Source organism: Equus caballus, chromosome 1 (genome assembly GCF_041296265.1).
Source record: "Equus caballus isolate H_3958 breed thoroughbred chromosome 1, TB-T2T, whole genome shotgun sequence".
Lineage (NCBI taxonomy): Eukaryota > Metazoa > Chordata > Mammalia > Perissodactyla > Equidae > Equus > Equus caballus.
In genome coordinates, this window is record NC_091684.1 from 177,397,852 (window position 1) to 177,469,940 (window position 72,089).

The following is a 72,089-nucleotide window of genomic DNA, read 5'->3' on the forward strand; positions in this document are numbered from 1 at the left end:
AAGGATAAACATTTTAGAGATTACTGGTCTCAAGTATTATCAACTTTTTTTTAAAGAAATGAACCTATCAGATGATATTCTTATGCTTGTATATGTGCCACACATCTATGAATGTGTGCTGTTTTCTTGGGCATATTACCTACAACTCAATCTCTTCTTCTCTTACTCAAGGAAGCACATTAGCTGCAAGTCAGTAAGAATATGGTTTTCATGGTGATACTCTTAAATTTACTCCAATTTGTAGGTAGAGCTAATCAAGTGTAGGCTTTAGTACTTTATCACTAATATCAAATTTCTTTTAACGCCTCAATAACTGATTGCATTGCACAGATGTGCTATGATCTTGGGTTGAAATCTCTGTCTAAAGAGACTTGAAAAGGCTATAAAGCAAACAGACCCCGGTTTAGAACCTGGGACTTCACGCTGGCAATCGTTTTTCATGTTTAAACAACTTCTTAAGTCATTTATTTGTAAGCTGTTACATCTTTGTGCTCCAGGATAAGATAAGAACTTTTTACTATTTCCTTTCTTTCTCAAAAACACTTCAGAGATGTTATGAAAAGGACACCTCACTTCTGTGGTATTTTCCCACAAAACTCGTAACCTTGGTCTAATCGCGAGAAAACATCAGACAACCAAAATTGAGAAACATTCTCAAAATACCCGTCCAGTCCTCTTCAAAAGTGTCAAGCCCCCAAAAGACAATGAAAGACTGAGCACTCGTCATAGTCCAGAGGAAACTGAAGGGACTTGATAACTAAATGCACTGTGGCTTCCTGAATGGGATTCTAGAACAGAAAAAGAACACTAGTGGGAACATTGGTGAAATAGCAATAAAGTCTGTAGTTAACAATCTTGTGCCAAAATTAATTTCCTAATTTTTACAAATGTATCCTGGTTTTGTAAGATGTTAACATTAGGGGAATCTGGGTAAAGGGAATATGGGAATACTCCATGCTATCTTTGTAATTCTTCTATAAATCTAAAATCATTTAACAGAAAGTTTATTTAAAACAAGGAAAGAAACAAATAAAACAACCCAAATAGACTGAACTGTGGATCTTGCGGGCAGAATCTTGCCTGCAGGTCACAGTGAGGAAGTTCTTAAGGAAACAGGGTCTGTAAAAGTACAGGCATATGTATGGAGAAGTGACGTCTACACAGGCTAATGAACGCACTCAACTGAGATTTTGTCAACACTGTAAAGAGCTGTTTGGACCATGAAGACCCAAAGCCTCTTTCTTTCCCTCATTCAGAGACTTTTTGGTATAGAATTATCTAATTACTTCAAGACACCACTTGGCATTGCCAATAAAAGTAGCTCTGTTTCTTCAGGGGACTCAATGGTGGGAGCTTGGTCCTTTGTAATTATTTTTCCAGTGGCAACTCTCAGTAACTACATTTGTTGTTGCCCAGGGGATGCCAAGCACCTAAGAGATGAAGTCCCAGCTCTAAAGATGGAATTCTATTTTTGAACTAAGCATTTAATGAGTAAGAATTCTGTAAAGCTGCAAGATCTGCCCTTGAGAACCTCTGACAACTAAATACTGGATTCTGCGGCTTCAACTGATAATCGCGCTGTCAGTTAAGCATTTTGCATTTTAAAAACAGCTGAATGTATTTTTTCTCTATGAATTTCTGTGAAGAGAGTTAGATGAGGAAACTGTTTCAAAGATGGCTTGCTACCTACCAGGAGGCATCAACCATCACCAAACTATCGGATGGTAACTACCTGTTTTGCCTGAATTGAAGGGTGCATCTCATGTGAGCCATTGGGTCTATGGTGAGCTCTGCCGGCTGTATTTTTGGACTCATTTCCATATTAAACTCAAATATGTGCTTAAAAACCTTTTTGGGTCCTAGCTAATAATCACAAAGAGCAATATTTCTGAATCATAAAATTAGGTATAATTGGAGATTAAGCTTGGTTCAAATGAAATGTATTTTCCATTTTAATCCTTCTTTTAGAAACCTGGCTGTGACAAATGCTAAGGGAGTCTACACCAGTGCAGAGAAGGCAGAGCACAGAGGTGCCAGGTTAGCATAAAGCGATCATTATATGACTAGATAGGTGTAAACAGATCCATCAAAGTCTGTTGGTCCCTAGGTAGGTGACAAAATTAGATCAAGAGACCTGGCACATATCTCAGATGATTTTCTTTTCCTTTCTCCACCACAAACTTGACATTGAAGTTTGAACGGAGCTTGATTGTGGACAATCTTTGAAAAAATGGACTTATGGGGAGAAGGAAGATCTTTTAAGTATGAATTCAGATATTTTTCAGACGGAAACAAAACTGAAGTAGGAAAAAACCATACAATTTTGCCTTTTATAACTTGTATTTTTAATAGACAGTGGACCCTTGCAATTCACAAGTTAAATTTGTGATTTTGACTAATGGAAAGTGAAACAGAGCTGCTGTGTTGCATATACAGTAAGAATGGCAACCCAGAATTGCACGACACAGCCCCCGACTCTAAACCTGTGTCTCACATTTTCTCATGGTGCTGAGGGACAGACTGGAGCTGTGGGTGTGGGGTGTGCAAGGGACAATCCTTGAGCTGGTGAATATGCCTCGCTCATTGCCCAGCAACCGTATCCCAGAAGATGTGTTATATATGTAGACACACTCAAGAAGTGACTGTAAAAGCAGATCTAAAAAAAATACAACTGCTGGCACTAGTGATAGAAAAGAAGAGAAAGTTAATAAGTTGGAGGAAAAAAATTGTAAAAATGAATTTGGCAGGTTGTGAAGATCTCACTCAGGTTTTATCTCTGACAAATGTCAAGAATTTGCTCTTAAGAACATAAAATGGTAGCATATAATTTCTTTTCTTACTAAGAGGACTATCAGTCAATCAGTAAGCATATATTGAACTACTAATTTTGGTTTTAGCACAATTCTAGATGCCAAGGATCACGGGAAAGAATGACCAGAGATGGCATCAATCCTCAAAGGTCTTCAAACCTTTTTGGGACAACACGCATAATCTAGAGAAAATTCAGGAACAATGACTGTGTTGTTGTAAGAGGCTAGTCAGAAAAAAAAGAGCACTGAATTAGGAGGCAGGAGAGTTGAGCTTCAGTCTCAGCTCTTACAATAATCCCCCTTCAACGTCTTCCAGAGGCTAAAGGACCCAGCAACCTGGGCTCCATTTTAAACCCAGGACCTTCACACATCAGGTGACTATAATTTATTGCCCAGACTGGGACACTTCTGAGAGTGAACGGGGGTTCATGAATAATTATTCTGGGACGACTGGAATACACTGGGACTGTCCTGTGCAAACCAGGAGGCAAAGTCATCCTAACTCCTACACTTCTAGGCTCTGGCTGATCCTCTCCTCAGATCGCTTCCCAGCGAAAATTCTTCCTCCTTGAAGCATGTGTGTGTTTCTATCGAGTTCTAAATGCTAATATGCGTTCCTTGCTTATAGGCAAGAAAATAAAGTATCCCATGTTATTTGAGAATTTTGGAAATTATGTTCTCATTTTGGTGTTTTAACCCATTAATAAGAAAATTCAGACTGGAAAGAAGAAAACCCAGCAACCCAAGGGAGATACTTTGATCCAGGAGAGGTCTTCTGATCACTTTGAAATCCCCCTGCCTAGGCAACGTCTGAGCAGCACATTTAAACTAATCACCGATATAGATACTAAGAAAATGAAGTCAAGAAATTTGCTTTTTAGATTTTCAGTTGCTAACAGTATAACCCCATCATCAAATACCTATGTGCTCACTCTGCATGGGAAGCTGTGCCATGCTCACAACATGCACACGGTTTATGTGTGAGACATGAAGACGTGAAACTTGTTTTCTAAATAACTAAATGACAGGAAGTAGCATGAGCTAAATGTTTTTTAGAGACAACAAGAACCACAGGACCTAGAAGGAGAGAGATAACTTGAATTTTACATGGATCAGGAAGGTGGATAGGCGAACCCGGGGTGAGTGGTGTGCATGTGTGTGTGTTGGGGGTGGGGGGTGAGAAGGGAAACCGGACAGTCTATTTTTTAATTAATACAAGAGGACATGAAAAATTCCGTTCTTTAAATTTGGCTTGCCAAATTCTATAAAATTTGAATCACATTTCCCCTCAGAAATTAATTTCTATCACCTCACAATGTGAAAGTTCAACTTGCAAGACAGATTTGATTAACACTCCACACGGTCCACACATGTGTCCCCCATCACTAGAATAAGTGTGCCCTGAGACAGTTTGATAGAAAGGACTTTGTCTAAATGGTGTTTAGGCATAAGACAGTGGCCTTGATGATGCACTTTATATTAAGGTACATTTTCAGAGAAGCTTCGCATGTGAATGTGTTGTATAGTAAATCCACAGCCAACTGCAGATTTATGGGACTCGTTATCCTCCTGTACAGACAGCACCTCCATTGAATTTAATGAGCTGAAATAGGTGAACAGTTCATTCTAATCTGCTGGTGTCTGAGACTCCTGCAGTCCTTGGAATCGTAGAACATATGTCCTTCTCTTGTTTTAAAAACCAAAGGCGCCTTTCTGATAAACAAGTCTCTCTTGAGGGTAATGACACAGGAAGTGATCTGGAAGACGTTTCCTTTGGTGCATCCATCAAATGCTAACCTGAAGCAGCTACCTGTTGCAAAGCTGAGAGGTGATTTGTCAAATCCAAGATCCCTGGCGGATTTGTTTTAATTCATTCTTATTCCTTTGCATGAGCTTATTACCTTGAGAAAGCCTTAGAGTCTTTCACCCATATGTTTCCTTTGCTATTAAAAACAAACATCAGCAAGAAAACTCTCTTCTGTTGTCCCGTACATGATAATTTTCAAGTGATTCTACTATGTTTATCATAATTAGATGGAATGTTCATGAAAGACATGTCTATGAAACCTAATCTGAAGTTCCTGCTATATTTTTAAACCACTAACAAATGAATTCAGGTAAAGAAATGTAGAGAATAGAATTTTAAGGTCTCTAATGGAAGCTTTGAAATCCCACAGGGCTGCATTACACCTGGGAATTGTATTGGTGAAGTGAAACAATTAGTATATTACAATGGCAGTGCTCCTGGAATTTCGAGTGTGTGTGTGCGTGTTTGTGTGTGTGTGTGGGTGCAAGTCTGTCTAGCTTATTGCAAGACTTTTAGAATACTAGACTCTACACCCTCAATGCCAGGAGCACACCCCAGTTATTGCGACCACCAAAACCATCCCAACGTGGTTATCCAAATAACTCTTAAGGTATAATTCATCGTATAAATGGTAAAAGAGTAAACACTACCTAGACATACGTAATTTCCAACTTGAAAAGTTTATGTTTTCAAATGAGACTTTGATGGGTTAAAACGTAGAGCACACTTTTCTATATAATGAAGGATATACATGATGACTATGTCCCTGGGCTGCTGACACCCTGCCTGGCTGCCCTGACCCCTGTCTACAACTCCTACCCCAAGTTCTTAGTCTAAAGCCATTTAATTCCAACGTTTAAATCTCTTTCCCTCTTCCTCAATTGGACTCTCAAGTTAGATTCTTCTTAAAGTCTCTTTGATCAAGATGACTTGAAGGAGTTATATTTCAGGAGTCTATGGACTTAGGACCAGATTTTTGACCTCAGCAGAACTTGTGCCAGCTCTTCCTATTGCCAGTGACGTGGCTCTTATCTTGCACCCCAGTTACTGAGAGGATCTCTATCTGGCCCTCAGATGCTTCCCATCCTGCTTCACTTCTCTATTTGCTGCCACTGCCAGACTCCTGGATGCTTGTTCCCATTGGCGCATGGGGCCATTTGTTTGCTGCTCATTGTGGAGCCTTTTTGTTACCAACCACCACCTGCATATCTGGCTATCTCTAACTTCCAGGCCATGCCCACATGCTTATTATTATTTCTTCCTAAAGATTATTTTTGGGTGCTTTCTCAGTTACCTCCACTGCCCCCGCAGGTCTCCAGCTCCTGCCTGTTCTAGGCTGGGCTTGCCTAAGCACCAAGCTCAAAGCTATCTCACTCCACTGCAGACAAGATGAAGCCAGAATCAGGGGCCTGGATGTAAGAAACAGGGAAGCCAGGCTATTGCACTACAGTAATTAAACAAACTGAAAACAAATTGAATAAGAAACAGTTGCTTAATCTTTAAAGCTGGTGCTTAAAGTAAAGTGGCCTTAATTAGAGAAAAAGAGGAGATACATGAAAATTATTTAAAAAATCTGAATTATCTGAGCCTTTGAGGCAAGGTCTTCAGAAACTGACGGCAATGACTATTACCGTTAATTTCCCTTCAGAACTCACAGATTTACTCCTCCTTGATATGGAAATATCATTAGCACTACTCTTAGGCTGATCAACCATAATTAGGATAATTCTTTGCCTCACAAATGAAATGAAAAGAGAGTTTTATTTCCCCCTAGAATAACTGGGCAAAAAAAATGAATAGCAAGTGGAATGAAGGAAAGTGTTAAAAATAAACGTGTACGTGTGAGCAAGCAAAACTGTAAGAGCTTGCTGGGGAGATGGAAATAACAGGCAATACACCTATATGCTATTGTATTATTTTTTGGGGAAAAACTTGTTCTTTTTTACTTAATGTATGCTTGTGTTACATAAGTCAAAAGAGACAAAAAATAAACAGTAATGAAAAATGAGTCTCTCTTACAGCTTTTTATCCCCACTGACCCAGTTGCCTTCCTCAGAAACAAATATTATAGGTTTCTAGTCTATCTTCCCAAAGAAATTCTATGCATATACCAGCATCTGTATGCATGCATGCATTAATACACACATATACATATATAACATACAAAATAATTATTTGGATAGATTTGTGCTTAATTGGCATTGAATTCTCCAAGGACCAGGAGGCTCTCGTCAAGATGTTTAGTAAAAAAGTGATGCCAGCCTTTATTGTACACCCTGTCAGAAACATATTTCTTTACAGTCTCATCTTTCAGTTATGGCCGTATGCCATCCTTATTGTGGATAACATCAACAACGACCTTACCTATGTCAACCTATTCCCTCTGGGGGGATAGATGCCTACTGACATGGGGCCTGGTGCTGTCCTTGGCCTCACATTTTCTACCATGCTCTGATTGAAACCAGCTTCCCTCTATACTCACAGCCCAGCAGTTATCCTGGGATCCCTCCTTCTCCGTCGCCCTGGAGAGTCTCTTCACTGTTCTTTCGGCTTGTATACATTATTTCTTATGTTTTATATATTCCTCTTTCTTAATTTACTTCCTCATTTTGGTGGAACGCAATATCAGTCATTTGCTGAGAAGGGTGAATGGCAGACAAATTTGATAAATTTGAGATCTTCTATCTCTGCGTATGTCTTTAGTTTACTTTTCCATCTGACTTGTTAGAATTCTACGTTGGAAATCATTTCCCACCAGAATTTTAAAGGTATTGTTCCTTTATCGTCCATCTTCCAGTGTTTCTGATAAGTCAGAAGCCATTCTGACACCTCATATATTTTGTATGTGACCTTTTTTTAAAAAAAAATTCCAGAAAGTTTTTAGGATCCTCTCTGTGTTCCCAATGTTTTGAAATTTTATAATAATGTGCCTTGGTGTGGGTCTATTTCCTTCTGTTGTGTTGAGCGTTGGATGACTCCTTTCAATCTAGAAACTCAGGTCTATTAGTCCTGGGGAATTTTCTTGAATGATTTCATTGGTGATATCCTCCCCTCTGCCTTTTTCTCTCTGGAACTCTTAGAGCATCCTAATGCATCTCTGGATATTAGACCATCTGTATTCATTTCTCAATTTTCTTATCTCTTCTTTTCTGTTTTTCATCTCTTTATCTTTCTACTCTGCTTTCTTTGTGATTTTCTCAGACATGTCTTCCAATCATTGTACTGATTTTTAAAAATTTTCTGTTACCATGTATTTAATTTCCAAGAGCATTTTTTTTTATAGCACCACACTACACGGATGTAATATCTTGTCCTATGGCTCTGAGGATACTAACCATAGATTAGGTTTTTAAGCTTTTTTCTTAATCTCTATTTCCTCTAAGTTACTTTTTCCCAGTTTGTTTTTGTCTTTATCTTCCTCATTAACTGATTTCTTCAAATGTTCATTGATCCTTGGTTATCTGCTCGGAATTAAATGTGAGCCTAAAGCTCTTATCGAACGTGTGGGACTTTGAGTTTCACTGTAGGAAGATTTGACACTTACGTCCTTGTTGCCTTGTTCTCTGAGGTACCCAGGGAAGTTTTCCCTGCTTGGCTCCTGCCTGGGGAGCGGAGGTCTGGCTCCCAGAGTTGTGGGAAAATAGGGCCAGGGGACTAAGATATCAGCACTTAGAACAAAGCATTCAATACGCACTTAGTACCTTAATTACCCTTTATATGTGGTACCCAATTCCTCAAAGGTGCCTGGTCAGCTCCTGGTTCGGAAACCCTGTTTTACTCTTTTGAAGATGAGACTATAGGATTCTGCTGGTATTGGAAAGAGACAGCCATCTGTCAACATGCTGTGAGGAAAAGAGTCTAATTGCTCTTCGAAAAATGCTAATAAAATTTTCCTTATTTTAGCCTCTCTGCCTCCATTGCTCACTCACAGTTCCAGAAGCAGCTGGAATTTACAGTGTAAATCATGTTGTTTATCAGCTTTCCCCACTATTGACTTCAGATTCCCTTGCCTTGGGTCTGTAAGTCAGTTTCCTCTCATGATCTGTTTTCCATTTCCAAAATTGTGTTACTATTTTCTTCAGTACTTCCCACACTTGTGGATTTATATCTTAAAAAAAAAATCCCTTTATTGTAGTTTAATGGGATTTGATGAAGAAGTAAAATTATACGCAGGTATTAAATCTTCCATCTTAATGAGAAAGCCCATTAGCGGTTATTTTGGATGGTGAGTTTGTGTTTGATTTCATTTTAATTTGCATAGCTATATATTCCAAATCTTCAAAACTTAGCGTTTTACTTTGGTGTAAAGCAAAATGCAATCCAATAAGAATTATTTTGAAAATTATAAATTTTTTCCTACTTCAAAAGTTAGAAATTACTTGAGGTAAAATAAACAGAATTGCATGTAATGAAAGAGTGGCATCTCTATATGATCGCTATGTAATCTTCTGAGGAAGGAGAAATGAGACGATTTGAGGAAGCCTTTTGTGGTAACCACTAGATGGCGCCATTGACCACGGTCAGCTTGGTTGTGGTTTGGGTTTCAGGGAGAGGGGTAGAGTGGTGAGCTGAGGTCTGGAAGGGCAGCGGTCCGTCACATACCAACTTCTCCATGTATGGTCTTTATGTGAGTTTGGCATGCTTTCACTTGGTACATTTGGTCTGTCCATTCTCAGATACAGAATGAGTCTCGGTGGAAGTTTTTCAGTTGTTGTTTGTATCAGCTGCTCTGGGATTTTGCCTTGAAGGTAAAGGTGTTTAGTTTACTGAAATGATATATTGTATTCAGCAGGGACTCTACTAAATGTGTTGAGAGAGCTTACTTTTGATTAATCATGGTAATAAAGAATTCAGGATAAAAAACCTGATGTAAATCCACTCACAATTCTAAAATCTCATTGGTTAAAGCCTGGTGTTTTCTTCCTTGACATTTTATCCATTTCTGCTAGGAATACCAGGTGGTTCTCGAATTGCACAATAATTGAAAAGTACAGCAGATGAAGGAAAAAAAAGCAATGCTGCTGGCTGGTCCTAAATACGACCTGAGGCTCCTATTCTTAAAATAAGATACCCACCTCAGAGCTTGGAACCCAACTGCTCACTATCTTTATGAATATCTTGTTCTTTTTCTTTAAAAACAAACAAACATTTTAAGGCAGCTCTTGATGTTCATTTTTTCCCCCCAATTTTCATCTGGTTAAATGCTGATTTAATTAAGTGTAACTAATATTAAGAGTTATTACAAATCAATACAGGGTCATTGAAAGGGCTCAATGGGAGCATAAAAAAATCCATGACTGAGGCTGACCATTTCAGGCTCAGTTTTATAGAAGTTGATAACAATATGCTCCATGTAGAATGATGGAATTCTCTGAATCTCAACAATTTTTTTTTTTTTTGAGGAAGATTAGCCCTGAGCTAACATCTGTTGCCAATCCTCCTCTTTTTTTCTGAGGCAGACTGGCCCTGAGCTAACATCCATGCCCATCTTCTTCTACTTTATATGTGGGATGCCTACCACAGCATGGTGTGCCAAGCGGTGCCATGTCCGCACCTGGGATCCGAACTGGCGAACCCCAGGCCGCTGAAGCAGAATGTGTGCACTTAACCACTGTGCCAATGGGCCGGCCCGTGAATCTCAACAGTTTTTAAATTTTCCTTTCCTTTTCCTTTTTTCTTTTATGCTACTCTTTGTAGGACAATGAGCTACTGTAGCCAGAGAGAAACACATTAGCTAAAAGGAGTGGAAAACAGGTCATGAGAGTTCAGGTAATAGTCAGGTGCAGAGAGGACAAAAGGAGCCTAGGAACACACAGACCACAGAACACATAAATGAAGGATTAAGAATTGAAAAATTGGAACACAAATTATGCAGTTTATTGAAACTATGATTTTATTACTTTACGGTTTTCCTTGCTCACTTCTCTTTCACGTTTACAATGAAAATTAAACAGAAATGAAATGTAGTTTTGAGGCTAACTGCCCAAAATGAATTAGGTTGAAAGGAAAGATAAAGAAAAAGCTCCTAAATATTTCTGGATAAACCTTAAAAGAAATTAGATGTGGTGAGGGAAATGAGAACATATTTATTTGGTCGCTGATGTTACATGCAGTCTATTTGCAAATTATGCAGTCGTGGTTCAAGGTACAGAATTTTACTCCCCAAAATACCACTAACCCTTGGCGGACAGGCTTTATGGTTGGCAAATAGCCGTGGAAAATGAATATGTAGGTCACACCCTGGATCATACCTACATAAATATCTATGAATCTGAGGGTGGAGCGATGGTGGGGCCCACCTGATTGATCTTTGACTTCTCTTACATTTTTTCTTAAATTGTCCACCTTTTAATCTTATTCTAGTTTCTGGGAGACTATTTAAACTTTATCTTTCAATCATTCTATGAAAACTTTCATTTCTGGCATCATATTTTTAATTTTCAAGAGCCCTTCTCTATTTTTTTTTCTGTTGCCTACTCTTCTTATTGGATCTAAAGATATTAATTAAAGGATATTTGTATTTTAGAAATTTTCTTTGGATCACTACATTAGCTCCTTCCACCTGAACTCCTTTTGGGTGTGTATTTGTTTTTCACTCTATCTTTTCTTACTCTTCTCATGATTTCTGAATGCTTTATGTCTAAGATCTCTTTTAATCTTTTCAACAAACTTATGACATAGAAATCTTATCATTCTATTTTACAGATATGAACACTGGGCTGAAAAAAGGTTAATTAGTCTAACCACAGTCACATTTTTGGTACAGCTGGAGTCAGGACATGAACCCAGGCTGTCTGTCCCAAACATCTTGTGTCTTGTCTGCCCATGCATATCTCAGAGTGAAGTGGTAAAACCCCACGTGGAAACTCTGTGTGTGTGGCTGGGGCCTCTCCACGGCTGGGCTTCTCTGTAGGGACATGGGGAAGGAACCAGGTGATGTGCTGCAGGGTCCTACTGGCATCTGTAGATATTTCCTCAGAGAGAAACACTCTGGTCTCCTGTGCTCTGGGGTTGTGAGTCTGGGGAAGGGGTTGGCATCTCCACCATCCAGTAGGCAGATGATTTTCAGCCTAGTGCCATACCTCTTCCCTCTACTGTGCCTGCTTTTCCCAAATTTGGAGCCTTTCTGGTACTATTTTTCTAGAACATAAAATATCCTACTCCTGTGGTGTTGGAGGAGGAGTTGTCACTTGGCCACATAGGGTGAGAGAGGAGAACTGGGTGTCTAGGTCTCCCAAATATAGACTTTCAATTGACCCTATTTTCTGCCCATCCCCTATCTTACCTTCAGAGATGTCTACTGCTTCTACTTCCTGAGTCTACCTTAAGTTTTGTGGTGTGAATTGGTGTATTAGTTTCCTCTTGCTGCTGGAACAAATGTACTACAAATTTAGTGAATTAAAATGACACAAATTTTTATCTTACAGTTCTGGAGTTCAGAAGTCCAAAATGAGGCTAAATGAGGCTAAAATCAAGGTGTTGGCAAGGCTGTGTTCCTTTTGATGACATCAGCAGAGAACATTTCCTGCTTCTTCCTGCTTCTTCCTGCTTCTAGAGTCTGCTTGCATTCCTTGGCTTATGGCCCCACGTCACTGCAACCTCTGCTTCTATCCTTGTATCTCATTCTCTGACTCTGCCCCTCCTTCCTCCCTCTTTCTAAGGACCCTTGTGATTACATTGGTCCCAACTGGATAATCCCGGATACTGTCTCCATCTCAAGACCCTTAACTTAATCGCACCTGCAAAGTCCCCTTTGGCATGTAAAGTAACAGATTATTATAATTCTGGGGATTAGCGTGTGGAGGCTTTCGGAGGCCACTATTCAACTGACCTCAATCAGCTTGATTCTTACTGACTTTCTCCTCTGCAGCCAATTTAGTCGCAGTTCTGCTTCTCTGCAGTCAGCTCCCACTCATCCTTCTGCTTTTCATCCTCTGCGTTACTGTTGACACATCTTATCTGCTGCCATCTCCTCTCCCATTCTCTGTTTTTATGGGTTTATGCCTTTTACAATTTTCTACTATCATTTTTGAGGTATGTCAAACTTTCATTTTTAACTGTAAATCCTCATTCACTTTACAGATAAGAAATCTCAGAAGCAGAGAAATTACACGACTTGCCCAAATAATTAGTGGCAGAAATGACCTCTGTTTAAGAACAGAAACAATTCCAGTAATATAAAGAAAATGGAATTTCATATTTGAAACAGCACCCTGGGAAGAAACCACATTAGCTCCTATAGATAGATTTAGGGGGTTGTTTTCCTAATCGGGAGATTTTCAGAGCTGACTTTTTTGTTATCATTTCAAAGACATCAGTGTCACCCATGTCCCACAGAACTATTGCGAGACGTAATGATAGAAGTTTCTTTGAAAGATTTAGAGCACTTCAACATAAATACAAGCAAGCACATTGTGATTTAGTGAGAGCTAGCAATATTCTCTCCATATTAACTTGTAAAAAATATCAGAAATACGTGAGTTATGTATGAGCAAGAAGTAACTCGGGGGGCTGGCCCCGTGGCCGAGTGGTTAAGTTCACGCGCTTCGCTGCAGGCGGCCCAGTGTTTCGTCGGTTCAACTCCTGGGCGCGGACATGGCACTGCTCGTCAGACCACGCTGAGGCAGCGTCCCACATGCCACAACTAGAGGAACCCACAACGAAGAATACACAACTATGTACCGGGGGGCTTTGGGGAGAAAAAGGAAAAAATAAAATCTTTTTAAAAAAAAAAAAAAAAAGAAGTAACTCGGAATTCAATTTAATGAATTACTAGGATGTTATTCAGAGGAGTGTGGTCGACATTTTCAAGCTCACAATTGACCAAATTCTCTGTTCTACAATTCAATAAACAAACTAAGCTTTCACCTGAGAGAAAGGAAGCTGTAAAGGAGGAAAAACAACAATACGGTATTTCTAGGCTTCTGTTTACGTTGGTGTGTTCTGACATAGAATTTCCAGGCAGACGATACAATTAGAATTGGTAAAGGTACATAGAATCCTATTCTGAAGAATACTAACTAGGCTTCCCCCATTCCCGTGTGCCTCTCGGTCTTCTCAGACAGTGAGAAAAATGAAGGACTTGTGTCCTTATCGCTCTCGGAATTTATAAAGAAATGAGAAACGGAGGCAAACATAAAACATAAAAGTAGTTCTCGTATCTCAGGACAGAGAGAGAGAGAGAGGAGAGGAGAGGAGAGGTGGAGAGGCAGCTATTGAAAATATCGCTGTGCGTGAAAAAGAGCTCATTAATTTGCTCTGAAAATAAACCTTTACTTTTCTAAGTCTACGTCACTGTCTTAATTAGTGATAGCGATTCCTTCTCAAAGAAAAGTTCACTCACTCTTCCTTTCCTTTCTCTGATGGGCGTTTTCACATTCTATAAGCCCTTTTTCCGTAGTAGGAGCCACAGCTGATAGCACAGTGGGTCGTTCACTGTGGGGAAGGAGAAAGGCACAGAAAACTTGGGGTGGGGGAGGTGTCTTCGGAGCCAAAGGTCATTTTAGTGTCTTGCTAAGTACATATTCCACGGCTCTTAGGATATGGCCATAGATATTACTAGTTGCCTAACTCCTGTCATATTCCATAAAGAATTGATACTAAAAACGCCATAAGATTCCAATTTATTTATTTTCAAATTGAGACTCCACTCCATTTTTTCATTTAACTGCAGTCTACAGTTCTTTTACTTAGGTAATAGATGAGAAAAAGAGAATACCAATATGCTGAGAGACGAAGGAAAATAAATTTACTCCAATCTCCTTGTTGTTTTCACTCTGAGATTACGCATCGATGGAGGTAGAAACCAGGGCTGGTTCGGATGTCTTGGTGGAAATAGGGTCACACGGTAGAACTGTGCCAAGCTCAGAAGTGGGGTGTGATGGGATGCAGGCTGTGCTACCCTGAAAGATGGCACCTTGGCACACTGAATATTATAAGCTGAAGGAGTTGAGAAAATGGCAGAATCAAGAAAGTCACTTTGACCTCTCCCACCATTCTCCTCTGAAACTGGTCATAAAACCCTAATGTGAGAGGTGCCTCCCTATACTGGAAGGAAGGAGCATCCGCATCTGAAGACAGGGACACTGAGAAGAATCGGAACCAACAGGCCTTGCTAAGTGGCCCCCAATTTACTACACTCACCTCATACTCGCAGACCTGTCAGATTTCTACACAACTCTCCACTGTTCATCAAACTCAGCATAAAAATACTCAGGTTTAACTGTTTCTTCAAGTCTTCATTTCCTTCTGAAGGCTCCCATGTCTTGTGAAACCTGTTCAATAAATGTGAATTCTTTTCTCCTGTTAATCTGTCTTTGTCAGTTCAATTTTCAGACCCCGCCAGGGATCCTAAGAGGGTTGAGGAAGACTTTTCCCTCCCCTCTATAGGTGAATCTTTGAGTTGGGGCACATTTGGGACTTTCAAAGATGCAAAAGCAAATAGATACACACAGAAAAAGAATGCCCAACTTGAAACACCTTTCTGTGGAACTAGCCATTCTTTGACTTGCCTTGTCTCACTGACAGACCGAGCAAATACAATGAGCTTAGATGCTTATAGTTGAGCAGAATTATCAGAAGAGCTGTTTTACCTTACATACATTTTAAGAGCAGGGATGTGAAAGTATCAGGTTATTTAATGGTTAATCTTTCTTTAACTGCTGCTCCCCGACTCCCAATGGCTTTCTGTCTATAAGTTAAAGAAACTAGTTTGATGCGCTAGGAGAAAAGATTAAACATTTTCTCTTTTTGCCTTCCAGGTTGGAAGACTCTCCAGATAAGAGTGATAATAACTAATATTCACTGGGTGCTCCTCATGTGCTGCAGACACTTCTAAGGTCTGTTTCCCACGACAACTCTATAAATATGTGTCCATATAATCCCCATTTTACAGAGAGGAAATAGAGGCAAAGAAAGTTCATTCACTTGCCCCAGGCCACACAGCAAGGATGTGTCTGAGAACAGATTGGAATCCAAACAGTCTGGCTCTAGAAGCTTTGCTTTTGACCATTATCCACACAGCCTTGTTCAAAGAGGAAGAAGTCAGCAATCTTCCTTCATCTCCCCTGTGCTTCTGTCACACTGGATTACATGTTCTTTCTCTACGCATCCTACAATTTCTCAATCTGTATCTTTACTCATGTTTTCCTTTGCTCAAAATGCCTTTCCTTTCAAACACTTTATTTCCTTCTGTTCTGTTAAAACCACTCCTCGCAACTCAAACAATATCTAGTTCAAGAAGCTTTTCTAACACTCTAGTAGGAATTAATCTCTCCTTTTCCTGAACTTCTAGGGCATTTCAGGTTTTCCTTTTTCATAGTACTTATTATTCTCTACTTTTTATTTATTTCATCTTCCCCACTACATTGTAAATTACTTGAAAACAGAGCCATTTATTTTTGCATCCTCTATGTTCCTGGTATAGGCTGTGCCCATGGTAGATGCTTACAGGTTTGTTTAATGAACATTGCCAATAGACATTTCCAAATTGCGCATACTTTGCTTTAGGGAAAATCGAAGCCACCGGCAATGATTCACATACACTCCCTCTTTTCTGTGTGTCTAGACGTGATTGCCTCCTGTGTAGTTGTCTCACTGAGTCAGTGATGTGATTTTCAGAAAGATGCCTACAGATATAGCTACAGGCCTAAAGTTTATTTAACGGCAAAAAAAAAAAAAAAAAAGATTTTCAGAGATGGTTTCTTAAGGCAAGAGGTAATCTAGGGACTAGACAAAGATATGGCTTCCCCAGTCTTCCAAAATTGCCCACAGAGAATGGCTACTTTATAGAGCACGAAAGAGGTGGAAGAGAGAGCTGCTCAATGCTCTCTTGTTCTCTTCTGGGGTGGGTTTGCTCTCCTGTCCTGGGGAATGCTGCCAATTAAAGCAAGGAAACAAATTTTACCAAGTGATGCACACAGGTAAGGGGGAGCCCTGGCCCTCCTCGGTTGTTTGCTTCATTTCATCCAATCCATGTTTTCACTTGAACATCCTTCGTTTTTATTTGCATGCCCTTTTCAATTCTACTCCTCTCCCTCCCGTTTTCTTATAACAGTTTTCATTTTCATTCTAATTAACTTTCCTTCAGATCCCCAGTGTTTATTCAAAGGTCTGCTGCTCTTATGACTATTTCATCTTTCCAACATCCTGGGGACGTTTTCACTCTGGTTTCCCTCCTGCTTCAGTTAGTCTTTTGTTCCTCCCATTTCACTTTTTTTCAGATTGTAGCCTGAGTCAATAATGGAAACATTTTCTTCTTTGCAGCTTCCCTGTGTCCCTCAGAAAAACATCTCCTTGTTTGAATATGAATAGGGTCTGCAAAGAAAAACCCATAACTTCAAAACATTCAGGAAATTAATAAAGGAGAGCTATAAGTTGGTGATCAGGAAGGTGAGTAAAGAACATATCATCCTGAAAAACCTTCAATAATCTTGAAGCCAGTATCTACTTTGCGACAAATGACACTGAAGGAGGTAGGAGAGAGGGTACTTAACTCTCAAGATATTGCTGAATTTCCTTCCAAACCTTCAAAAATAATGATAGACAATATAGTCTTGTCTATGGAAAAGAGATTATTTTGTTGCACAATGCTATATATTTTTGTCAAGTGCTCTAAGCTTTCTATGGTTTTAAAACATATTGGTGCTTTGGGGAAATTTGTTTTGAATGGTTGTGCTAAAAAAATGAAGTCACATAACCAGTTTCTTCTTTAATCAGGTCACTTTGCTACCATGGCTACACTGCCTAAGTTCCACCTTACAGTGAGCACATTTCGTTTTCCACTGTGACAGCACGCCTTTATGTCTTGGCTGATTGCATGAAATTGGCTACAATACAGTTCAAAACACCTGCCTAAAATGAATCAATCACAAATAATAAAAGGCTGACATCACATGACTAGCTTTTAATTGTATTTCATGTTAGGAGTCATTATACAAAGGTATTCAGGAAGAGTCATGGATCCCACTGTTTTAGAGTCAGGCTTTCACCGGCCATTTTTCAGTGTCTTTACTACCAGCTGTGCTGATACTCAGGGCCACGTGGAAGTCTTACCAAATGTGATCAGTGAGACTGGGGAAGGAAGGGAAACTTCCCTCACTATTTCCATAGAATTCTTTGGAGAAGTGGGCGAGTGTAACATCCCTACGTATGCCATCTGGCATTGTCAGTTGTTTCTATGGTTTTTTTAATGAGGAATATTGGCCCTGAGCTAACATCTGTGCCAATCTTCCTCTACTTTGTATGTGGGTCACTGCCACAGCATGGCTATATTTTTAAGTTTTTATTTTTCCTATTTCTCCCTAAAGCCCCCTGGTACACAGTTGTACATTTTTAGTTGTGGGTCCTTCTGGTTGTGCTATGTGGGATGCCACCTCAGCATGGCTTGATGAGCGGTGTGTAGGTCGGCACCCAGGATCTGAACCCATGAAGCCTGCGCCGCTGAAGTGAAGAATGCAAACCTAACCATTATGCCACTGGGTCAGCTGCTACCAATTGTATTTTTCAAAGATATACACAAATTATTAAACTGTTACTAAGAAATGGATTTCCCATGTTCCAGAGTGTATGCTTAAGTATACTAGAAATGAGAAATCTCTATTCATGCTATGGGCTCTCTATCAGAAGGAGTGTAATTCTAACCAATAGGAACAAAATAGAGTAGCAGGACAATAGGATAAGACCATTTAGCATGGCAAGATGTATGTTTCCAGTAGGGTGTAAGATTCAGAGGGCTGAAAGTAATATTTTCAGGGCAGCCAATGAAGCCAATGACTGGTGAGGCCTGCAACGAAATAGGGAAAAAGCCCAAATGAGGCTGACGAAGAGAAGTGGCTGTGCAGGACTTTCAACTTTTTGGTGTCTGGCTCAGTTTATCAGAGAGATGGAGAGGCAGGTACTTATAACAAATTCTGGCTTCAGAATCAAATTTCCATCTGGCTGGCTAGACCCTTTATCAGGGTCCAGGAATCAATGGAACTGCTTTGTAATGAGAGACTGTGACACATTTGATCCCACTGTAACTGAAGTCAGAGGTCATCTTAGTGGGATAAAGCGCTGATAAATAAAAACACACTCACAAGGTGCTTTTAGTGAGTATCTTTTATTTGCTTAAAAAAAATCATCCATTTTCAGGATTTTACTTCATCACATACATTATATAATTTGGAGAATCTCATCATCCAGATTTTAAAAAATCTTCTTTCTAGTATTTAAAATTTGTCTTATGTGTATAATGTAGGTAGGCATTTTATATATTTTATTTACCATTGTTTAAATTCTACCATACATACAAATTTAAGTTGGTTTTGACTTTTAAGCATTAAAAATATGCTGGCGTGAACAACGTTTTGCACAAAGCTTTGTCTGTGTTTAAAATTATTTCTTCAGGCAAGATAACTATAAATAGACTCACTGGCTAAAAGTCTATAAGCAATTTCAGGCTCTTGATACATATTGCTATTTTTTTCCCAGAAAGGGAAAATTAATTTACACTTCTATCAGCAGAAGAGAATTGCCCACTTCACTGTACCCCTATCAGCATTGGACATTATCTTCTTTTTTAATCTGTGCTAATTTGGTTATTATTCTTTTAATTTGCATTTTGGGTTATTACTTAGATGGAACATTTTTACATATGTTTATTATCCACTTACACTTCTTTTTTGAAAAAGTATACTCTGTTGAAATGTGGTAAAATGTCCTGGTACATTTCATCTGATTATGAACAGTTCTTGGATTTTTTTTTTTTTTAAAGAATATGAAGATTAGTTCTTACAATGATTCTGCAGATCTTCGTATGAGGATTTTAGCTTTCTTATTTCTGGCTGATGTTACTTTAACTTTCACAACAAGTAAAAGCCATCTCTGGGATGATCAAAAGAATGTATTCAATGCCTGCCTGCATATGGCATTGTGTTAGGGGCAAAATAAAAGCAGTTTATCCAGCCACATGCCCTGCCAATTCTCAAGCTTGGCCCTTGTTGTAAATAATAGCCGGTGAATTACTGTATTTATTTTGAAAACTAGTTATTCAGTGCCCAGTATCTGGAGATATTAATGAGTACTTTGGTCACCTTGGGATTCAAGTGGCTTAAAATACTTCCCTTATTTTTTTCCCCTTTATTCTTTTCAGCATTGCCACCCAACACTGTTTGTACACTGATAGGCAGGTGCAAGCGGAAACCATCACCAGGCATCCACAATTGCGTGTCAATCACCCTCCCACCTAAAGGTACATTACTCACCACCCAGAATGAATCAGGAACGGGAACTTGAAATAAAAGAGAATTCTTTGTTTTAACTTTGACAACACTTCCCACTTAAACATTCCTCCATACCCGCAGGGATGAACACCTCTCTGGATAATTGGAACATTTCTGAGGCTCCAGCCCCTTGACTTTGGGCTGCAAGCTTCTTCAACCTTGAACTGAAAACTTCCTCTGGGTTGTTGGCTCAGTGACTGTCTTTCCAAGGCCAAGCAGTGCTGCCACATGGGAGCTATTTTAAGGTCTCTCATGGAGCCCAAGATGTATTTCTGTGCTCCAGCAGACATCTCGCAAAGCCTCAGTGTTTGCAGCCAGACAGGTCACCCTGAGGCTGGGATCCCATATTGATAATGGAGCAAACAGAGATGCTGACCACCCTGAGGTGGGCACACCAGGCTGCTGCCCTGTGCAGAGACACTCCATGCCAGATCACACCATGCTCTGACCCTTGGGGACTGCATGACTTCAGCCACATCCCTTGCCTCACTCTCCTTATCTGCAAAATAAGGGAGCAGGAGCAGATGGTCACAAAGCTTTCTCCCATCTGTGGGGATGAATGAATCTGAATCGGCTAGCCTCCTTAGACTTTAATTTTTTTTTTAACTTTTAATCCTCTTACCCTAGAACATTAATAAATTATTTTAATAAACATTTCCAACTTTCTACCATGTGCCAACCATGACTACCAATCAGAAATTTACTTTTTCTTCTCCCCAAAGTATAGGAGCAAATAAAAGTTCCTTAAAATACGCAAAGAATCCAAGGGGACCAGCAATCCCATGGTGAAATCATAGTTGTCATCTTTGGGCTGTGAGGCTAGATGGCGATATAGCCACCACCGTTGACACAGCCAGAGAGAGATGAAGGGACCGCAGCTTAACAGAGAAGATCTGTAGAAATTCTTTATCTAATTCAGACAAGACAGATTTTGCATTATAAAACAGGATATTTTGTTGAAGAACAGGACTGACAGTTCTCTTCCACAAGGTTGTGAAGACCGTAGATCTAGACATACAGATGACACACTACAACAGTACTGGGAAGCTGAGCCAGTGTCATGATGAGAGAACTCTAGAGCTTATTCTGTATGAAGTATGAAATTATTTGAAATGTTTAGGTGTTTAACAAATTTGTAAGTAGTTTATGTAAGGTGTGGTTTGGTTTCTCTCTTTATATCTCCAGCGAAAGAGTTCTATTTAAATATAGCTGGAGTTGAGAAATGTGAACCTAGGCAGAACCAACCATCCATCTGGTTAGTATGCTAAGTTCCAACAGTGACCAGCAGACAGTAGGCATCTGAAGCACTAATGTTATCCAAACCGGGGACCCTGCTTAAATTGGCACCCACAAAGATAAACCTCTGAATCTATCTGTACACACACTTACTAGGTTTATCTTGTCAAGGCAATATTTGGAAAATTGATCAACTATGAATAGGCATCTAAAGTGTAAAATTTCTGGTGGATAAGTAAATGTTTCTCTTATCTGTACTTTTTACATATCTGTTACCAAGATATGAACTAGCATAGGCTGCTACCTCTTTGCGTTAGAATCAACCCTGAGGACTCTATAGAAGCAAGAGAGAAATGGAGAGTTCAGGAATTACGAAAACAAAATAAACAGGAGAAACCCTTAGGGAGGCTAAAGTTTGTACTGAGCTGGTACAAGCAGAGGGAGCTTCTGAAGACGGAGGGCTTCAGAGTGCAGGGAAAGCAGGGGCGAGAGGCAGGCTCTCCAGTGCTGCTTTCCCTCTCCCCTGCATTTCCCGGAGCCCAATGCTACCCCTTCACAGAAGTCCATGGCTGCAGCCAGACACTGATGCCTTCTGCCCACTGTGAAGTATAACGTCAGTATCAGCTCTGCCAGTCAAAGACTTAATGAAAGCAGATGCCGGGGGCTAGAATCATCTAAAAACTCATTCATTCACATGTATGATGGCTGATGCTGGCTGTCAGCTGGTCCCTTAGCTGAGACTGTTGGCTGGAACACCAACATGGAGCCTGAGCTTCCTCATAACATGGTGGCTGGATTCCAAGCGAGAGAGACCCAGGCAGAAAGTATATTACCTCTTATGGAGGTCAGACATTCTGCTCCACGCTATTTGTGGAGGCAGGCACAAAGTTCTGCCCAGGTTCAAGAGACTGGGAAAGCAATTCTACCTTTTGATGGGAGGGCGAGAAGATTCTAGAAGAGTATGTAGAACTAGAAATATTGTTGCAGACATTTTGGGAAAATAAACTTGCCACATAAAATTACTTTTAAATAAGAACCAGAAACTAGATAACAAATGTTATCTGGATCAGGGGGTTAGACATGATGAAAGAAGAATTTAAATTTAAATGCAAGGGCAGCAGCTTGCCAGAAGTCTATTTAGACAAGGAATTCAGGCACTCCTGGGAGAGAACTCATTCCAAGGGAGAATGTCAGATAGACAAACTCTGCTCAGGAATAAACCACACCCCCCAGTGCTTAAAAACTGATTTTGACTGCAGCTGTACAGATTGCTCTTGTCAAGGATGACTCAGGGACAAAGCATTTAGAAAAGGAAAAAAGTTTACTTGCTAAGATTGCAAGAAGACCAGGATTTAGAAGGACCAGCTCACAAGCTTAAAAATACAGCAAATATTTAAAGAAAAAAATTGCTTACAAGATTACCAAAGTGACCATGTTTATCAGTCAGCTCTTGTCCATATGCTGTGTAACAAACTACTCCAAAACCTATGGCTTAACAAGCATATGAATTGGTCATCTGGGTCTGGTCAGTTCTAGTTTGGATTTGGCTGGTGGCTCCAAGCTTCGGTACGGACTTAAGTCTGTTCCAAGTGTCTCCCATCCTACCCTCCTTGCTCTAGTGGGCTAGCTGGGGTATGTTGTTCTCAAGTGATGACAGAAGCTCATGGGTAAGTGAATAAAGGTGACGTCTCTCAAGGACTGTCTAAACTAGCAAACTGTCACTTTCAACCCATTGCTCAAAACAAACTATGTGGCCATTCCCAACATCAATAGTGTGGGGAAGTCTACTCACCCTCAGTGGATGGAACTGCAAAGCCACATGTCAAAAAGCAAGGATAGAGGGAGAGTTGAAGAACTAAAAACACTAGTGTATTCTACCACACTGTTCATGGTGGAAAACAGCAATTTTTCTCACATGACTTCCATATCCACAAACATTGTGGTGTGCACACAAACACACACACACAATTTTCAGACTTCAGTATTGCAAAAGTAAGAAAGAATATTGTTTTCATTAGTGAGTCAGCATCTTATGGGAAAGGCTCAAGGTTTCACTTATTTTGGAATCTAGAACTAGACAAAGGAACCCTTTGTAAATGTTTTTCCTGTTGTTGTTTATTTTACGGGGTTACTATTTGCTTGTTTTTCCTGACTGTGAGGTGTGATGGTGATGCTTCTCCATAAAGGTAGCAGGTACCCTCTGTTCCACGTAAAGAACTGCTGTCTAGATCCGACATGAGAGTTAGGGGTAGTATAACATAATATGAAGCCAGAAAAAAATTGGCTGGGATCAGGTTGTGAACTTTATGTGTATCAGGCTAAGGAGATTGACTTTACTCTCTGAGAAGTCATCAGAAAGCTTTGACTATATCAGATTTGAATATATCAGGTTTAAGTTTTAGAAACCCTACTCTAATGACAACTGAAGAAAGACCAAATGTAGCTTGATGTAAGGTAGACACTGATTATTATTCTAAAAGAGAAATAGAGCAATAACAGAGCAGAGAATGGAGAGATTAATCCCAACTTGGAGATTTGGGGAAGACCACTAAATACGATGGGAATCAAAAGAGTTTGATAAATTGAAAACAAGTGATAGGAGAGGAAAGGTAAGGAAGGAAGAAGGTAGAACATTCATTTATTTAGCAAATAGTCATTGAGTGCTTCTAGGTTCTGGGCACTGTGTTAATAATGGGGATACAATTTTGGACAAAACCAAAAATATTTCCTACCATTGAGGAGTTTATATAGCTAGTGGAGGGTTAGACATTAATCAGATATTAACCCAAATAAACTTGAAACTGCAACTGTAACAAGCCCTGTGAAGGAGAGAGTGCTAGGGAACTCTACATGGAGTTTGCCCTGGTTAGGTCAGAAAGGTCAGGGCATTCTTCCATTAGGAAGCCACAGTGAAGCTGAGATCTGATCTGAAGGATTAGTAGGCGTTAATTAGGCGAAGAGAGGAGGGATGACATCTGACAATACTGAGGGCTAGGTGCCACATGTTTCCTAAATGCTTTACATGTATCAAATCTCTTCAATTCCAGAATAACTATATCATATAGACTCTTTTATTTATCTCCATACTACAGATACCAAAACTATGGCTCCCCGAGGGTTTAAGGTCATACAGCTAGTAAATGGTACATCTGGCACACGAACCCAGACGACTGTTCCCATGCTCTAGTTCTCTCTGTTCTCATTATACTCTCTCCCCAGATAAGGAAGAGAATCCACGCAGAAGAAACGACGTGTCAAGGCCCTGGAGGAGGCATGTCTGGAGTGAGGAACTGAAAGGAGACACTGTGACGCAATCAAAGGCAGCAAGGACTGAATGGAGTGAGGCAGGAAAGGGAGATCAAGGCCACTGATACAGGACTTATTAGTGCATGTGAAAGACTTTTTTTTTTGGGCAATTGTAAGATATTGAAGCATTTTAAGCAGTGGGATCATATTATTAGACATTCATTTTGAAAATCTTGTGGTGAGGGGATGGGGGAGCAGAGCAGATACAAATGGACCAATTTGGTGGCTATCGTAATATGTCAAGCAAGAAGTGATGGTAGTTTAGAAAAAGCTGCATTTGCAAAAGGTGGGTAGCTCGGGATGATCTTAGTTTTTGAGCAGGTAAAATTTCCTGGACTCTGTGAACTGAATATCAAAAGCATAGGGTAAGGGGAACAGAGGTGTTAAGAATGATTTCTTGTTTCTGAACTTCTTGTACAACAGGACACCTGGCACCAGTGGGGACAGGCTTTCTTGATGGATTGTTTTGAGGATTGGGGCAAGGTCTGCCCTGGCACGTTTCGGGATTAGGATACGGGAAATGGGAAGAGTCGAGGGTGACTGGAGCAGGGAGTGCTCTGCTGTCTATGGTGTTTCCTCTTACGCTGCAGGTTGGAAGTTGACAGTTGCCAGGAAGATATAACAGACTGATAGTTGTCAGTTGCCGCAAAAAATACAGAAGCAACTAAAAATAGGAAAAGAAATTGGCTTCTTATGGCAGATGAAATTAGATATAGAGACAAGCATCACTTTATCAAGCTCAGGTTTATTCCTAGATACATTAGATTCTCTGGTCTTGGTGAGATAATCTAAATAGTAGAACCCTAAAGCTAAATAATGTCAGGTAATTTGGATTCGAATATGAGTTATATTTTTTCATCATCTAGAGCTTGATGAAATATAGGGTTCTAGGATTAGACGATATCTCAAAGGATTAAACGTTTTACTCCTTTTCTTTCAAGATCAAATGCATTCACATTGCCAGAAACTACTTTATTTTTTCCCTCAAAAACAGCCAATGTTTATCTATTTATAGGCAAATAGTATTTGCTTTCCAAAAATGAGAAAATAAGCCTTGCAAGCTCCTTTTTTTTTTTGTATAAAAACCAGATTGATTGAAAGAAATACCTTGTCTTAAAGGGCAGACCTGCTCTGTTGCAAAAATTTAATTAAGCTTAAAAGTGCCATGAAATGCAATTGAACATTTCAAGCAATAGATTGGAATAGGAGCTTCAGGTGATAAACAGGATACTAAATGTATTTCAAAGTGAGATTCAGATATAAAAGAAATTGCCCCACAGGAAGCTATTTTTAATTATGCTTTACCTTTGGTTCACTTGTAAAGGAGTTAATAAGGACACTTAAACCCGTAAATTTAATTTTGCTTTTATGCCCTATTTTTGAGACAGCAAATTATCATGAACTATAAAATATACATGGAAGGTTATTTCCTAACTCTTGATTACATTCATTGTTAAAACTTTACAGCTCAATCAAAGACATGGTCTAGGCAGTTTTTCAATGAATTTGGGTCACATACATGGATAACCAAGGGGATTTAGCCAATGGTTCTCAATAGCATCACTATGACCACCTAGGGAATGTTTTAGAAATGTGTGGGGGCATTTTGGGTTGTTGCAATGATTGGGGGACCTTACTGGTGTTTGATGGGTGGGACTGAGATGTTAGCTATCCTGCCAAGTCCAGGGCGGTTTTATAGAACAGAGTCTTCCTACACACCCCACTGCACCACCACTAAATATTCTACTGGTCATTCATACAGGTGTGAACCCCCTTGATAATTATTTGAGCCTAGACTGTAACTCGATTTTACATGACAAGACAAAGTTTGATTTTTTTTCTTTTCAGAGCTTTATTATAAACCGAATTTTCCAGAAATGCCATTGTAATGTACATTGAAGATAAATTGCATACTGTCTTATTTTTAATTTTGCAAAGATGTGATTTCCACTTTGATAAATCATGCCATCAGTGAGAACGCCTGCTGCTTGCAGTAGATAACTTTAAGCAGTGCACTCCAGTTCATCAGTATGCATTACTGCTGCCATCCCATTCGTGGTGATTCTGTGTACAAGTGCAAGAACCTGACTTCTTCATTACGTCCTCCTGGGGAGTCGCATTATTGCAATGTACCTGTGCCTGGGAACTTATATCTCAAAATACCTATCAGCTTCCTATACATTGTTTTCTTTTTATTTAATACATATGTATATATTTGGTAATTATGGTTATAGACAACTTATATTATCTATGAGAATGTTCATTACAAAATGTATGTTACCAAAGGGCTGTGTTACGTCCAACAGGCTTAATGGAGTTTGAACATCACTCAAGCGTATATGTACATTATATCCATTTTAAAAGGCCAAGAAGAGATATGTGAACCCATATCTCTTCTTGCAGTCGGGGATTGGGTTACAGACAGTATAACAAATACCCCAGATTTGAGTATGGGTAGTTGGTTGGAAAAGCATGTTTAATCAAAAATACTAGCAAACATTCACATTATACAGTACATATATACATCAGAGTGTTTTAAAGGTGAAAATACTTGGCAATTCATGCATAAATCAATAAGCATTTATTTCTATTTTTTTATTTTATTGAGGTCATACTGACTTTTAACATTGCATCCATTTCAGGAGTACATTATTATATTTCAGTTTCTGTATAAATTGCATCGTGTTCACCACCAAGAGTCTGGTTTTTACCAGTCACTGTACACATGTGCCCCTTGACTCCTTTCCCCTTCTCCCCAACCCCCCTTTCCTCTAATCCATTCTCCTTATCTATGTGTTTGCTTGTGTATCTTAAACCTATGAGTGAAATCATACAGTATTTGTCTTTGTCTGACTTTCAATAAGCATTTTTAAGTAAAGTAATTCAAGTTTCTACCATTAAATAGATACTGTATGTAAATTTGGTTTGTACACTTTCCTGGTTTATTTTTAAAATAATTTATCTAGAGTTGAAATAAAACTGATTTTTAAAAAAATTTGACACATAAAAATATCAGAAAAATTAATATTTATTTCAGAGATATATTATTGAGCACATAGAGAATTTTAATTGTTATAAATATCACACATAACAAAGACAATATAGGCCCAGACTTTTAAGCCAAATTGTCCAAGTTAAGTCATGACTTCATGACTTAGATGTCTCATATACATTATTATATATGTTATATATAGTATAACATAATATATTTTGGGTTAGGCAGTAGATTTGGAAAATTTGGGACAAAATCTCTATTCCTTGTACCAGACTTTTATTCACTAAATTAACCTAATAATCTCCATGTACACTTCGCTTGCCTAGAAGATTCAGGTACTGAACAAGCAGGTAAGACAAATAGATTCTGAAATTTAAGAGTTGAATTATTATGTGAAATTCTACCAAAGGTAATATTCAGACTGAGAATAAATACCTCTTTGTAAAGTAATATACTATAATTGTTTAAGAAAATCTGCTGTTCTCAACTCTCATACATTTCACATTTGTATAATCAACATAAACCCCCCTAAACGTCTTTTCCTACACTAAATTCACACTTTTCAATATGTCATCTGGACAAGCAATTTTGCAAAATATTACACACAGGTGACCAGCAATCATGCCATCTTTCTAAGCGGTTCCTTTGCTTACTAGCTGTGAAATCATATGCAATTTACTTTACTCTGCTAAGCTTCAGTTTCAATGGGATAATTATAGTATCTCATAGTATTGCAGTATTAAATAGATTAATGCATGCAAAGTGTTTTAAACAGTCCTAACATAAGTGCTCATAAAAAATATAATATACTGAATATTAATTATTAGCAATAGCAAAGGCCACAATCATTTGGGAATTTTATTTTGCCCTTGTTTTTTTAAAAAACATGGGAAATAACTAAAGTTTAGATACTCACATTATTGCTAAAATGCTTAGTCTCACAAAATTAAGATAATGCAGACAAAGCTGAAAATTATTAGCTGAAGGCTTAGTGTTGGGTTTTTAGCTACAATCTCACATTCTTTAAACTCAGTCTCAATTTCAGATACACTGAGTTCATATGTGAAGGAAAACAACCAAACTAGAGATCATGCATGAAATATTGAGGATATATTGTTAAAGGTTGTTTTTGAAGAAGAACATACAATTTGTGACTTTATAACACTTTTTAGTTCTCAGAATGAAACTTTTCTCTTTATAAAAATGTTTTCACAATGAATTTTTTCGTATTTTTAAGAAATATATAATATATGAAATAGGGAATAGCCTGTGTGGTAAACTCTAATTATTCATTTTCATTTTCACTTTTTTTCTTTTTTCTTTTTTCTTTTTAAATTTTTTTCAGATGTACATCATATTTTGAATTCTGTGTACATTACATCATGTTCACCACCCGAACACTAATTATAGTGCATCCCCTCATATGTGAGCCTAATCACCCCTTTTGCCCTCCCCGCTCCCACCTTCCCCAATGGTAATCACCAGTCCAATCTCCAATGCTATGTGGTTTTTTTTGTCGTTGTTTTTATCTTCTACTTATGATTGAGATCATATGGTATTTGACTTTCTCCCTCTGACTTATTTCACTCAGCATAATACCCTCAAGGTCCATCCATGTTGTCACAAATGGCCAGATTTCGTCATTTCTTATGGCTGAGTAGTAGTCCATCGTGTATAAATACCACATCTTCTTTATCCATTCGTCCCTTGATGGGCACCTAGGTTGCTTTCATGTCTTGGCTATTGTGTATAATGCTGCAATGAACATAGGGGTGCTCATTTTCACTTTTATCTCATGACTATCCTCCAACAATCAAATTCTGTTGCTATTAGATTGGAACATGCAAAAGGGATTATGATAACATACGTGTGCAAATATAATTTCTTTACTTATTAAAAATTTGAAAGAGCAGTTATTACTATGGCTGTCTTCTTATTTACTGCCTTCCCTTCCAGATGATGCTGCATAGGAGATACTATTTCTCACAATTCTGTCACATATTTTTTTGAAATTCTATATTTTACATAATATAAGGCTTTCAAAAGTTTTCAAAAATTTGTCTAGCTCTTTCTCAATTTGCTTTATCTTCCTAAGGGATAAAGATGGAATGTTTTAAAGAACCTTACCATTGCATTTCAAAGCAGTGCATTTTCCTCGAGAAGTTTCGTTCTACATGGTTTCCGATGTGCCAAATTTTACTTTCTATTTGCATGCACGAACAGATTTTATTGAAAACCTATTGAATCCTTCTCAGATAGTGACACTGGAAATATTCTGAATCTTCAAAATTCTTACATGGCAACTTTAAAAATTGCTGAGAGGGAGGGTAAGCAATTATGTATTATCTACTTATTATTTAGGTGAAGAGAGACAATCAATTTGACTTACGGTCTCATTGGAAATAAGACAGTTTGACATAGAAAGTAAATGGTCAAGGTTTAGTCAGTGAGCCTACTTCTAATGGCTACAAGCAAATACACTGACATAAAATATAGAATGTCTACCAGAGACAGAAGAAGAAAAATCAGAGACATTAGCTATCCTTGGGGGAAGAAGAGCAGAGATTACATCGAAGCTATCAATGACAATGTAGTCATCAAATGCTGGCACATTTTTCAGTGTACAGAACTGAGAAAATCTATTTCCTTGGCTCTGGTTTCAGGATATAATTTCTAGGTTTCATATTTTAAAGCATAATTGACTTAGGTAATGCTATAAAATGTACTAATTGTAAACTATTGATATTTTGGTGATAAAATTTTCTTGAATAGGATCTATTCCAACTTTTACTCACTTTCTCTCCATCCATAAGCGTGTGGATGCTGGAAGCCAATATGAGGATTCTGTCAAGAGCTAGGCAAGTCAATTTCAATTACATTTTCAGGAACTGGGATGCAACCACAAGGTTATCCATGAACCCACTGGGCCCACTGCAAGAGGAACTTGAGGCAAAACTCCAGGTGTCATTCACTGACCAACTGTTTGCCCCCACTTCGACTGGTGGACTACGGTGGTGCTTTGGATCCCTAGGGAACATTGTTAATTCAGAGCCTGTGTCTAGAAGCCCCTGTAGGATCCTGGTATTTCCCTTTCTCTGGTATGAGGTCACTTTAGAAAATGGCCTGCAGTTACCTTACAGAGAGACTTGGAGAAAGATTTTCAGACCATCTTTGTGCAATGTTACATGGCCCTTCCTCAAGGAGGCCAAGTATTTTCTTCAATCAAGAGACTCAAAGTCCATGAACTAGCTTCATTGTGGAAACTAGGTGAAAGATCTTGACTCATCCATTTACTCTCCATTGTGGAGCTTCAAGTCCAGTTTCTGGGCTGAGATATTCTGTTATACAGATCAGGTAATATTTTCGAAGCAAGCTGCTCATCTTTTTCATTTCTAGGAACGCTATAATCAATGAGCCACTGTCAGACCCACGAGGGTCAAAACATTCGGACTACCACGTTGTCTCTGTTTTCTGCTGCCCATTATGGAAATTATGTCCATGTTGTTACTGGTGGCTAACCACTGCCACTTGCCTTTGCCTCTCCAAGATCCCATTATCTCATCTAAAATCAGGCAGCACATCTCAGTAGTGGCATATTTCACCTTCATCTTGGCATGTACACAACAGTCCCACAGAGCTTTTCAAAGAATTGGTATTCCTGTCAATGATGTACTTCTCAATGTCTTAACAAAGGAAGTATTTTTTTTGTCTCTCCAGAAAGATATAGCGGTCTTGGGAAGTGTTCATATTCCACAAGATAAATTTACTGCAACATCCCTATATTCCTAACTTTTAGTTTCTTCCTTTACATTATGCTTAGGAAGTTCTGGTTTTTCAACCCCACTGAGCAAACTGCTCAAGGCACTTTGAGCTGCTAGAGCTAGCACATGAAATCCAGAATATTTTGGCAATGCACTCATATCAGTAAATTCAACCTGATGCAATGTTAAATTCCATCTTCCTTGGTTTCACACTCTTAGAATCCACTCACATATATATTCCTCATATTTCTGCCAATATAAATTGACATAACCTTGCGATTCCTTTGGAGTATAAGTTACTTCCTCTCTGGTCATACTTTGCACTTGTCCCCCCAATGCATGATGAGATCTGACTCTACTTATGGGTCTAGTGGCCATGAGGGATAATGCAGGCCTTGAGAAGAACAGGCATGCTCTTTTAGGTTGGGACTAGAAAGCTAGGATCCAGACTGCATGCAGAAGAAGAGCTGTCATCTTGTCTCAGCAGCTTTTTCCTTACCCTAGGCAGGGAGCTTGGGCCTTTGCGTTCATTTAGGCATCTCTGGACCTTGGAAAGGGAGTCTCAGAGCCTTCAGGTTCCAGACAATCACCAAAATTAATAGTGGCACTGAAATATTTTGAAACAAAATCTAAAAGGCTGACTTCACTGGCATTGTCAAGGAAGATTTGTTCTCACCTGCAACTAATTGGCTTTGAAATAGCTGTGTATGTTAGATTTACCCACAGCTCTATTAAGGATTCAAGAAATGCTAAATCAAAGAATTACTTGAATAAGAACAACGTAAAGGATGTCACTATAGAAGGATAATATAATTATCATCAACTAATTTTCACACAGTGCCCAGTGAATTTAAAGCACTGAGGCAGGTTTGAAGGAATACATCAAAGTTGCCTGGCTCAGACACTTGACTGGCTGTGTGTGACTTTGGGGAAGTCATTTAATCTGAGTCCTAAGGTTTTTTTTTTCATGTCAGATGAATAAAGTAACACCACCTGACTACCCACAAGGCAGTTATAAGGATAAAATAAGTGGAAAGTGTGCTTGAATGGTACACAACACAGGGCAAGAGTTTAAGGATGAAAAAATGTGAGTGAACATGTAGCTATGTGAAAAACTGTGAACATCAGACAAGAGCTGTTCTTGTTGTTGTTATTCCCTGGTGCAGGAGGAAAATGAAGTTCACAAATGATTGCAGTAGCCATGCACTGATTTTATTTTATTTTTTAAAATACAGCTGCCTGTTGAAGCATATGGGAGTTTGTTAGAATACTCTGTATACATTTATGTATGAATTTAACATGATAAAATGTTAAAATTTAAAAAAAATACAGGTTCCTAACCTACAATAATTCTATATTTAGAGTAGTGTTAAAGGAGAAGGCTTTTATTACAGAAGAACAATTACCGGAAAGAAGTAAGAAAAAAAGTGAAAAGAGGAAGAGTGATAAAGATAAGAATGGGTCAAAAAGAGTTGTACTCGATGCTGGAAATGAATAGAGAAGGGGCAAGAAGAAAGCCAGCAAACAGGATATATTTCTGGTAAAGAAATAAAGGTAGAAAACAGTGATGAGAAGAAAAAAGAAGAGAGGAGGTGGACAGTGGATTCAATGTTTCAGTGGGAGGACAGGAAAGAGACTCCCCCTTTGTGCCCAAGGCTCCTGCTACATTTCTATATGGATGTGTTTCAAATGTACCCAACTGTAACCTTGACTATGGTCCGATGTTCCAGACCTACTTGCCCAGTGGCCGACTGAACATGTCCTCACACCATCCTGCAGCCTTTCAAACTCAGCATGTCCAAAGCAACAATTATTTCCAATACTTCTCTGCCCCAAACTCTCTTTCTCTCTCTCACACACACACACACACTCACACTCACTTGCTCATAACTCTTATTCTCCCTGTCCCAGTTAATGCCACCCAAACAGCCACCTGAGCCACACACTTCTTTCTTCTCCTTCCCTCTCCACATCCAACTAGTCTCTAAGTCTTACTGTTTCTGCCTTCTAAACATCTCAAATTTGTCATATCCTTCATTTGTATTCTTTTCAAAATTATTACAGAATTCTCCCGATTTGCCTACTTCCGGTGCTGATCCAACCTAAACTATCCGTACTTGCTGCCCGCGATCTTTCTAAAGCCCAGGGCTGATAGTGCTACACCCCTCCTTAAAACTCAAACAACTTTGCTTTACATATTTGGCCCTCTATGATCCAGCCCTGGCCTACCTATTTACCATTATTATGTGGTGATCTCACTTGCTGCCTTTCCACTTATAGCATACTAATTGCAGTTTCTCAAACACAGCATGCATATTTATGCTTCTGTGCCTTTGCAGCTGTTTTTCCTTCTGCTTGGAGTGTTTTCCCATCCAGTTGCTGGACTTTTTTTTAATACTTTAAGAGCAAGTTTAAGAGCTCCCTCTTCTGTGAAGCCTTTTCTGACCCACACTCCACAACAACTTAAGCATAGCATAGTTAATATCCCCTCTAGACCCACAATTGCCCCTTGTACATATCGTTATGATACCTGATACCATTTGTTTGCATGTGTGTCTTATCTACTAGATTGTGAACTTGTCCAGGTCAGAGATCACGTTTCACGTGTTTTTGTGTCCTCAGCATGCTAGCTCAATACTTGGCAGATAGAAGGCATTCCATAAGTATTATTGAAAATGAATGAATTCATACCCAAATAACTGGTTACAGGAGTTTGACATTAGCAGATCCTATTGGCGTTTGTATACTCTGAACATAGTGTCATCTGTGATGGGTCCACAGTGCTGCCTTGAGACAGATGCCACCCTGCTTCCATCACTGGCAATCCTGGCTGCAACTTACTCCGTGGTATAAATAACATATATTTCATGGACAACAAAGGTCTTACAGAGCGAGCCCTCAAATCCAAAACCCTTTCATTGCTCATTCTACCTGTCTCTATGGTCACTGATGGGTGATTGATACGAGTTGTTTTCAGTTGTGAATCTTTTGCCACTCTCATCTAGGGAAAGTGATATTTTGTTGTTGATCCTGGGCTTTGCTAAGGTAGGGAGAACTCATGTTTAGCCGGAGAACATGCAAGCTTTATGGATAGCCAGAAGGGAGTCCCAGATCTAATAGTTTATAGCACCCTCTTTCTAACCCTTCATCTAAAGTTGACTCAGTTTTGGTGGAAATGTTTTGCTACATTTCCCTAGCCCCACTGGCAATGTTAATTTCACCATTAAATATCAGTGATGTCAGTGCTGTAGCTCATCCTGCCTGGACTTCGGTGCTTTTTGAGTTCAACTTGATAATGCTTTTTCAAAGGGCAAGTAAAATAACTAGGGAAAGAGTTTTGTTTAGTGGTCGACTATGCTCCTTCCCTGTGCTTTTCCTGATTTCAGTATATCTGACTTGACAAGCAAAAGTCAGCATGCAGCAGGACTGCTGTTCATGGACCGCGGTATCTATTTCATAAGATACTCATACAGGGAGGGCGTATTTTGAAATGGAGCTGTTTTCCTTCAGTAGCTCTAATGTATATGCTCATTAAAGGTATTTCCTCATTTGGAAATACTTGGACTGATAAACTGATGCTGCCTGGTTTGGATAAATCACCCTCTGTGAACAGAGTATGCAATACCCTTAGCAAACACGGTTGTGAGAAGCTAGAGTTATTTAAGGAATATGCTTTCTCGATAACTATTTTTCAAAGCAGAATTATTTGTTTCACCAAGGACTTTCTTAATAAAAATAAGACTGTAGACTATGTAGCATATGCTAATATTTCAGTTAATGTATTCTTGTTTCTGTGAAACATCTAGCTAAAACTTAGCCTTGAAAGTAATCTTATAAAAGATTCCGAGTTGGAAAACACATAAATATTCAAAAGCATAGAGGGAGGAGGATACTCTCCAGCCAAGACTTATTTACTTATTTACTTATATTGTGGTAACACTGGTTTATAACATTATATAAATTTCAGGTGGACATCGTAATATATGCGTAGATTACATCATGTTCACCAGCCAAAGACTAATTACAATCCATCACCACACACATATGCCTAATCACCTCTTTTGCCCTCCTCCCGCCCTGCTTCTGGTAACCACCAAGCCAGTCTCTGTTGCCATGTATTTGTCGCTGTTTTTATCTTCGACTTATGAGTGAGATCATACGGTATTTGTCTTTCTTCCTCTGACTTATTTCCCTTAACATAATACCCTCAAGGTCCATCCATGTTGCCATAAATGGCCAGATGTCATCATTTCTTATGGCTGAGTAGTATTCCATTGTGTAAATATACCACATCTTCTTTATCCATTTCTCCCTTGATAGGCACCTAGGTTGCTTCCAAGTCTTGACTGTTGTGAATAATGTTGCAGTGAACATAGAGGTGAATGTATCTTTATGCATTTGTGTTTTCAAGTTCTTTGGATAAATATCCAGCAGTGGAATAGCTGAATCATATGGTAAATCTATTCTTAATTTTCTGAGGAATCTCCATACTGTTTTCCATAGTGGCTGCACCAGTTTGCATTCCCACTATCTAGCCAAGACTTAAGATGAAGGATCCAGGAAATATGGTGGCCTTTTACAGCCTTAAAGTATATTTAAAGACATTTTTAACATACAGTGCTTTGAGGAAGCAGAGGAGAAATGTGGAAGAAGAATTTGTTGGGAAATGCTTTCTAACTAACGGATGGTAGCACTAAAAAGTAGAGAATGCAAAGAAGATATTTATGAAACTGATGTGAAGAAAAGGATAAGAATTAAAGTTACGTTCAATCTTTTCTAAGTAAGACATATTGACTCAGTCCCATAGAAATTGTAATAAAAGCTCAGTTTTATTAAATTCTACAGTGTTAATGATGCCCTATTGTAGTACTTATGGTCCTATGTCCCTGTCCAGAGAAATAGGAGAGCAGGATACTAGACCATGTTGAGTTAGCATGGGCCAGAATGCCCCTCAAGCTGGACAGCAAGGAGCAAGAACAAACTAAGAGAAATGTCAGGGGCAAACCTAAAGAGAAAGCACTGTAGCACGTGTGACCTAGACACTAGTCCACAGGAGCTAGGGTAATAGGAAACCAAAAGTTTAAAGCCACTGGCAGAGACCAGGGATTTAAAGCAGAGGGTAGGAGGGGCTGGCCCCGTGGACGAGAGGTTAAGTTCGCGCTCCGCTGCAGGTGGCCCAGTGTTTCATTGGTTCGAGTCCTGGGCGTGGACATGGTACTGCTCATTGAACCACGCTGGGGCGGCATCCCACATGCCACAACTAGAACGACCCACACTGAAGAATATACAACTATGTACTGGGGGACTTTGGGGAGAAAAAAAGGAAAAAAATAAAATCCTTAAAAAAAAAATAAAGTGGAGGGTAGGAGCCCATTGTGGTTCCCTGAGCCACATGAGTATAGCTGTCAGTGAATTTTGTAAGGAGCCCTTAAATTTTGGTGGTAGATGGTGATATAGGAGTGAAACATCCATAGCCTCTAAAGATATTATTATAGTACAGTAAAGTTCATCTGAAAATTAAACAACTGATATCTTTTGCAATGTGAGATTGAAGCCGGGTACCTGAGGGTTACTATAGATAGCCAATAAGAACATAATTGCCTTTTGACTTTGTTCAATTTGTTTTCTTGTTTGACTTGAGGGGTGACTCAGGGGTCCCGAGGATTTGCAAGCTTGTTTTGCAGAAGAAAGAGAATGCCTTCAAGGAGGTTACGATCACCAGATTGCAGGCCCCAAGCAGTCACTGCCACTCAGAAGTCAGATTGCCCAGGGGCTTATAGGGAGTGACCCCTTTGTTTCTCCAAAGCCCCCTCTGCCAAGCCCCTTAGCTCTATAAACCCCTGTGCTTTCTGCTCTCGTGAGGCAGATTTGAGAGAACCTATGTGCTCTCACCTTCTCATTTTGGCCAATTCGAATAAACTTTTCTCCATCTCCAAGCACCAATGTCTTAGAGTTTTGGCATTACCGCACATCGAGCACACAAACTTGAGATTAAGAGGTTTGGTATCAAGATCTCACAGTGGAAAGCATAGACTAATGATAAGCACAATAACAATACCTAACACATGTTGATGCATACCCTGTGGCAGGCTCTGATCTAAGAGTTATGTATCTATGAACTCATTTAATCTTCCTCAAGTGCACTAGTAGTAGCGCATTTACAGCTGAGGCAAATACAGGTCACAAGGTCATACAGAGATGGCAGAGAATGTCCGAGAAGGGTTCAGATCCAGGTTTTAGAGCCCACACTTTCAAACATTTCAGTACATCATTGAATAGAGAATTTCAAATCCATGACTATTATTCCAATGACTATCAGTACTGAAATATATCCAGTTCCCAAACTAATTATGTTCCCCAGTTATCCCTCGGTCCCTTCCCCTTTTCTCACGGCAACAGAAAAAATATGATTTTTAATAGTTATTAACTATCAAACTTCATCCCTAGTCTTATGCTTAGACACACCCCATGGAACCACATCCCCACTCCAACACGTGGTTGAAAAAAGACCGTTTTTTACACAGAGTTACCAATAGACTGTGAGAGTTAGCTCTGATTACAACGAGGGATGAAAAGTGGCTTCTGGGGTCAACTGGATGGAATACTCCAGAAAGTTACAAACAAATGCTAGTAGGAAGGTTTTTCAAAGTCCCAGGTTCTAATCTTGTATTACTTACTACAGGTGTTCACTTGAGGAGGTGACTAAACCTGTTATCTGAGATTTCTTAGACAGTAAAATGGATATGCTAATACTTAAATTGTGGTTTAATCATTCATTCAAAACACAGTTTTTGAGCATCTACGACATATAGGAGTACACTAAATAGATCACATTTGTGCTCTCATTCAGCTTATGATCTAGCTGGGGAAGACAGAAAATAAATGTGTAAGTAAATAAACAATATGATAAGTAGTCTGAAAGAATACAAGAGCAATGGGATGAAGTGACTGGAGGGGGAAATCAGGGATGGCTTCTTAATTAAGTGAGACGTGGAGGGAAACATAAATGACATGAAGGAGCTGGCCTTGTGATGAGCAGGGAGAAGACCGTGCAAGCACAAGGAATAGGCAGGAGAAAGGCATCAAGGTGGGGACAAGTTTGACACACTCTAAGTACAAAAATAAGGTCAGTCATCTCACATGAAGTGAACCAGAAGAAGACTGAGTGGAGGTGAGCTTGAAGAAAAAGCCAAGGGCCGGGTCATATCAGGCCTTGTAGGACATGGTTCAGGGGTTGGGATCTTATTTGGGGCAATGGAAGCCACTGGAGGATTTTAGTGAGGACTTAGTGTAACAGATGCTGTGAAATCACGGTATTCATCAATGTATCGACAGGGACATGGTAAATTTCTGAACAATTTTATACAAAATTTGGGTTGGAGAGTTGGAGTGAGTGTGGGGCTTCAGCAACCTTGCTTGTATGTTGGGGTCCTCTGTGCAGCATCTTTCTTCGACAGGCCCCATATCTCTGCAGTTGAGTATTGTTGCTGCTGCCCATACTACCATGTTTATTTTGTATAGTTCCTGTTGTAGCACTTCACAGAATTCACAGAATCTTGATACTGGAAGACATTTTAGGGGTCAGCTAGGTCAGTGTCTTATTTTTACAGATGTGGAGATAGAGACCCAGGAGAGCAGAACTTTCCAGCGCTCTTCGCATTACCCTATGCAGCGGCTCACCAGTGTGATGCGCAGGCGCAGTCTTCACAGGAGTTTTGTTCTTCTGTTGATGATCTTTTTAAGCCTTCAGTACTTCTATGCCTTCAATGGTCCTGGGCATTTCCATATCTCCTGGGACAGGCACGCTCAATACTGATTCTTTCAGGTATTTTGCAAACTCAATTCCCATTTTAAAATAGGATTACTAGAGCAGTGGCTCCCTGAACAATTTCCTTCCTTCTATTGCAGCTGCTTCTGCTCCAGTTCAGTCAGTTTTCTTATGATTGGTAAAATTCCCAGCGCCTCAAGGCTGCCTCTCTCTTTCCTGCTCTCCACAATATTGCTGTTCAGTGAAGGCAAAGCTCATTTTTGTAGAGGCCTGTGAGATTTATCAACTTTCTGTGGGAAAAGTTTGCATTCACTTCACTCTTCTTGCCTGAGCTATAAATTGTTGTAAATATCTAAAGTTTCTGGCCCAGGTGGTGAGAACTAAGGCGATGTCTTCTCGTCTGCTCAGTGACTCCAGTGGTTTGCAGACTCTGAGTGAAATATTACTTAGCTTGTTTCTAGTTTTTTTGTTTTTGTTTTTGTTTTGACATTGCCTGAAAGGCCTAGTCCAGGCAGGCTTTTTCCATTATCATTCTTTGTCTGTTTCTACCATCTCTGGTTGTGTTGAAGGAAAGTTGACACTGACTCCAGAATAATATCCTGCAAGTGGAACTGTTAGAAAACTGTTTCTATGTGCCATGCTGAACTCATTCTATCTGAGTAAACTTTTCTAAACCACCTGCTTCATGCCTGATCCTCATGCTTGTCAAGTAAAGAGTATTGTTCAACGAACTCTGGTTCTGAACCCAACTTTTACGAATTTCTTGAAAATAAGGAATAGAGACTTTGAGCATAATGTGAAAGCTAGTTCACTTAGTTTATTAGAAATGAAAGCTTATAGAAAAGCTGCAAGAAAATGAAATGACGTGGAATAGGGGAAACATGATGCGCACGTAGGAAACAAATTGATTTTGTTGCTCCATCATAAATCATATTTCAACTCCCTTTTGCTTTTTGCCTCGGCATCTTTTGTTTTAGTGCCAATAAGAGTTAGAATAAGAAATGTTTATTTGAATTAAATAGTTATTTAAGGCTAAAATTTTAATTTATCAGATAATCTCTTTCCTTTTACCTAAGTTTTGCCCATTCCGCAAAGCCTCTGTAAAGGACTTCTTCTCTAGAACTTTTCATAACTCCTGTGGTGCTTCTACATGGCTATTGGAGTTTGGCACTTTGCATGGTTAATGGAGTTATTTTTTTTTAATGTACAAGCCTCTCTAAAATATAAGCTCCTGTAGAGCCCAAAATAATGCTTACTTATAATGAAAATAGAATATGAAACAAAACAAGCAAACAAACTAAGAATTGTACCAAGCAATCTCTGGGGTTAAAAAAATTTGAGACATACATGGGTTGTAAGGGAGTATACTGTTAAGGAAACATTCAATTACAAAAGAGATGGAGACAACCTGGATCAACTTGGTCATAGGTTGGTCTCTCTCTGTTTGGCTAATATATGGTGAGTACCAAGACACAGTAGGAATTTGGCAGCATAGGATGCCAAAATCTGACTCTGTGTTGGGAATTCTGTAGGAAGAATTCTTATTTTAGAACGAGACTGGAATTGGTGGCTCATGAGGGTCTTTTAACTTCTCCATATCAATTATTCTACAAATAATCCTACCTTTGGTTTTAAAATACTGTCTGAATATAATTTTAGAGCTCTGGCTTAAAACTCACAACATAGATGGTTTCTGAATATCAGTTGTTCATTCTTTAAATACTAAATTCTTCTGAAGTCTGTCATGTCATGATCATCTGATATGACAATTTTTATTTACCTAACTTATTGCACTAGATAGCATGCAGTCATTTGAATGCTCATCTTCTCTGTCCTTCTGAATATAAGACACTTAAGACAAGGGATTTGGTCTTCCTCTGGACATGGCTGAGAGCACAGAATATAAAGTTAGAACTGAGTCTGAATACAGCTTCATCATTTAGTGGTATGAACCTGGGAAAGTTACTTAATCTATTCATTACCTAGTTTTCTCTTAATCTTTTTGTGAGGATGAATGAGATAATATACATGTCAGTACTAAAGGTGCTCAATAAAACATTTAAAAAACATTTTATGCTTACATTTGTTGGATGCTGAGTTATTATTTGGCAAATAAGTTGAGCTGCATTTTTTTCTAGTAGAATGTATGTTATGCATAGTATTGATTTTCATTGTTAGAACAAATGTGCCTGACCTAAACTCATTTTTATAAAATCGAATATAATACCAAGTTACTAAAAAACTAAAATGTTTTACTTGGCGGGCTTTAACTATCCACATCTTGAAAACCCAGAAATGTTTCCATTAGATTAATTCAAAAGAAATCAAATTTTCAGTTCAAAATCAACTATGGGAACATAGTCAATAGATTCCCTTCTCAGGTCACTTAATCTCAACTCTCTTTTCAGATGAGGAGGAGGAAGAGGGGATAATAATAAAAGGTTACATTTTCCCCTCTAGCCTAAGTTTCTTCCCCTGAGAACATTAACATGGAGCCTTGCTCTCCTCTTCATCTCATCTGGTTGGTTAGGGCATCTGTCTTGGTTTTGAAAGACCTACTTCCGCTCGTATGTTCTCCTCTGAATTGCAGTATTAATTTGAAGATGTTATTGTTCCTCTTATGCTCTTTTCTGTGACTATTCTATTACCCCTGAAAGTCTCAAATCTTTCAAATATCTATTCCCATGTTGCCCACAAAGGACTTTGATGAAAATTTTGATCAATAAGTTAAGCAACTTTATAATAAATACCCACTGAATACATATTAAGTCCAAGTCTTTCACTTTCATAACTTGGAGGAAATTAAAAAGCACCCTATCAGCCACCTTGATGTCTTGAGCATTTCTCACAAATTCTAACAAGCATTTCCTCTTACATTAGACAAATACAATTTGAGTGATGTTTTCAAAGTGTGATTCATAGTGTAACACATCCCAAAGTCAAGTAGGAGGGGAAATTTGGCATTCATTGGTAAGTTTTATTGATGTCAACAGACAAGTTGGCCCATTTGGAGCTCCAAAATATGTCCTGAGTTGGGGCTGATTTAGCTGACTAATCAGTGGAAAACACATAATCATTCCCAATTAGGAAGCCCAACCAAGCTAATCCCTAATAAGGGATTTCATGGGCCTCATATTGAATTAAAAGTTTAGAATATCAGTGGCCTAACTGGTGAGAGCTGTTTCCTCATCACCTAATCCATCTTCAAAAGCATTCTTAGAGAAGCTGAGGGGCTATGATACTGCTGGGAAGAGCTTTGTTACTGTCTTTCTTTTTTCCCCCCTCCTGTTTTGGGAATACTTGTGGCCCCATTTCTAGTCATGTCAATAAGGTGGTTTATTTTTCTTATATAGGTATTTTTTCTCTCTTTTGTGTATGCATTTGTATAGCTACATGTGGCTTAATATAGATATATAGAGCTTTGTGTACTCACATTATAAGAGAGACCTTTCACATGTGCCTATGCATTTATAAACAGACACAATCTCAAATGCTGTCTGTGTGTATGTTCTATTATTTTTTCCCTACCAATCATATTAGGTAGATGTTATTATACCCTTCTTAAAGATAAGGAAACCGAGGGATAGACTGATTAAATAGCTTGCCTCGGATCATATATCTTGGGTCAGCTGGCTGGCTCTAATGCCTATGCTCTGAATTTTAGATGCTTCCCTGGACTTTAATGTTTGTTGTTCTAGACACTTATTAGACTGCTTGTATGCAGACTAACAGATCTACTTAAAGTTCACGTCTTTACAAAGGTTAAGGTTTGCCTTTGTGCCAGTCACTGATCTTTCACATGGTTTTGGTTTAACCTTGACCTTAACGTCATTCTAAGATTAGAGGTTGGATTGGAATGACTCCTTTTCCACAAGGCACTCTGTAGCAAAAACATTAGGGCATTTCAGAAATGGCCATTATTTTATCTGTCCTCAGGCAACACATATGAAACTGGAGGTTCTTTCTTTTGCAGAATTTACTTTTATAGAATCTGCTCATCCTTGAGCCACAGTGACAAACTCAAAACCACCACATGAATTTGGCAAATGTCAGTGGACTTCATTATCTCTTCTAGGATTAGGAAAACACAAAATCATATCTAAGCAGGGAATTTTTATTCCAACTGCAAGGATTCTGAGCCACGACATCAGCAGAAGTGGGTAACTGCCAGAGAAAGCTTCTCTGTTTTGTCAAAATTCTTCATTTGTCTGAAATTTAGCAGCATGTTGCTACATCAGGTTGAGGCTGTGATCAGAATTTATGATGAGAATCAATATGCCTAACATTTCTGAAATTGAAATTCCATATAAGTCAACCAGATTTATCAATAGTCTATTATTTAGTAAGACCCCACCATCAACATCCTCTAGGAATTTATGGAACCAATTACTCTTCAGAGATTGTCGCTTGTTTTTTCTGTGTGCCTTGCAGTAGTGTCTGGGTGGGAATAATTTGTAAGTCAGCATAAATGTAGTAGTATGGGTAAATCAGAGAGGAAAAGTTTTGGAATAAAGAGAGGAAACATAGTCCAAGATAAAGGGCTACAATATAAAACTGAAAGGAGAGTCAATCAGATTAGGGGATAGAATACAATGTAGATTTATCTAGAAAATTAGAAATATATAAAGGCAGGAATCAAACAGAAAATCTTTGGAAAAGTATTGAAAAACATGAAGCCATAGAAATAAAATAACAATCAAAGAAGTTTTCAGCCCTGGCTGCACATTAGCATCACTTAAGGAGCTTTTATAAAATACTAATTAATCTGAGGTGAGATCTGAGCACATTCTTTGAAGGCTCCCAGGTGATTCAAATGTTCATCTAGGATCAAGAAACACTAAATTAAATGATGCTTTGAAGGCTATTTATAGGTCTTTTTTTTTTTTTTTTTTTTTGGTGAGGAAGATTGGCCCTGAGCTAACACCTGTTGCCAATCTTCCTCTTTTTGCTTGAGGAACATTGTTGCTGAGCTAACATCTGTGCTAACGTTCCCCTATTTTGTATGTGGGACACTGCCACAGCATGACTTGACAAGCAGTGTGTAGGTCTGTGCCCAGGATCCGAACTCACGAACCCCAGAGCACGTGAAATTAACCATTATGCCACCAGTCTGGCCCCTATAGATCTCTTACTTTTGAAAGATCAAAGATGTGGGCTATAGAGACTTATATTGATTTTATCTTAGTAACATTTCAAAATCTGTTTTCTGTGGACGACCTTAAGAAGAAATCTGACTTATTAGAACAATGACAACCCACAATGATTTATATTTGGCTAATTCTTTCACATCCTTTCATGCATTCATCAGGGTGACAAATTCTTTAAAATTCACTGCTTACTCATGATAGCTATGAAAGAGATTAAAGAAAAATATCACTCTTATTTTAGAAAGAACTCTTAAAAGGCTGTAACTCCATTTCTTCATGTTAATTTAAATAGCATTGCCTTGAGGGCTGGCCTGGTGTCATAGTGGTTAAGTTTGTGTGCTCCGCTTGAGCAGCCCAGAGTTCACAGGTTCTGATCCCGAGTGTGGAGCTAGCACCACTTATCAAGCCATGCTGTGGTAGCATCCCACATAAAACAGAGGGCGATTGGCACAGATCTTACCTCAGTGCCAATCCTCCTCAAGCACAAAGAAGAAGATTGGCAACAGATGTTAGCTCAGGGCCAATTTTCCTCACACACAAAAAAAATAAAAATAAACAGCATTGCCTCGCTTTCTATTTTCTTTTTAAAAGACATCATCAAAAACCCTCTTTAGTATTTATATGATGTGAAAATATCTATTTTGCGTAGATAAAAAAATAATTTTCTTCAATCTTCTTCCCTCAGGAATTTTTCTGCCACAAATACCAGGTTAAAAAAAAAAAGACCTTAGGAAAGTTTACTTTAAAACGTGTCCCTTGTCGGAATGCAATCTAGTTTCACTCCATCGTCTGCAGAGTATCGATGGGCAGCGTCAGTATCTGCTCTCTCCTGATCCACTGCCTAGCTTGCCTCACTCTTCACATGGATCTCGGTATGTCCTCTCCTCGTCCACAATGACAGCTTCTGAGGGAAGCATTATATTCCATAAAGGCTTATCCTCCACTGCGTTTCCTAGGCAAACTGCAGTTATGGGATAAATATTTGTTGCATTTATTAAGTAACCTCCCCACTCTCACCCTATTTAAAGGAAAAGGCAGATCTCCATGAGGAGTTCCTGTGTGATAACCAATGCATTAGGGAAGCTCCCAGGTTTGTAGGAAACAAAGGGAATATTTCCTTTTAGAGTAGCAGCAGATGAAATTTAATGCAAATTCTAAGAATGCAGCCAGTACACGAGTTGCTGCTCGGCAATCTCGGTCAGTCCATTGCTTCTGTCATGTAACCCATACAACCAATCAAATGAGGCTGACTCTCAACAGAAGTCATGCGAGAACCAAATCAAGAGAAATGGTGGCCACTGAGCTAAAGCATGATCTGGAAACGTATGAACCCGAGAAAACTGAGCAACTTTAAGAAGGCTTGGGACACTATTTTGCAGCATCAGTAGGAGTCTCACCCTTGGTTTCAGAAGATACTCTTTACAGTACATCGGAGACATGTGGGTGGACTGAGTCATTCTCACTCCCTTCCAATGCACTCGCCACCCCCCCCCCCAACCTCCTCCAACACCCACGAGACATCATTCCCTCTCTGTCCTGCAGAATGCAATAATTTACTGAGAGTGCTTCTGAAGAAAAACTCGAAAATGGAACCTGGCATATGACTCCATAGCTAATCAGAATTCATTAACTTGCCTTAATTTTGCATCTGTCAACTCTGCTTCCTTGTACTGCTTTAATATAAGCTGGAATATCAAGAAAAGGCTGGATACAGCAACACCAATAATGCCAGGCCATTTTTAGGGTTAAATTCTGTGTGGGGTAAGGACATAAATAATGAAACAGATCAAATGGTGCCAGGTGTTCCTATTTCACTGGCACTGCTGGTTTGCTTTTGCGCATTTTCAAGAATGGGCTGTAATTCTTAGAGAGGACCCGAAAGTCTTTGCACATGCAAATCATACAGCCTCAGCAACCCAGACAGCCCTGGGGTCCTTTCAAAAATATATGTAGCGCACCTCAGGAGAGTCTCTAGACTGATAAGGCTGTGGTCAGGGACCACATTTTACTGGCACCATTGTGCTGCCTTTTCTGCATCTAGAAGTTATGCTGCTTGGGTAGTCCTTTTGTCAATTAATTAGCTATTAATAGCAGAACATATGTGCCACTCTCCCCTGCTGCCTCTTGGCTTTAACCAGGCTGCTGAGGGTCAGGGAGAGACGAGCTGCTGAGACATGTGTGAAGATTTTAGAGCATGCGAGAGGGAAGCACATCGTACCCCCGACCTGGGGTTTGACTGCTTGATCTCAACTCCTGCTGCTCTGCTGTGCCAGAGGCAGGCCTCCCCCTAACCCTGCCTCTCAGCATTTTCGTCCTTGAAACTCTCCCAGAAATAACTCATTGAATCAGAAAGTGTGGCTTCCCAGAGGCCTGCCTCTTATGATCTCCTTGAGGATAAATTTCCAGAGGAAATCAGAAGGAAGGCCCTTAAGACCATTAAGCTAAAATGTGCCTCAATTCCTGATAGACAATGGGGTTCATTCTCCATTCCTGTCTCTTCCCAGTCAGAGTTTTGAGGTGAAGAGGCTTTTAGGAAAAGACCTAAAGTGCCAATTTTCACTGTTCTCTTGGCAATCCCAATGCTGCTTATCTAGAACCTAGTTAGTAGTCAGACCACTCACTGTTCACTGCCTAGGCTTTACCTTGCCTCTTCCAACAACTGATGAATCCTCAGGATGACAGCCTGTTGGACTCAGAACTGCTTCATGAAAATATTCTTATATTAAGTCAGCTGCTCATGGAGACTGGAACTTCTCCCATCCATCACAAATATACAGGAACTTGCAGTATCTTTGCCTCGAATGAAACCTGCCCCAGTCTGGTCTGCGGGGTACAGGGATGAGAATACTGGACCTGCTTCAGGAGGAATGTGATCTGGTTCCATCTCCACACCACCTTCACGAGTTACTTGGGCAAGTCAGTTTTGAGCTCAGCTGGACCAGATGACATCTCAGGTCCCTTTCAGCTTGACTATCTATGGATCAAAGAAGCCTTCTTAGTTACTTAGTACATCCTCAGTAGTTGTTCACTACTTTTATGGCAGGTTCTAGAAAAGATCTAGTCCCATATCTGTTCTTAAAGACCTGATCTGTTCATAAAATGGTCATTCACCCATGGTCACTCCTACCTTTATAAAGAGATAGACAGTTTTGTAAAGTGTCTTCACATTTATTACCTCACATAGCCTGCTCAGGGCATTTTACAGAAGAAAAGCTGAGGCTCAGAAAACTAGGATGCTTGTTCAAGGCCTTAATGGTAGCAGATGGTTGAGCTGGGACTAGAACCCACTTTTTTTCTCACTTGAATTCTGGTACTCTTTCCACCTCACTGTAATGAAATAATACTGAAACAGTATAGGCCAGAATGCAGTCATAGCATCCAAAAAGTCTAGACTGTGCTCTATGGCTGTCTTCTATAAAGGAGATAGAGTGGGTAGGAAAAGGTCACATTTTATTCTCTCTTAAAAGATATGAGAGGAGTCAATGCTGTTGCCATGGTGAGGATTTCTGTAGGTTACATCTATTCTTGCAGTACCACAGTCACCAATACAACATTTGTTCTGTTTTCATTAACTCAACTTTATAGTTGTGTTGATTTTTTTCCCGTTTTGAGTTATTTTTTTCCCCATTGGATACCATTTCCTTCTTTTAGTGCTTGAAATAAACTATAAGTAACCTTGGTAGAGACTGTTGATATCTGGGAAAGCCACAGATTAAGTTCTCTCCTACTCTTTTGGGGTCATCCCTTTAAGAAATCTTATCTACGGCCCTCTTCTTTGTAATAGAAAACGAACCCTAGGTAAGACATGAAATCAAATTGGCTAGATTCACTCTTTAAGACCTATCAAAGCCCAGCTGGAGGGATCTCTCTTAAATTGGCATGCTAAGATTACAAGCTCCTGGAGGGCAGGGACAAATGAGCAATTTACAGTTTTATTGTTTTTCTTATTGGAATTGATTCCTAATACAATCTATTCTGCACGTCCTTTGCAAATTTTGATTGAATTAAATTTCACCAAATGAAGGACAGTAGCATTTGAGGTCTATAGAAGTGTTTAATGCATTGGGGTGGGAAAGGAGAGAAAAGAACAATAGAGAGTCCAATTAATTTCTTCCCGGTGAACTCCCTGTGAACCTTCTACAGTTAGGAGAGCAAACTGTACTCAAACTTCATTGTCCATGAAAGAAGCCTTTGTTTAAAGAACTAATGTAAATTCCAAGGCTTCGGCTTATTGAATACAGTTCAATGGCTTCTAGCCAAAAATTTAATGAGGACTGAAACAATTGATATCTCTCCCCATTCAACTCTACCACTGGGACAACAGTTGATGAGAGAAAGTTGTCTTAAAGTTCAAAACAGTATTAACGTAGTCTGTCTATTTGCAACTTTCATCAAAATGAAGTCACCTTCATAAAAATGACTTGTAGCAGGATTTTGTCCTCATTTGCCATCTTAAGCTGGAATTTTGAGGGAAAAATGAGGGAAAATAAATCACTCTGTCCTCTTTCTCCTTTTACCTTACAGAACTGGAAAGCCTTTCCATACTTCAGAGTAACAAGGATGAGAGAAAAGGAGAGAAGATCTTTTCAGTAGTTTGCAAAATTAATTTGACTGGTCTGCTTTGTGGATGTCAGAAGGGCAAATTTTGAATACTTTGTCTCACTGAATATTTGATGAATAATTCTGAGTGAGTCAAACCAAGGAAAAGGATAAAAAAATGAGACAGAAAGGGCCAATAGTTCTTTCTTAGATCTCTCTCTTTATCTCCCCTTGTAAACAATAGACTGCTTTAAATTTTTTTCAGTATCTTTATCATTTTTTGAATATCAGAAGATTAATGCATTATTATGGTATGCCTAAGGTCTCTGAAAGCCATATATGTGACTCCAAGTCTTTTCCATGTGGAATAGAGATATATCTATATAAAGAGAATTAGGTTATAGCCATTGTGTGAGTATGTGCATGTGTATGTACCTGTGTGTATGTGTGTGTACATATTTTCTTTCTGGGATTTTGAGAAGTGTCTTGGGAATTACAAATTCTATCACTTTTTTCAGGATCAAAAATGAGTAGGACTATCAGCAATCAGCAGCAAACTCATGGATTTTTTTTAGCATAACAACAAGCAGGAACTTGCCTTTCTTGCTCAGGGTCTGATAGAGTCTGCATAGAATAAAATGCTGGGCATCAGATAAAAATAGAAAATAAATCTGAACTAGAATGTTGTTTAGAATCTTCTGGCTTTTTGCCTACAGATGCATTTTTCATGTCTAACATACAACTCTAACTCTAGGCAAATTAATACCAGCTTTTAATCTGAGTTGAAACTCTAGAGATGATGGCTCTCTTTTTCATACATTGAATACCTGAACCTAAGGCACTACTGCCTTAAAAACAACATAGTTCAGCTGAAATAGATTTGCCCTGTATATTACCAGGCAGGTGAATTTAATGTGAAACTCATTTCCATAATTAGGGCTATTGACAGTGTCACCGTAATTATGGTTACTTAAAAAAAGTTCCTTCCTAATTATCATCTGAGGGGTGTGCTCTCAGTGGATTAATGATAGCATTACCCATTGCTGAGCCAGACTCAGGACGAAATAGAATGAACATCTGCTGCTGTTACATCTGCCCAATGCACGTTGTGGTGATAGACGAGGTCAGGCCTATACTGATTTATCTTTAAAAGCCATGCTTGCCTCAATTAGCTAGAAAGTTTTAGTAAAGGTGGACTTAAAGCCTGAATTAGTGGGAAAAGTCTTTCAATTTCCCAATTTATTTTGCAGGTAGAAATGGAATTCCTACACATGGCACAAAGTAAATGCTAAATGTTAACTTCCCATGGGTTTTATTTTAATTTTAAGCATTCGTTTTTAACCTTTTAGAGTGAAATTGGCTGGGATGGAGAAGAGATTTTTAAGCTTTTAAATTTTCATTGAGTAAAAATATGAATTGATCCAGGGGAAACAGGAATCCCTTGGGAAAAGGAAGTGGCCTTTTTGTCTTTAAATTGTAGACTGAGGCCATAAAGAAGTGGGGTGAGTTATTTCCATGTACATAGATGTTGTGGGTCATATCAATTAGAACAGTACAGTTGTTAGGGGGTGGGTCTGAGTTGGGCAGCATTAGAATAATTCTCTGTTAATATACAAATCTACTTTAGTTAGGTAATAAAAAGCTATAAAATGTTCACTATTTTTAAGTTATTTCATAAATGATTGTGCACTTTCCCAAGAGGCAGGATCAGACTGGAAAGAGCTGAATTTAAGAAAGAAGCTAGTCAATTGTCATAAGCATTTTTATCTAAAAAATACATTTTCCAATATGAGTTTATTTAAATATGACTGGCTCTAATATCCTATTGAGATAGGTTTCACAAAGGATGCTCCAGTTTGTGGCAAGATAATGTACTGGTGGAACCCACATGGGAGTTTATGTGCTAGAAAAGATTTTTAGGGGTTTCCAAGCTGACATGTAAGGAAACTAGAAGTTGCTGTTCCATCCTAAGAACAAATAAAAAGCTGAACAAACTGAAAAATCAACAACCCTTCTTATGCCATTAGAGAAGTGAGGTCACAGGGCAAACTGCTGATCACAAAATTGGTGAGACAGGCAGACGCTTACAAAGAATCACAACTTACTGGGTCAGAAACCCATGATCAGCAACCTCTGTGGGAACCAGTGCCAGGGCAGGAAAACCTGAACTGTAATTGATGGATTGGTGGAGGCTCAGTGAGAACAAGCTTGAGAGAGAAAAATTCCAGGAGGACCCAACCATAGGGGGCTTTCTACACTTTTGTGAGTTTTACCTCCAGGAGCTCTCTACCAGCTCCTCACAGTGAATACTGGAGAAAAACGCACTTACGCTTCCAGCTGGGGAAGGGGAAAAGTAATATTTGGAAATCCTCCAGAGCACTCTGTTCTTCTTAACAAGGTCTGCCCTCAGGAGAAACTATTCTGCCACAGTCTAACCTGCTGGGGTTTTATCAAAGCCTAACCTACCTTGGGGAAGGGAAATACCAAACTCCAGCTCCTTCCAGCCATTCTGTCCCATCTAGGGGAGGAGAAAAAACAAACTGAGAAGCACTGGTTAATTTGACAGACCAGAGGCACAGGCTCACTAAAAGACTGAGACCTACTCACAGGACAATAGGACACTTCTCCTCCCCCATACCTCATCACCACACCACTAAATGCCTATTTACCAGAGTCCCTTTCACCCAGTACGTCATGTCTAGATTTCAACATAATATTACAAGGTATACTAAAAGGCACAACACACAGTTTAAAGAGACTAAACAAGCATCAGAACCAAAGCCAGATATGGCAGGTTGCTGGAATTATCAACAAAGAATTTAAAACAACTATGATTAATACCATAAGGGCTCTAATGGAAAAAGTAGACAACATGGAAGAACAAATGGATAAATGTAAGCAAAGAGATGGAAATTCTAAGAAAGAATAAAAAAGAAATACTAGACATCAGAAACAGTGTGCCAGAAATGAAGAAAGCCTATGATGGCTCATTAGTAGACCGGATACAGCTGAGGAAGGAATCTCTGAGCTTGAGAATATGACAATAGAAACTTCCAAAAGTGAAAAGCAAAGAGAAAAAAAGACTGAAAAAACAGAACAGAATATCCAAGAATTGTGGGACAGTTACAAAAGGGTGAAAATATGCATAATTGGAATACCAGAAGGAGAAGGAAGAGAGAAAGGAACAGAAGCAATATGCAAAGCAATAATGACTGAGAATTCCCCAAATTAATGTCAGACAGCAAACCACAGATCCAGGAAGCTCAGAGAAGACCAAACAATATAAAGGCCAAAAAAACCCCTGCTACACCTAAACACATCATATTAAAACTTCAGAAAGTTAAAGATAAAAAAATCTTGAAAGAAGTCAGAGGGAAAAACCCCTATAGAGGAGCAAAGATAAGAATTACATCTGATTTATCCTCATAAACCATGCAAGCAAGAAGCGGGAGAAGCGAAATATTTAAAGTGTTGAGAAAATAAACCATTAACCTAGAATTCTGTACCCTGTGAAATTATCCTTCAAAAGTAAAGGAGAAATAATGACTTTCTCAGACAAACAAAAGTTGAGGAGGTATTTTGCCAGTAGATCTGCCTTGGAAATAATACTCAAAGAAGTTCTTTAGAGGGAAGGAAAATGATTAGGTCAGAAACTTGGATCCACCTAAAGAAGGAGAGAACATTGGAGAATGAATAAGTGAATGTGTTCCAGCCACATGGGACCAAAGAATCTAACACATGTCTTGGAATTCCTCCAGCCTCTCAGATGATCTGGAACTGAAGGCTCTCCTCTTTGGGCTGTTTCTGACCACGTACCCAGTCACCATGCTTGGGAACCTGCTCATCATTCTGACCGTCAGCTCTGACTTTCACCTCCACACCCCCAGTGTACTTCTTCCTCTCCAACTTGTCCTTGGATGACATTAGTTTCACCTCCACCACAATCCCAAAGATGATCGTGGATCCAAACTCACAGCAGCGTCATCTCAAATGCAGGGTGCCTGACACATATCTTTTAAAATTCTCTTTGGATGTGTGGACAATGACTCCTGACTGTGACAGCCTATGACCAATTCGTGGGCATCCATCACTTTCTACACTATCTAGTCATTATGAATGCCCACTTCTGCGGCCTCTTGAGTTCTGATGTCTTTTTTCATCAGCCTTTTAGAATCCCAGCTGCAGTTTGATGGTGTCACAACTTACCCTCTGCACAAGTGCAGAAATTCCTCACTTCTTTTGTGATCTTTCTCACCTCCTCCATCTTCCTGTTTTAACACTTCCACCAATGACGTATTAATGTATTTATTGGTGCCATATTCAGTACTGTTCCATTCTCAGTGATCTTCAACTGTTGTATTCACATAGTTTCCTCCCTATTGAGAGTACCACGAACAGGTGGAAGTATAAAGCCTTCTCCACTTGAGGCTGTCACCTGTTAGTTTGCTTCTTTTTATGGAACAGGCCTTGGGGCGTGCCTTAGTTTGGCTATGTCAGCTTCCCCCAGGAAGGGTGCAGTGGTTTTGGTGGCATATACTATGATATACCACCCTCATGCTCAATTTCTTCATCTACAGCCTGAGGAACAAGGACACCAAGACCGTCCCATGGAGGCTCCTCAGCAGAACAGCCTAATCTCAAGACCTGTGCCATCCTTTTTAGGAGTGTGGGGTTGGAAAAGACAGCAAAACCAAATGTCTGGAACCAGAAATCCTGCCTCTTTGGTTATATAATTTTTGTAGCTCTTGTGGCTGTCGGTCCTCTCAGTGTTTCATATCTGAATACGGCTTTTTTTGTATGTTTTTAATGGGATGGAGGGAGTGTTCTGGGACCCTACTTGTTATGATCACTGCTTGATTGACTCCTATTATAGCTAAAGACCCTTCTTTATTTCTCATCTGTGACAAAAGCCTTCTGGAGAAATGCACTACTCTTTTTTTATACTTACAATCTTCAAGTCTTTCAGAAATTCCTGTCTGTTGCCCATACACCTTTTGTATCTTTCTGGTCTATTTATGTATATTCTGGTAAGGATGCATGTACTTGGTCCTCAACTTTGGCTTCATATTAGCATCACCTGGAGAGTTTTAAAAATAGTGACGTCTGCGTCTCATCACAGATTCTATTTAACTGGCCTGAGGTGTAGCCTTAGCATGAGGACTTTTAAATCACTTCTATTGGTTTTAATGTGTAACCAGGATTGAGAACTCCTGATCGATCACATCTTCTGTTGAAAGATGACTAATATGTTTGGGTTCCTTACTGCTCATGAGCAGATGCTGAATTTCTTAAAGTGATCCAAGCTCACAAGAGCAAGAATATAAAAAAGCTCACCCTAGCAGCAGGCAACGTGATTTCCTGATATGTCCTTACATATATTCTCCTTCATACTACACCAGCCAGTCATCTGTGCTACTGCCACCTTGTTCCAAATTCACTCTCCTATACTTTACCTTTGCAAAGGGTAGCTCTTTCCTTTCACTAATAACAGTATCTTTAGGACTTCACTTTGAAACCATGCTTCCCTGTCTCTTGTGTTGACAAATCTTTCTTTGGGCTCTGGTCTGTGTCCACTACATGGGTATCCATCTCTCCTTTAAAGATGTTGCACATATTCTGAGTCAGTCATCTGGGGCTCTATGAAAACCTATCTAATAACTGGTTTAATTTACTCAGACTTTTGCCACTAAGATAAATCATCTACCAACTTCACTGATCAGGAACTTTCAAACTGGAGAAAGGAATGCCCTTTGCAGAGGATAAGGCCATGCCAGCCAGTGAGAAGAGACACCTCCCATTAAGAAGTACTAAATTAAGATTCTGATTCCCTGATTATGATGAAATGCAATGACACACGCTGGGTCTGCTCTACTCCAGAACAATGAGTAGGGTGTATCTCCGTTTCTGAAAACCTAAGTAATGGGCAAAAATCCTTGGCATTTGTCAAGGTAATAGTGATGGTTAATTTTATGTCAATTTGGCTGGGTCAAGGTGCTCAGATAGTTGGTCAAACAATATCCTGGATATTTCCATGAAGGTGTTTTATTTGCCTGAGATTAACATTTAAATCAGTGGGCTCTGAGTAAAACAGACTACCCTCCATAATGGGGATGGGCCTCATCTAGCGAATTGAAGACCTTAATAGAACAAAGACTGACCTCCCCTGGGCAGGAAGGAATTCTGCCAGCAGACTGCCTTTGGACTCAATTTGCAACTCTCCCCTGGATCTCCAGCCTCCTGGCCTGTTTTGGACTTATCAAGCCTCCACGACTGTGTGAGCCAAGTCTTTACAATAAATCTCTCCCTCTCTCTTTAAAACAAACAAAATAAAAGCAAATAAAAACCAACTAAAGTCTTTTGGGGAATCTTCACGAGAAGCAATGAAGATCTATTAAAAACAGGAACTTTGGAAGAAAAACACGAATACCTCACTCCTGATAGAATTTAGAACGTCATCTCTCCGAAACGTAAAGCACAGCCCATGGGAAACAAAGTGAACCTACTAGCCCTGCCTCATTGTGAACAGTGTGCACCATCACATTCAACAACAATGAACCAGGGTCACCTCTCCGGCTCTAGTCTCCAAAATGAATAAAATCTTCAGCCATTTCTGGTAAGTTACTGACTTCTCAATGAAGCCAACTTTATCCCTGACTTTCATAGTATCAATATGTGACAACACTTACGAATATGACAATCAGATTAGGAAGCTTTCCCATTGGGAAGAGACTGACTGTAATCTTGTAAACTTGATAAATGAAATGCCTGTTTATTTATTTAAATCAGCTAGTTTTTCTAAAGCTTGGACTCCACCACAAAACCTTTTTCTTTTTTTGAGGGAGATTAGCCCTGAGCTAACATCTGCTGCCAATCCTACTCTTTTTTTTTGCTGAGGAAGATTGGCCCTGAGTTAACATCCATGCCCATCTTCCTCTACTTTATATGTGAGATGCCTACCACAGCATGGCTTGACAAGTGGTGCACAAGCCTGCACCTGGGATCTGAACCGGCGAACCCCAGGCAGCCAAAGCAGAATGTGTGAACTTAACTGCTGTGCCACCAGGCCGGCCCCTCCACTGCAAAACTTTTTGCAAGTAAACTTATTTTCTTTTCTAAATGTTCTTTATCTCTGAGTGTTTCCTTCATGTTCATTACTCAGCTTGATTTATATTTATTTCTGAAAAAGTTACCACCCAGTATTATTTATGTTAAACTCATCAAAACAAAACAAAATAACACTTCTTTCTAATGCTGTTTAATTCCCACTTGGTTACCTTAAGGTAACCAAGAACAATGGCCAGCTACTTAGGGGGGCTCTGGTCATGCCAGTTAGTTGCATGTAGTAATTGACCAGCTGGTAGCTTAATGGTCTGTCACTGAGGGGACTGGAATAAAGTAGGGCAGATGTAAGGAAGGCAATCATTTATAAAGTCAATCCTTGGGAAAAATGACTAGTGGTCCATAGCAATGCAAATTTAGGTCAGATTGGGGTGGGTACCCCATACGGTTTCTGGGCAGTGGTGGCACCCATCATTAGGAAGGAAACAATATGTTGATTGTAGGGTATTTCTTCTGGATTAGGTGGGATCACGGCTAGTGGCTGAGGGTACAGGAATTGGCTCTGGTTGCAGGGAGGGGACAGATAAAGCATATGCAGATTTCAAAGGTCTTCTGCTCCCAGGAGTCTACATTATTGAAATTGAGGAAAGGCTACAGATCTGGGAGTTCAAAAGTCCTAATGTGTTTCTAGGCTTTTTTTCTCATTAGTTTAGAGACTGGCAAGGCTGACACAGTAGCTGAAGATCCTCACTACTTGGTTCTGGACATAATTGGGACAGTGATTAGCACATGCAGATAAAATATCAACTACCGTTTGTTAAGCACCTACCATATATATGTGTGTGTGTGTGTATATATATATATATATGTATAATTTTCAATTTCATGATGACAATACTGAAAGAGATGTTTCATTACTTCATTGGAGGGTTTGAAGATAAAGCCCTTCCTGCCTTTAGGAAAAAGGGAGGTAGACTTTTGAACGCTAGTGATTTGCTCTATAGGTGTACTGGACCATTGGAAGAACAAGAAAAGAAGAGAACAAGAGAAGAATAATAGTAGAGGAGAAATACCGGGGAAAACAGGGCTCATGGAGAAGACAGAAGGAGGAAAGAAAAGACGTATTCTGGAAAAATCAAAGAGGGGAAAAAGCATTTTTACCTTTGGAAAAGAAGAAAACTGATCATCAGAGAGGAGTCCTAGTGGCCTGGGAGCTGATCCGGGGAAGTTTGCCTGAGCAGCGTGTTAAGATTAGGTCCTCTACAAGCAGAACCTGAGAAGGGGATTCTCATATAAATGTATTAATGAGGCAGAAATCTCAGGTGAAATCTGTAAGGAAGTAAGGGAAGCAGAATGGAGGAGGAGAAGCAAGCAAAGATGTGGGTTCAGATGAACTGTGGTCTCAGCCTGAGGGAAATGAACCTGAGGGTTTGTTGGGACCAGAAGCACCACATCAACCAAAGAGCTATTGGGCGTGGTGGGGTTGGGGGTGTAACCTCCCAGGTATCTCCAATAGATGCAGGTTTCAGGAATGAGCCATTAGCAATCAACACTCACAGCCCAGGCCTGGGGAAAGGAACTTGTTGAGACACCAACAGAATCTGTTATAGAAAGAGAGAGCCTGTTCCCGAGGAAGACTCAAGTGGGTAGACCTGGAAAGCACCACAGTGAGAAACCTCAGACAAGTGCTTAGGACCATATAGGAGCTGAGTCTTCGCTTTCAGAAGACTTAGCCTTTATTTGATGTACCTCCTGTTCTCTGCACCTAGGACTTCCTTCAACTGTTGCTCTCATATTGTCTGGTAAGGATTGCATTCAGCTGGATCTAGAACTTTGCCTGTTGGTGGAACAGCAGGGCAAGTAGCAGTCTGTCCCATGAGAATATGCTGGGTCTTCATCACATTGCTCAGTATGGATACTCCTGTACTTAAGTCTAAGGAAAATGAGTTGATAACTGGTGGTGTGGTAGTAGGCAGACTCCTTGCACTGGTAACTGGAGGAGGGGGTGATGAATTAAAGCAGCTTAGGTGACCTTGACATTGGAGAATGATTGACATCTCTCTTACAGTTATTAACAGCTGGTCATGTAGCTCACACTCCTGGAAATGCAAGGCCTCTGGTAAACTGAGTTGGAGAACATGGCTTTGGCCCAAGGAGGCCTCTTTTTCTCACATTTAATTTAAATCCTAGAGCCCACTACTGGGACTTATTGCTTAGAATGTCAGATAGCTAAAACTAGGTTGAAGAAGAGATTCCACTACACTTTGCCAACCAGCTTCAGGCTGCAACAGCAGGCCTGTCTCACCACCTCTCACAGATGGAATAGAAGGAGATGTCTACCTTTCAACACTCTGTTGAGTAGGGAGACAGGGCTTGGATGATGTTTTTTCCTCCCAGTAGACCAACACACAAACCAGAAGAGACGGAGAGAAAGTTGTTTCCTACACTGGTCATTGGATAATGTAACAGAAGTTCAGTACAAATGACATACCCATGGTAATCGGTTTCTCTTTTTCTGTGATCTAAGTAAAGGTGGCAATATAACTTTGGAAATACAGCTCATTAGACTGATAGGTAGGAAACCTATAAGGAAGTCACTAAACTTCTGCATTGTACCTATGTGACTGTTTACGTTCATCTTCCTGTTTTACAGCTCAATTCTTTTACCGATGATAACTGAGCTTGGGGTAAGTTTGGATCAGAGCATTCTGGTGGCCCTGGTCAAGGTGTTGTTGTAATGCAGGGCTCTTACTAGAGGCAATGAGATGGAGACTGAGTCAAGCTACTCAAATGGTCAATCTGGTAAAATAATTCAGTTCATTCAACGGGGAAAGGAAAACAGTCAACCCAAGTCACTATCCTATAGATAAATGCCTCAAAATTGTTTAACTGGTTTTTCAATTTTTTGACTAATTTTGTTTGCATCAAGTAAACTTATTTGAAAATATTTCAAAACACATTTTTATAATTTTTTAATTTTTACCTCTTTATTTTACAAATAATCACATACCCTGAGAAATTATATATTTGCTTCACAGACTTAATAATAGCAATTATAATACCATAAGTTTCCAAATTGCATCTGTGATTTAATTAGACTCCAGAGAATTTTACTTTTAAAAAGATCCTATAGGCAGGTAGGTGTGTGCTTTCAGAGACAGGAAGTTATGAAGCACTAGGAATATGAGGAGTATTTACTCTCAAATTAGCTCAATGCTTAACAGAAACTGCACAGACTGTGCCTTGCTCTTTGATCGCTCTTTTCTTTAATCCACCACATTTCTATAAATAGCAAGAGAATATGAAGATGAGAGAAAAAAGGTAAGCAAAGGCTCTGGATCAATTACCAGTTGTCTTGGAAGTAGGTATTTCCTTAAATTATTTTTTTCTTAGATCATTGTCAGTTTTTCATCTTTAGCATTCTTGAGAGTTTCCCTCTTTCTGTCTTTCATCCTCAAACATTCTCATGAGGTGGACGGGAAGATGACACAATTCCACGGAATACTTAGGAAACATTTCTCAGTTTACAGATTCACATTTATGATCCCATTTAATCTTCCAAGAAATCTGTGAATTTGGTAGCAGAGGAGTTTATTATTCCATGTCCAAATATAAAGGAACCAGTGTGATAGTGACTCTTTCGTATGGATCACCTTGTAGTGATAACTCTGGAGAGTACCACGTAAATAAATGACCAAAAATGCCTATAATTACTCAGTAAGGGAGTCCATTTTGCCTGTTACCCTGCTTTCTTTCCATTTTTGAGTTGCATTCCCATTTATTTATTTAAAATTGATGTTTAGGTAATATTTAATACTTATATAACAACACTATGAAATACAGATGATGATCATGATGCATAATCATAAAGTGAACACCCGTGAACCCAGTGCCCTATATAAGACCTAGAACAACGATAGAGTTTCTCTATCCATGTGCTTCTCTCTAGCCTCAGCCCCCTGCCCACCTCCCATTTAGAGATGACTATTTTATATTTTTTATATTTATTATTTTTTCTTAAAAACTTGTTTTTAATCACATGTGTAGGTATTCCTCTATAATACACTGTTTAGTTTTGCATTATTTGATTTAGACCCTTACAAAAATGGTAACACAGACTATGGTCTTCTATGATTTACTTTTCCAATTAAATATTATGTTTAAAGATTCATTTCTGATGTTTCATTTGATGTGGTTCATTAATTTTCATTACTGAGGAATAGACACCTGTGTGAATTTCCTCACTTATTCATTTGTTAATCTATATCCTTGTCAGTGAGCATTTGGGTATTTGCATTGTTCCCCATTTTTCACGTAGATGAACAGTGCTACTATGAACTTATGCTTGTATGCAAGGATTCCTCGATGTATTTATCTAACAACACAGTCATAGTATGCATACATTCAATGATAGCAGGTAATGGCGTAGTGTTTTCCAAAATGGTTGTATAATTGACACTCCTACCAAGAGCGTAGAGTTCTAGTTGATCAACAAGCTTATCATCTTTTGATGTTATCATACTTTAATATATTTTCCTGGTCTTGTGGGTGTATATGGTGCTTTGTCTTGAGGTTTAAGTCTTTCCTTAAGTAGAAGTAAGCTTTGTTTCTTTTGAAGTCCCTGCCCCAGCCAGAAGTTGCCAACCCTCCCATTCCATTTGTTCGCAGGGTAATTTTACCATGAGAGAAAAGTATGGAGGCTGCTGCCTTACAGAGAAAATTTTGAACTGTTCCAGGCTTTCTGTTTCCTCATTAATATGTTGTGCTTCCTACAAGCATAGAAGGGAGATGCAACTCCCCAGTCTCAGGACTATCTCTTCTCTCACTCTGGTCTCTCTGAACTCAGAGGGCCCTGAATACTCAGATTGCACAAATGAGAGGGTAAGTGATATAGATCCAGTTTTTCTCCTTTTTGATATACTGCAAGCATGCCTGCTCTGCCGAGAATATTAATACTTCGAGGCTGTGTGGTTGGTAACATATTGAGTGAAAGAGTCAGACATTCAGGGGGTTGGGGGTGGGGCATGAATGATGAATTTTCTATAGCAGCAGGAATAGAATCTGCTGTTCATCAAAGCAGGCCTTCATAAGAGGGCACAAGAGAAAGAAATGAGCTTGCAGCGAGGAAGCTCATGGTAGAAATGTGGGTATCTTCAAAGAAATATGAAAGTAAGAATTAAGGGCACATGTGAACTCCATTCTGAGGTCTACCTTTCCAGGTTGCAAGATTTTCATGGACGTGAGAAAGCCCTAGACATATCCAGGAGATATTCTTCAGCCCTAGAGAGTATCAATAGATATTGTGAGGCCTAGAAATGGTGAGTGACTTGCTCAGGATCACACAGCTAGTTATTAGCAGACCTAGATTAGAGTTCAGGCTATGCGAGCACTCCTCACACGAGCACACTTGCCATGAAAACACAAACTGTACTGCTTCCTTTACCCTGCTCTCCAATTCTTCTGCTGATGAAATTGAAACAATGCAAATTCGGAAGAAATAAAATATATACTGCTTTCTGTTTTCTAACAGAAATATATGTTTTAACACAGAAACATAGAAATATATGTTTCTAACAAAATATATGTTGTTTGCTGGAAAATAACTTGCCAAAGAATTTGTATTTAAACTCTTACAACCATGTTTAAAAAGTTGGCTTCTGGGGGCCAGCCTGGTGGTGCAGCAGTTAAGTTCGCACGTTTTGTTTTGGTGGCCCGGAGTTTGTTGGTCCGGATCCCCGGTGTGGACCTATGCGCTGCTTGGCAAGCCATGCTGTGGCAGGCATCCCAAACATAAAATAGAGGAAGATGGGCACAGGTGTTAGCTCAGCGCCAGTCTTCCTCAGCAAAAACAAAGAGGAGGATTGGCAGCAGAAGTTAGCTCAGGGCTAATCTTCCTCAAAAAATGAAAAAAAAGAGAGGGCTTCTGTCTTTCTCAGAAGCACACTGTAACATGGGGATTTCTGTGAATGTGATTTATTAAGAATGCTCCCAGTAAAAGACTGGTTAAAGGCATGGGGAAAGGAGGACACTCAAAGAAGGCCCACAGAGAAGACTCATCTAGTCTCCCCAGGAATTTTTGAAGAGAGTGTAGGTCACACCTCAGAGTTGTCCCCAGGTGAGACAGCAAGGACACTAGAGTATTTATATGCTCTTACATGTCAGTCTTTGGTTTAGGGCCACCCCAGGAGTAAGGGCAGTGAATCCCCAAGCACTTTTAGCTTTCTTTATGCACAAAACAAAGCAGACTCCAGCAGGCTGAAGGAAGCCCAGCAAAGACTCACTGCTGGCTATTGGGATTGAAAAGCCCATGAGTAGCTCGTGTGCACGAACGTGGTAAAGGGACCCAAGGAGACATGGCAGAGCACTGACCGCTTCTGCTACTGCTTTTAAACTGGATCTTCCCTATAAAAAAAACCCCGGAGCAGTGAGGGCGGAGTGAGAATCTGCTACATAAAGAATGCATTTCCACAGGCTGTCTCACACATGGCTGACAAAAAACTAATTCACCTGACTTTCTGGAGGGTGATTTGGCAACATATATCAAAAACGTTAAACACAGAAAAACCTTTCTAATAGAAATAATAGGTATCATCTTTTTTTTTTTTTTTGATGAAGATTAGCCCTGAGCTAACTACTGCCAATCCTCCTCTTTTTGCTGAGGAAGACTGGCCCTGAGCTACCATCCATGTCCTTCTTCCTCTGCTTTATATGTGGGATGCCTACCACAGCATGGCTTTTGTCAAGCAGTGCCACGTCCGCACCCGGGATCCGAAACAGCTAACCCCGGGCTGCCAAGAAGCGGAACATGTGAACTTAACCGTTACACCACCAGGCTGGCCCCTAGGTACCATTTCTTAAGTGCTTATTATACTGCAGACATCTTGCTATGTGCTTTCCTTGAATTATCTCATCTAAGCTTCTGAATAATCTGATGAGAAAGGTACTTTTACTATTCTCATTCTATAGAAGAGGAAACTGAGGCTTATTGATTGACTGGCCCAAGTCACACAGCTGTAAGTATAACCAGAATTTGAACCAAGTCTGCTTGACTCCAGATACTGAACTTGATCCCAACACCATTTACATTAAATGACTAAGGACAGGCACAAAATTTCATCCATAGTAATGCTCTTAGAATATTGTTTTTATTTAAAAATTTTAGAAACAATACACCTGTCCAACAATTGAGGTCTGGTTGAAGAATTTGTGTTAGAATCCTACGATGGGATAATTTTTAACACTTAAAAGTAATGTTGAAAATCCATATTTTGTTTGACAGGGAAGATGTTCAATATATAACATTAAATTTTAAAAAATCAGGTTCAAAACAGCTATAGAGTACGTTTCCATTTTTGTGAGAAAAACAAAACTCAACAAACAAAAAAAAACCAAAACTATACATGAGCGGTCAATAGGCCCCATGAAATAATAGACCCAGCAGTGGAAGATATTGCTGACCCCCCTCTTCTAAAGGCCTGTGAAATCCACTCATCTCTCTCATTCTTGTTTGAGGCTTCCCCTCAAAGTAGGGAGACTACATTTATTCTGTAATTTGTTGAAATTGATACTGCAAATGGAAGAGAAGGACCTTCCTAAAATCCTGTCCATAAGGCAATTTACCCTTCCTTCAAATTAACTTCCTTCATGGGGTCTGTACACTGTGATCCTGGTATCGCCTGATTGGAACGTTCTTCGCCCCCAAAACAAGCTGGTTCATTCCTGTCTCAGCCCCAGTGTCATTTCTTCATGGAAAGCTTGCTTTGCAGACTGGGTCCAACTCTTATTTTGTTTTCTCCTAGAACCATGTCTTACTCTTCATAGCTTTTAACACAGTGACAGATTTACTTTATTTGTGTGATTACCTTATTAATGCTGGTCTCTCCCACTAGGCTGTAACTTCTATGATGGCAAGGACCATACTCTTCATCGTAGCTTCAGAGGGGAAGTGTGGTAGAGTACAGTAATTGTACACCAAATAATTTTGGACAAGTGATTGACTATGAGAATGAATGAAGTTCTGGAGTGTTTGCTCCCTAATCCAGTGAGGGAGAGGGGAGAGTGGAGGAGCAGTCACTTTTCAGACCACCTGATTAAAACAAACGTACAACACTAGAAATTCAGAAGAACCAAACCTTTTCTTTCAATCTACTCATTTCTAGCCCCGATCCATTACATCCTTCCTCTGCAGAAGCCACCTGACACAAAGTTACATAATGTTGAGTGACCATCATTTTTCTCGCCTCGTGTTTTTTCCTCATATTTTTCTATTAATCACCTTCTCTCTTCATCACTCACCTATCTCCTTTCCTCTCTTTCTTTATCCTGTCCTTTCTCCAATTTTTGAAAATTCATTCAATCAACAAATTTTACTGAATACCTAGTAGATGCTAAACACTGTGCTGGCTGTAGGGGATACAGACACTAAGCCAACCTAGTTTTTATCTGTCAGAGGGAGACAGAAGTGTAAACAAAGAATTGAGATATGATGTTTTCTGCTCTGCACAAGAAATGTATCGAGGGGAGATTGGTGCCATGCAGAAAGGAGTGGTCAATTCTATGTCTTTTGGAGAGAAAAGATTTTTAAAAAGTTTTCATACAAGGGGTGATTGAATTGAGTTTCCTCTTCTTTCTTTCTTAACCTTACCCAAGTGTGGACATTTCAAGAAGCTCCCTCATCCCTTCTTTTCCAGAATTTCTTCTCCTATTTAATAAAATATGTAGACACCAGATACTATGCTGGGCACTAGACAGGACTAGATAAGAAATTAGTTTATGGACCTGTGTTCATGGTGCGTGACAAAACATTTGGACAATAAGAGACATATGGCTGAAAGGAAAGACTCAAAATGAGATTTTCCCAGGGTTATTTCCAAGTATAAGGAAAGGGCCACACATGTGCTTACAAATGACTCTTGCGCTGTCACGCATGCCCATTTTTAAGTGATTTTTAAGCCATTATAACAACAATAATAAGAACTAGTATCTATAAAATCTATACAGTGCCTTATATGGTTTACAACGTTCACAAATATTACTTTAGAAATAACAGGATATGTGGGGGAAGATATCCAAAAGACAAAGATCTTTGTTTTTGTCACTTATATCTCCACAACTTAAACAAATGGCTATTGAGCAGGGAGCTACGTGTCTGCAAGTATTTTCTTGAGCATGTTGCTTAATGAGGGAGGACCTGATTACTGTGCTAGTTGGAGGAAATCACTTTGGGTAGCATTACTTACCTTTGTCCACCTGGTGGATAAACAGTGACATGCATCACTTTGGGCACAACTCACCCACCCATCCTGAAGCACAGTACAGGACAGCAGAGGGATCAAGAGGACTTTGAACGGAAAACTTGGTGTTACTCCAACAAGGTATCAATGTAAACGAGTAGGAGGCTCTGAAAGTTATGTTGAGAAGAATATCATAAATCAAAATTCCTTTGGCTTGGAAAAGTTGTCTGGAGGAAATACATAATCCAATTCATCTTTATTCATTTTTAAAGGACAGGAGGAGCAGCAATTTATAGAATCCTGGAATATCATTTTGTTCTTGTCTACTGTACTGGGATCTGTTCAGATTCTGCTGTTGTCACAGTTCTGTAATTCTTGAAGAAGGAGCCAGGAGAACTTGGGAGAATGACAACACTATATTTGTTTTGAAGAGGAAAATGGAAATGATACCATCAACAGTGAGCTGCAGGAATCCAATTTCTCCTGAGAGTCATGCAGAAGTACTGGGCACGTTAATAGGATGCTCTTTAGGGATAAAGATGATTTGAGTAAGCATTTCATGATTTAATTCAAAAAACAGATTTTGAAATAAAATGACATAAAAATGCTGGTGTATATGTAGTGCATCTCTGCCATTAGAAGTCAATTTTACAGACTTACGCTTCTGTTTTCTAATGCACTTATTATCTGTTTATCCTCTTTTCTTTCAACGTTGTATTGTCCACATTGGCATATCCAAAGTCAATTAAAATGTATTTATACTGGCAATATCTATACTGATATTTGTGACCTTTCCATGATGAAGGACTGAGAGAAGAATGAGAAGAACATTTCCCTGGATGTTTGGAATCCTAAATTCTAGGTCCAGCACCATCCCTAATAAGCTCTGTGACCTTTGGTAAGTCATATAATTGTATTAATCTTCAGTTTTCTCATCTATGAAATGAAGTTGGACCATATGATTTTGAAAGTCCCTTCCATCTCTAAAATTATATTGCACTGTCAGCTCTCATTTTTACTAATTTGCAGGAGCAATGAGCTGCTGCTATGACACAGTAGATTAATCCTCACTGTTTCTACCTAATTGGCATAAGAAGTAACAGGAACTGGGGTAAGAGGAAGGGATGCAGCTGAGGGAGCTGCAAATGGGCCCAGGCTAATAGTTCTCAGTACTCTGGGCGCCTTCCTATTGTCCATTAGCCCCACTGCCTAGACGCTCTTGACCATTCTTGGAGATGGGATTTGACCTTGGACTCTGGTGACCCTCAGTGATGTCTTTGGGGTAACATCTGTTACCTGAAGACCCTTCTCAAATGCATACAAATTCCAGCATTTAATTGTGGAAATGCATTTGTTACCACAGACAAGGAGTGAGTGGTTTAAAGGTGCCTTATCTATTTCACATTGCAGAGTTATAGATTAAACGTTTGTGCCATGGACATCTTTGGCAGTCTAGGGACCACATCTCAGGATACTGTTTTAAATACACAAAATAAAATACATAGGATTACAAAGAAACCAGTTAAATTGAAATACAGTCCCATCCATAAACCCTAGGTTAAGATCACTATAAGTACAGGTTTCCCTGCTATCTGAAAGTAGAGCACTTCCATGAAGCTTTCTGTAAGGCAAAATGACATAAAGCGAAGAAGCAATTACCATTAATTGATACGGGAAAATTTTTTGAGCGTTCCCAGAGCCCAAAAATAACCTGCCAAATCCTACTAAATAACACATAAAACCTAAAATAACACTAGCACAGTAAAAGCAGGAATGATATGATGAATACACAGCTTATATAAAGTGGAAGTAATGTATATACACTGTAGTTTCACTTACCAGAATCAGGAAGACAGCGATATGTTGGATGGCTTACAGGTGGTGGTGGTGATGATGGTGTTTCAGGCTGAGTCGTTGGAGGTTGGGTGGTGGGAGGTATAGGAGACTGCGGTGTAGATGAGAGAGCAAGAGGGTCATCTGCTAACATCTCATCATCTTCTGAATCCATCAGGGCAGGCAGGTCACTAACGTCTACACCTTCTTCTCTGTCACCCTGACCTGATGTCGAAGATGCAGGCTAGTCGTCTGCTGTGGCTGATGCAGAAGCCTTGAAATATGGCGGCATGCTTGCCTGCTCAGTCTCTATAACGCCTCGCTGAAAAACAAACACTGAATGCTATTTTCCTATTTTCGCTTTTTTCCATAAAAGCAAAAATCTTCTTCAGATTTCTTTCAGTAGCAAAAGAGGTACTAAAGAAGGTCTTTCGTAAAATGTGAAGTGGTGTAAAGTGAACTTTCAGATAGTGGAAAGAACCTGTATCACTTTTCACCTAGACTGTAAACATCCTGAGACCAGGAATTATGTCTCTGGTTCACTGATGCATCCTCGGTGCCTAACACAGTGAATGGTTCAGACAGAACGTTCTATAAATGCATGCCTACTCATTTAATCACACTGTTTTGATACTCTCTTCTTTTAAAATATCTATCTCCCAATCAGAGCGTAGGTTCCTGCGGGATAAGGGCTGACAAGTACCCACTTTTGCCTCTCCAGGTCTTGCATACTGCTTCACACGTAGTTGGTCCTCAAATAATATTTATTGACTGAGTGCATGGATGAGCTAGCCCTGCACACTTTTCACTCTCTTCTGGCAACTCACAGTACTGGGTTATTGGCTTACTGCCAGGGATTCTGTTCTCTGGAGGCGCAGGTTGGCCTGAAGTCTTGAAGAACTGAAGGGGAGGGTCAGGGTAACAGTTAATTTTATGTGTCAACCTGACATTTGAATTGGTAGACTGCATGAATTGCCCTCCCCAGTGTGGGTGCGCATCATCCAATCCACGAAGGGCCTGAAGAGAGGACAAGAACAAAAGGCTGAGGAAGGAAGAATTCACTCTTTTTTTTTCTTGCCTCACGACCTGAGCTGGAACATCTTCTCTCACCTTCTCCAGCGCTCAGGCTGGGATTTACATCACTTGTTCCCGATTCTCAGACTGTGGACTCAGACTGAATTACACCACCTGTTTTCGTGGGTCTCTGGCTTATAGATGGCAGATCATGGGACCGCTCAGCCTCCATAATCACATGAACCAATCCCTCGGAATAAATCTCCTTCACCCAAGCCCCTCCATCAGGAAATGTTCTCTCTTTAACACCATGGGTGATGCCCGCAGGCCGGGGCCTGGTCCAGTTGGCGGAGTGTGGGGCTTCCCAGGAAGGCACACAGGGCTCAGCTGGAGTCCGCAGGGTGTGCTGTGCGGCTTCGGGTGTCAGGGGGAAGGAAGTGAGGGTCCAGATGGAAGGGCAGGGAGAGGATGGGCTGGGATGCGCGGAGCGTCTGGGGCAGCTCACCGGACAAGCAGAATCGGGCCTGAGGTTCTGCTGCCTGCAACCACTCTTCCCAGAGGAAGCCCGATGTCGCGGGATCTCTGGGGTTCCACGGAGGCCCGCAAGGGAGTCCTGGGATGAGAAACTCAGGTGCCCTGAGTACTGGAGGCTTCAGCCCCCAGACTCGTTGTAAGAAGGCTGGCTCAAGCCCGCTCTCAAGCAGACCCCAATCCTTCTCCAACACCTCCCCCAACGCCCCCGTCAGAGTCACAGTGCACTGAAGCCTCGCCCCAGGCGCCCTGCCAGGTGTCAGGGGATTGGGCTCTGGATCAAAAGCTGTACCGGGGAAAGACCCACCAAAGCCAGAACAGGAGAGTGAACTGCACATGCGCAGTCGGGTGCCAAGGCTCCCTCCTTCCAGGAGGTCGAGACCGGGACAGTGACGCAGTTTAGCCCCATGTCGTCTGGTGCTCCACTCTGACGTCTGCTCACGTCCAAGGCCGCAGCAGCCTGAACACACCATTCCGTTGCACATCCTTGGAGACTGTTCCTCCTGGCAGTAGCCAAGATTTCTAGAATTTGTCCCAGGAGACCATCGCTGCCTCTTCCTCGAGACTTTCTCCTGAAGAACAGCCTATATATCCATGGTCTTGGTTCTCTTTCTCTAAAACAGAGTCCCGACTAATACAGCCTGTGGAGTGTGGTAAAAGGTGCAGGGAATTCCCCAAACAGAAAACCCAAGTTCTCTTTCTGTGTCTGCCATTGGCTAGCCAGAGACCTAAAGAATGTCCACTGTTTTCTTGTGTGTCTCAGCGGAGGTAATCTGAAGAATTCTTCCACAGCCAGATTCTTTGCCCCTGTATGAAGGTCCTGTGAATCTCAGTAGAACAAGCTTGTTGCCTAAACTGAAAATGGCTAAGAACATTAGTATAAGTATAGTTTCTCAAAATGCTACACAGTAAACTTAGGTTTTGGTAAGAGGTTCTCAAAGCTTTTCTGTGAAGTTTAATATACAAGGTGCATTGATAGGTTTATGCCAAGGTGGTGGCTCAGGAATCTGGGTAGCTTCCTGGAAAATGAAATGGCTTGTGCTTAAAACTGAGATAACGATAGCAGTGCTGGCCAACTAAAGCCAATATTTTCCATCTTGAAGTTAGTTCTTTGGATCATTTCAAGGTCAGATTGATTTTTTTTTTCTTTTCAAATAGAACTAGGTGATAATATTACTTCTATTGTGTATTTTTGAAATAAACTTACACAGGGAGTTAATAAACAAATATGAGTAAAAGGACTGTTCCTTCGACAATAATCTGATAAGGATTTCAACATTTTTCTTCAATGTTTATTTCCGTCCACACATGCTTCCCCTCTGATTTCTGTTGTGTTTTAAAGTTCTTCATGGTAGGATTATGCAAGCTGAACTAACTGATAAGCATTACTTTGCTGAGAATTTCAATATTTTATTGCTTGATTAGGACCAGTGTTTCCTTTCATCAGAAAGAATGACAAAGCTTACTAATTTTTGTAGAGAGTTTTGATGATTGCTAATGTTGAAGAAAGTCAGGTATTTGATTAGATGTTGTAAGTCTTAAAGTTGCAAAAGCTTTTGAGTTGATTTATTTGGGCTGTTAATTTCACAGAATTCTGGAACTGAAAGGACCTTCAATGATAGTATGATTCAGCCTTGACAATATGATCCAACCTTCACACGTTAGAATGTCCACAAATTCTCTGTGGCTTGAAAATTTTCCATTAGTTCTAGTTATTTACTCAATTTTTCATTCATCACTCATTTATTTGTTGGTTCATTCATTTATTCATCATTTGCTAAATAAGTCAGTGTTGTATAGTGGTTAATAGCGTGGACTCAAGTTAAAATCCTGGTTTGTTCATTATTAACTGTGTGACTTTATAAGCTTCAGCGTCCTCATCTTTCAGATGGGGCTAATGAAAAATGCCTATTTCGCAAATTTGTTTTAATGATTAAATGAGATAGTAGGTGAAACACTTAAAAGAGTACCTTCCAAGTATAAATGGCTCAATAAATGTCAGCCAGTGTTATAAACACCCCATAAGGTTGTTATGAAGATTAAATAGATGATGCATATAAAGCTTTTAGCTAAGTTCCTGGCACACAGAATCCTTCAATAAAAGAAAGCCATTATGGTTAGGAAATACATATGTATGCTCTGGGGACAAAAAGATGGGTAAGAGTCACTGAGGTTTTTTTTGTAAGACTCCTTCTGTCTTCTTTTATATCTTATTTATCTCTGGGAGGGAAACTAGACTAGGAGAACACTTAGATTCTCTCCAGGTGCAGAAAACATCTAGAAAATACCAAGCAGAAAAAGAACCAGGAAAGTTCAGCAGAGTCCATTGCATTTCTTCCACTCCCATTGTTCAGTAACTTGTCCCACAGAAGACGAAGGAAATGAACTCATCTTAATTTAGAGGCTTCACACTAGGGAAAATAAAATGATAGAAGAGATGGGATAGAGGTGGAGAAATAGTCTTTGAAGACAGACTTTAAAACATTTCTTTTAGAAAGGCAAATCCCCAGAGGGAATAGGCTAAAATCTTATATTAATGAGCAGTATGACTAAGCAGATATAAGAAACACTAAATGCTACCTAAGTCCTCGCAACTAGGAAGAGGGAAGTACTTGTTGAAATAGTTTTTTTTAAGGTGTGCTTTTTGGTGAGGAATAGTGGCCCTGAGCTGACAGCTGTTGCCAATCTTCCTCTTTTTTTTTTTCTCCCCAAAGTCCCAGTATGTAGTTGTATATCCTGGTTGTAGGTCCTTCTAGTTATTCTGTATGGGATGCCACCACAGCGTGGCTCAATGAGTGGTGTGTAAGTCCATGCCCAGGATCTGAACCAGTGAACCTTGGGCCACTAAAGCAAAGCACATGAACTTAACCACTACACCACGGGGCTGGTCCCTTTGTTGAAACCTTATGGAGGTGAATTCGAGAAAATTGAGAGGATGACTTCCATAGATAGAGGCTAATATACTATGTAATTCATTCTTTCAAGAAGTAGTACTGTTATAAAAGATTCTGGGTAAATGATGAGAAAGTCATAAAGAGTTATTAAGAGTAGCTGGGAAAAAGAGTGATATCATGAAGGAAAACCATGTTCTTATGGCATTTCACACAAGACCTTTGGCAACAAAGTCTACATTGAATGGACTGAATGCTCCCTTGATTTTTTCTACTGCTGGATACCTGGATCATTGGCTACTATCATTCTGCTAAACCTGTGAGCTTTTGTTACTATTTGGAAAATTTCCATAGAAGAAAATCTTACAGCTTTCTCCACTTTAATAATTTAGTGTGTAAATCTCTCCCAGGACATTCGTTTTAAGGTAAATCTAAAGTCTTCATAATGCCGCTGAAGCCATATTTTGCTTCCCTCTCAGAGGATGTTGAATTCAATTGCTCTCTCTAGGTAAATAATAGTTCTTAATGAACAAAGAAAGCATAAACAATCAGGTTTCTTTAGCCTTTTTGCAAAGATGTGCTTCTCCATCCCTTTGATTATCTAGGTGACTGTCAAAGTTTTCAGTAGTTCTCAAATCGTGAAACATCCCACAGAGGTCTGACTTGTAGGCTTACACTCATTAAATCCTGTAAAGAAGCACATATCATTCTACTCATCTCCTGGATCACCAGGCATTTATCCACAAGAATCTGGATCCTTCCAGATATGTATCTTTTTATACATTTCTTTCTACCTTCAACTAATGCATTATTTAAAACTTCTCTTTATTTGCCTCTAGTTTCCCCATTAATTTGCTCTCTCACTGCAGTTCTGAAACCACTGTGCTTCATCTTAC

The 72,089-nt window shown here is 39.5% G+C and overlaps 1 long non-coding RNA gene and 1 pseudogene across 1 annotated transcript; both read left to right on the plus strand.

Annotated features, from left to right (window-relative positions):
• Nucleotides 1–15,377: 15,377 nt before the first annotated feature.
• Nucleotides 15,378–29,329, plus strand: LOC138925116 (uncharacterized). The gene is made up of 3 exons (XR_011440864.1): nucleotides 15,378–15,455; nucleotides 16,882–17,007; nucleotides 24,336–29,329. It is a non-coding gene; the product is annotated as an uncharacterized lncRNA (long non-coding RNA).
• OR7E245P (olfactory receptor family 7 subfamily E member 245, pseudogene) lies at nucleotides 52,349–53,267 on the plus strand (annotated as a pseudogene).